General features: G+C 39.1%; 3 protein-coding genes across 6 annotated transcripts in view; 1 reads left to right on the forward strand and 2 right to left on the reverse strand.

Moving 5' to 3' along the window:
* The first annotated feature begins 336 nt into the window (after positions 1-336).
* Positions 337-35582, forward strand: BRCA2 (BRCA2 DNA repair associated). Its single transcript, XM_050978457.1, is given in 29 exon segments — positions 337-461; positions 1334-1437; positions 2056-2304; positions 4209-4314; positions 5092-5144; positions 5250-5290; positions 5389-5500; positions 7066-7121; positions 8057-8171; positions 10897-12066; positions 12928-17394; positions 17397-17708; positions 18440-18532; positions 19170-19239; positions 19593-20008; positions 21000-21190; positions 21755-21942; positions 22287-22457; positions 22768-23119; positions 23811-23966; positions 25965-26109; positions 28836-28957; positions 30004-30205; positions 30433-30599; positions 30688-30823; positions 31449-31705; positions 32149-32292; positions 33566-34088; positions 34091-35582. Coding segments are annotated over 28 exon segments (10194 nt in total). The 5' UTR covers positions 337-461; positions 1334-1358; the 3' UTR covers positions 34192-35582.
* On the reverse strand, positions 34308-46398 carry N4BP2L1 (NEDD4 binding protein 2 like 1). The gene is given in 6 exon segments (XM_030234263.2): positions 34308-35715; positions 37508-37584; positions 38072-38160; positions 38925-39032; positions 39035-39048; positions 46094-46398. Coding segments are annotated over 6 exon segments (705 nt in total). The 3' UTR covers positions 34308-35603.
* A 24820-nt stretch (positions 46399-71218) lies between these two features.
* LOC103827355 (NEDD4 binding protein 2 like 2) overlaps positions 71219-72089 on the reverse strand; it is a 17528-nt gene continuing 16657 nt past the window's right edge. For all 4 annotated transcript variants that reach the window (XM_050978499.1, XM_050978516.1, XM_050978493.1 and 1 more), the window contains exon 7: positions 71219-72089. This exon is cut by the window's right edge and continues 1038 nt beyond it. The gene's annotated coding sequence lies outside the window, so the exon portion shown is untranslated.

A 72089-nucleotide genomic window follows, 5' to 3' on the forward strand; every position in this document is an offset into this window, starting at 1 on the left:
GTTTGCTGCCGTTGCCCAGCAACGCGGGCCGTGTCAGCCCTGGATGTGGTACCTCATCCCCTCGCCTCTACACGCGAAGCTGCTGGCGGCCATCCCGGCTCAGGGAACGCACCCTTTCTGCTCTGTGCGGAGCCAGCCACGGCGGGACAGCCCTTACGGCGGGCACCACGCGTCCCCGGCCGCAATGCCGGGCCCCGTGCAGGGCAGGCCGCCTCGGCCGAGGCGGGGCCGCTTCGCCGCCTCCTTGCCGGGAGGTGGCCGCGGCAGAGGGCGGGAGCGGCGGATGCTCTCGTTGCGCAGGCGCGGGGCTGCGTTGGCGCCAAGCTTCGAACGCGGCGGCCGGGCTGGGGGTCTGCGGTGTCCCCTCATCCCCCGTCGCCTTCCCTGCCCGCCCCGCCCGCTCCGCTCCCCTGCGTGAGGCGATGCTGCGGCCGCCGCTCCGCCCGAGGCGCCGCCGGCAGGTAACGGCCCCTCGTGTGCCTCGGCCCTGCCCCGGAGCTGCGCTGTGCCCTGAGGGTGTCACTGCTGCCCCTCGGGCGTCCCTCCCTCTCCTCACAGCCCGCCGGGGGTCCGCAGTAACCGGGTGTGACTCGGTGATGGGAAGGGGGGGTTGGGGCCCGTCCCCGGGGACCCCGCGGTGACCCGGCGGGGCTGCACAGGCCGCGCTCCCTGCGCGGTCATTGCCCGGGAGGAGCTTCCCCTCACGGAAGGCAGCGCGGACTGGTCAAGTCGCACTTTTAAAAATGTACTTCTGAGGCGATGTTAAGTTCCTCCGTGTTCTGTCTTAATGCAGCCCGTACCCTCTTTTAAAGCGCCCATTTTTCCTATGGTTTTGGTAAGGCAGCGTGTGGGAAACGGGAAATAATGTGGAAGGCATAGATGTGTTAAACGGTGAAGTCTCACTATGGGCTTATTTTACATGGGTTTTTTTCGATAGAACCGTGAAACCGGCAGTGTCTGCTCCACTTAAAAGCAACTTTGATTCAAATTCTTGACATGTAAGTTGTACGAGTATGGTTGTAAGAGTATATATGTGATAGTACATATTCCATCCTAACACGTTGTAGTGAGTGTGGGGTTTTGATTTGTGTTTAAAATACCTCAGAAGTGTTCTGCCCATTCCATCGTGTCATGTGTTTGCTGAGTGTTTTCCTTATCTCTGGTATAATTCCCTTTGCTCTTGTCTGTTGTTTTCCCACCGTGTTCATCATTGTGGTGGTTGAATATCACAGTCAAAGCAAAACAAGCTGGGCTGTGGCACACCACAAAATGCAGGAAAGCCAGCCTAAGATATTCAAATAGCAGTGTATGAAAGTGTTTTATTTCTTCTCAGGCTCTTCAACTGTTCTGTTAATTTAATGGATAAGAAAATGGCTTGCAAACCAGTGGAAACACTAACTTTCTTTGAAATATTTAAGGCACACTGCAGTGAATCAGGTACAGCTTGTCTAAAGTAATTCGTATTAAGATTGCTTTCTGGGCACCAATACTTTATACATATTTGCTGTATGTTTCATAGGAAAGCTTTATGCAAGTTGTTAGCTGCTGTTCTTGCCCCAAACCCATATTTCCTATTACCTAGATTTCTTCAAGTTTTTATTTGTAGTTTTTATCCATCTTATATGCTTAGTTACTTTTTGTACTTCCTTTTTTAGAGTTTTCACCTCTATACATACCCACATGTAGACCAGGCTTAATCTTTTGGTAGAGACACCTGTGGTAGTTGGCAATTTTAAAAGGAACCTGTTTAGCTTGCCATTCTGAGCAAAACAAGAGAAACTAAAAGCCAGAGTAAAGTTGTGATTTTAAACACACTGGATATTTTTCTGGTCCTTCCGTTAGTTTGTTAATGGTCTGAGAATTTGGGCAGACATCCCTGTATATTTTGTGGTTATCAGATTCCAAAGCCATCCAGAAACAAGCAAACCAGGAGTATGGCAGTGGAAAGAGCGATGTTTTTTGCTGTTAGCATTTAAATGCCTGGTGTGTTTTCGCATCCTCCATGGAGGAACCTTTTTCCTTTTCATGTGGTTTTCTGTATGTTTTCCTTTGTAGATCTAGGGCCTATCAGTCTTAATTGGTTTGAAGAACTCAGCGCAGAAGCACCCCCATATGAGCCCAAATCCTTTGGAGAGGTTGATGGGCCCTCTGGCTGGCTTGATCAAACAGCTTTTAAAACTCCAAGGACAAAACCCTCCACATACAGTCAGCTGGCATCAACCCCACTGCTCTTTAAAGAACAAAATGCAATATTGCCACCTTCTTCTCCTGAAAAAGAGCCAGATCAGAAAAAAATAGGAGCAAGTGAGTAACTTTTTTTTTAACCTTCTGTTGCAGCTGATGATCATTACGTAATAGATAATGCTACTGTAGGAACTGTGGGACTAAAAAGCTTATTTTAGTAGTCTTCTGAAGATCATCTATAAAAATTCAGAATTAATCTCAATAGTGGATTCAGGTTGTGATAAACTGGCAACATATAAGCAAAATTCCCTGTATAAATGATACAGTTGTGGTCCAGACATTCTAAGTACTGTTAATAGGAGGGGATATGAACTCAGTATAACCTACTGACTGCAAATCAAAGTGAATATTTTTAGCAGTCTAATTTTTTTATGCAGAAGGTTTGAAGCTTTTAAAGGGAGAGAATCCTTATCATGATAATGTGTGAGGCAATGTAGGGCACTCCTTAACCTTTCTTGGAAAGTTTTAGAAGCACCATCTCTTTGGGTTACTGAGATTGTAAATTACAGAAAAAAAATACATTTTTCCATTTGGAAAAAGAAAAGTAATTTTGTGAGGTACTTCTCATACATTATTTCCAAATCCCAATGTACATGTCACTCTGCTCCTTTCTGATGTAGCCATCCTCCTTGGATAGCCAGAAGAACCTTTATTATGAAAAATGTATGCAACATTGTCTGTAAGAATGTCTCTGTCTCTTCTTTGGAAGAGTGTTTAACCCCATTCCTGAAGTATGTGATTGGTACATCTGCTGTGTCTGTGTCCTTCTGATAAGCTTTTCTAACCAGGTTACAGACAAACACAAGACTGCCTTTTATTACCAGAATTGTTCTTAGGTCCTGTGCAAATTCTGTGAAGGGTTAGAGCTGTGCTGCTGTTCAAGTATACTTTATAACACTACTTCCATGGAATATTGTAACTCTCTTTGTTTCTGCTCAACTTCTGCTGAAAACATGTTTCTTCTCAATGTGTAGCTATTTGTATTTTACCGTGTAAAGTCCCTAGGGAATTCTTGGTTTCAGGAATTTCATTTGGCAGTTTCATAAATGGCAAAGAAAGGAGCCTTATGATGGTTTATTTCAAAATGGTCCATTTTGGTCTGCATATGTGCAAAGTTCACATGTGGCTGCCTGAAATATTCTGTTTTCTTGGTTAGAGACAAATGGCTTTTGTGAAAACAGGTGCCTGGATGGGAGCTGATGGATTTCCTACCTTGGTATGGTACCAGGATGCACCTGTGCTGTACATATGAACTCAGGAACTCAGAAGCAGAGAGAAATGCACAAACTAAAGTGTCATTTCTGATACTAAGGTTGTTTGGAAACTTCAGAGTAGAAATTCCTGTTAGTAGTTGATAGTCCATGTAAGGGTCTCACTGTTCATAGGGTTCTGCTGGCTTTAGTGGGAACATTGTCTTTTGCCTGGAGATGCTTTGCAAATAAAGAGATGTTGCTGACAGTGACAGTGACTCCAACAACAGTTCTGGATATAATTTTTGCTTTTTGCTGCTTATTGAATCAATAAGTGTATGACTTAGTAAATTTGAGGGGAAGCTGTACAAACCTGTGTTTGCACGTATTGTATTTTTGCTAAGAATAACTTGTTGATAACTTCTTGCAATGACAAGAAAGGCACAATGCAGTACATTAAAACTGAAATGGAATGCAATATATGACTTGATTAATACCAAGTCAGTAAAGTGACATGATGAGGGTTCTTCTTGGCTGTGCATTTGAAACTTGTTTAGCATTGGTTGGATATAAAATTTGAACGTATTTAAAATACTAGAATAGAAATTAGGATTGGGTTGTGGTTTTTTTGTTTTGTTTCGGGGTTTTTTTGTTGTTGTTGTTTTGGTTTGGTTTTGTTTGGGTTTTTGTGAAAGCTCAGCTTTAAACTTCAAAACTGAAACTGCTACCTGGAGTTCTGCAAAGTTGTGCTGATTATTATATTCTATGTTGTAGATAGAGAGAATTTGATAAGCCCAAGTAACACTAGAAGAAAAATAGACCAAGAAAATGAAATGCTTGCTTCTCCTCCTAGTACCTTCCACAACTGCCTCACTGCTAGGTATGCTAAATATGTCAACACAAATAGAAAATAAGCCGGACCTTAAGCAAAAAGTAACATTTAACCCACCATATTTGACTGTTGCACGTTAAGAGCAGTAAATAATCTTGTATGTCTGATATATTTATGATACATGTAGGTTGCTAAGTGAGTTGAAAATAAAACAATAGCTAAATTTGAAAATGTCCTTGCTTTCAGGTGATCATTCTTCATATTTTTCTACTCTTTCACAGCTGGAATACAAAATTTTTTAACATTATTTCAGCTTTCCAAGTCCAGACATCCAAAGAAAGAGTAGTAGTGATGTATCATGTGCTTCTCAAGTAGTAAAGCTATTTGTTATATTTTCTGAGATTTTTTTAATAGTAGCCTTGATTTTTACAGACTTAATGTCTGTATTTCAGATAAATTTTATCAAAGTACTTGTGTTGATTATAAGAAGAGTTAAACTAGTTATTTAATTGCAGCCAATTTCCCTAGTTTCATACAGCCTATTATAAAATGCATGGTTACATTGGAATTTATTACCTGTCAGACAATCACCACTGAAAATAATATTTCCTGAAAGAAATATTTTACAGTTTATAGATTTATGGTAATGTTTAAAATATTGACTGATGGTTAGGAGGAATCTACATTTTATCTAGTCAGGGAAGTAACCATGGTGCAGAGAAAAGAGATAATGGAGATGGTAATATATGTAATGTTTGAAATATTCAGTTATTTTAAGAAATTGAGACATGAAATTAATATTATGGCTTTATTTTTCTTTTTCAGTCCAACTATTTTAAGGAATAATTACAGAACACCTCAGAGAAATAATATCCCTGGTTTGTATCTGCCCTTTTTGGTTCTATAAAATATTTTACATCTCTAGATAAAAATCCGTATATTTTAGTTACTGTTTAATGTCCTTTTTACATAATGTTTTTCAGGTCCATATGGAAGCTTGTTTTACACACCAAAACTTTTGGAGGTACAGATTTTATTCATGCATTTTGTTTCCTTTTCCTGAGTTGTACATTTAGAATTTGGTATAGAAATTATATATATGATTGTTAAATGTATTTCTAGGTCAGAACTCCAAAATGTATTTCTGAAAGTCTGGGAGCAGAAGTGGATCCAGACATGTCCTGGTCAAGTTCTTTAGCCACACCTCCTACTCTTGGTGAAACTGTGATAATAGGTATTTCTTAAAATGAGCAATTGCTAAGGGTTTAAAACTTCCAGTCTTGACACTTGAAGTTCACTCAGTATGAACTGTTTGGTTTTTCAACTGAAAAAAGACAAAATTCCTACAGCGATTATTAGTGGGTGCCTTTAGATAATGCAGCCCTACACAGAAAACTTTTCAGAAGTTTTCTTCCTTTGGCTGAGGGGTTAGGGAATATAAATTAAATAGAAATAACATAGCAAAGCATAGAAAGAGGATTAGATATGTTTGCTTTGCCCTATCACGTAACTAGAAGCTGTTGGGCTAAGTTAAATGGGTTTGTTTATGCAGTGTAAGAAGGTGGCCTGCTGAGTTAACCTGCCAGCAGCAGTGTTGTGTTCAGCATTTTAACCACTCTCACTGTGCCTGCCATCAGAATCAATCCAGTGAGATGGACTGGCATACTCATCCAATTTAAGACCTGAGCTCCTGGGTTCATGTTTCCTGGGTTGTTTGGACGGGGCAGTTTCTGGAGCTCATTTACTGCACAGCTGCACAAACAGCTGTGTCAGCAGATCTGTGAATGAGTGGGTGATAATTACTTCAGTGGTAACTAACAGTGATGATAAACATCAAGCCTCAACCTAAGGTGTTGGTGAAAGTGAGATTTCATTAGCATATGATAAGCAAAATGAAGTTTGACTGTATGATTTGTTGATGAAAATTCATGAGAAAATGGGAAGACCTGGATGTGTTTCCTTAGCTTCTAATATTGCTCTTTTTCATGTTGTTAAACTACCACTGTATAGAGTATATAAAGCATATTAAGAATGAATTCTAGGATTGGGAATTTCTTTTGGGATGTAGGGGGTGGTACTATTCACAAGGCTTTTGAGTTGTGCTATTTTGGGTGTTCTTTGGTCCAGAAAGGTGTGAGCTGAAGAAGGGCTGGGGGAAGTGTCCATACCTTAATGATGATATTCTGGGAGATGAGCTGTTGTTTGAGTTCTCATTCTCCAATGTTGTGGATAAGCTTAATATTTTATAATAGTGATATCATACTCTCTGCCTTCTGACACCTGTGAAAAGAAAGAGCTGCTACACAGAACCTAGATGTTGTGTCTATGAAATATTTTAATATACGCTCTTCAGGCATTTTAAAAATAGGGTTCACTCTCTCCTTTTGTTACAAAAGTGAAGATAAGACTGCTGTTTTGGGAGGAAGTGGGAAAAAACCCAAATTCCTGAAAGGCTTGAAAATCTCATCCGCATCTTTGGACAAAAGAAAATGGGGAGTAGTGCTGTGAATAATTGCTTGAAAGGGGAATGACAGTGCTGTTTCAAGGTGGTAACTGGAAACATAGCAGAAACCATAAACTGTGGTTTGTGTTGTTACAAAACTGCCTTTATACACTGTCCTTCCTCCTCATCAGTATGACTTTTTAATTAGAACTTTTAGTTTTTAGTAGTTTATTTACAGATCTGAGTTGAATTTAAAATAATCCAATGAAAATCCTCCCAAAACACAGCTGTATTTGAAAACAACACAGCAGATCACTCAGGAGAAAATAAATTGACTTGTCTGTCTCCTTCTAAAGCTAGAGAGAATGATTCTGTTTCTGAAGCAAAGCGACAGGATGGAAGGTCTGATACAGTAAGTGGTTTTAAGAGCTGTGTTGTTCTTCAATTTCAGTTAAGCTATTTGGTTACATGTTTACATTCCTTGAGCCAAGAATAAAAAATTTTGTCGTTTTCATTTTAAGCTCTCCTATCTGTTTTTTAAAAAGTTACTGCTCACGAGACTAAATTTGCAATACATGGTTGCAGAATGTGTTCTCACAAATAACCCTCTCTGAAGAATATTTTTTGCTGTGCTTATTAAAAAAAAACCAAAGCAACCCCAATCCCCCAAATCACTTGGCTTCTGCAGCACTCAGTATTATTCAGAGAGAAATCAAACCTAGGAATTATGATACTTATCTGAAGATTGATTTGTCTGGTTTTTCCCACTTCCATCAGATTTTTGGAAGTTATTCTTTGGGAATAACATGTTGCTCTCAACCTCTACAATCAAGAGTTGAAATTGAGTATTAATTTCAGTCCTTTGATAGTGGTAGGGAAAGTTCTTGCATAACTGGAATTTAACACTCTGTATATGAAAACTGAATGATTATTGAGACTGAAGACCAAGAATGGCACTAAAAGGATTCAATTACAAATTTAAGTTGGATCCTTAATGACCTGAAATTTCACAGTTAACAAACTGTTACAAGTGAAAATAGGCAAAGTCTCTTTGTCTGTCCTCATATCTCCTTTGTTCCCTTTTTGAGAAGATTACAGTAAACTGCTGAACCCATTTACTGCCCTGAAGGCGACTTTAAAATGGAATCTGATTTGCATCAAAAATGGGGATTATCTGATTATTTGTTTTATCTGATTATTTGTTTTTCACGTGTACCTGTGAAAATGTTACCTTTCATTTTAAGAGATGGAGTCAGGTACTGCAGTAAATGTTTAGAGTTCTGTCGTTGACAGTTAAAGTGACACTTACTGGTGCATAATATAACAGCTTTTGTCTTTGGTTTACAGATTTTACACAACTGTTTTTCCAAGCATGATAAATGTCCTGGGATAAGTGATGCAAGTATGCTGTCTGTGCCAGAGACTGTAAAGCTAAATGCTGAAGATGACATCAAAGATTTGGGTATGCTTCACCTAATAAGTATTCAGTGAAGCAAGTCTGAGGATAAAAGTACATTCTGTGGTTTGGGCTGTTCTTATGGCTGGTTTGTTCTGCCAGCTGTGTACTGCAAGTCCCTGAATTAATTCTCTTTTGTAAAATTAATCTAGCCTTTAAAAAAAGAGAGTATGTTGAGTCAGTGAATTAAATCAGTGTCCTGGTTACGCCGTGAAAGTCAGGTTATGGTGCCACTGGACAACAACCAGATTAGTACTGTGAAGTGTGTTCACTGCAACTGGAGAGGTGAGACTATGGGAAAGCTTAGACAGAAAAATGGTACAGGCTCAAGGGGGAGCAAGACTACTGCTTCTAGTTATTGAACAAGCTTACTTCATCATGAAGTTTCATCCCAGCATTCACTATTCTGTGGGGAGCTTGGTTTTTGTTCTTGCTGTATCCTTTCTTCATTTACTTGACCTGTTCAAAATAAGTAGTTCAAAATTTGACAAATCCTTTTGGGAAAAAAGTGTTTCTAATTTCTTTAAATGAATGCAGAAAATACAGAAGACAAGGGAAAAAATATTTTCATTCCATGTTTTTAGATCACATTAGTGAACAAATGAAAGTGTAAATTTCAGTGGGAGGCTTTTTGATTTTAGTTGAGAAATTATGTCAGAAGAGGAGATTATTACCAGATATTTGTGCAGCATGCATGGGTGTAAAAGGGTGCTGTAGGAGTTCATGCTGGCTAGACAGGACAGCATTTCCTTAGGATATACTGTCTCCTTATCTGAATTGAATGACCTGCTCTAAAAATAAGGTTTGGCGGTACATGTAAGAATTTTAAAAGAATCAGTTTAGAATTTGATAAGGAGAGCTAAGAATGCTAGCATCAGGAAGCATTGTTGCTTACAGATTGATATAGGCCTGCTGTTTTTATACTGTAGGTTCAAATGTGCTGAAAAGAATGTGTTTGGTAGTAAATGTATTCAAATAATCTGTAATTAGCAAAATACTTTTAGAAATTAAGCTCAAATTAATTGGTCTTGGTCTGTGTTCCAGTAGGTCCTATTACATAGCATACTACAGTAGACAAGATCAGTTAATGTCTTAGAAAAATAAGTGGGATAAGAAGACCATTTGTTTTAAGAGTTGAAAATAACTTGCAAGTGTTTCCCTTTTCCTATGTCTTCCCTTTTTGATAATTTGGCATTTGAAGATGCCATGTATCAAAAGGACAGGTCCAAATTTGTAGCTTTTAGATGTTGGTTTTCTCTGGAATAGTTTCATAAAGTACAATAAGTTTTATTAAGTATACATTTTGTATCAGTTAAAGAAAATAAGATCATAATATATCAAATCATCAGATAATATCACCCTCCAGTAAGTTTAGAAGTCAGAATTAATTTCCCTGATTTTTGTTTTTCCCTGGCATGAGATTATTCAGTGTACAGACGGTATCTGTACAGTCTTTCAGTTAGTCCTTGTTTTCTTCAATCCTAAAAAGTAATGTCTCTTGTTTAAGGAAAAACAAATAAGCTGTGTCTATGTAGAAAGCTGTAGTGACAAGTTACCACAGTGTTAAAGGATATGGACACAGAAGTTGCTTCAGAGGAACATACTTTGGTGAAGGAAAATTACCTACCTATCTGCTCAATCTATAGAGTTAGTTTCCTCGTTTTTGAGATCTCATTTACCACTCAGGCAAGAAAAAAAGAAAGCAAAGAGAATGAGGAACTTTCTATGCCTACAACATCAGCAGGAACCTATAGTGGATGTATTGCAAATAATCGGTTGTGTGTGAACAAGTACTGGGAAATCTCTTATGGACTTTGAAATGGAAAATCTTTTGGATATTACGCTATTTAAAAGTTCTACTAGGGAAAGTTATAGAGTCTTAAGTTAAAATTATACCTAAAAAAAGCTAATGGAAAAAGTTAAGCTATTGGTTATGGGCCTAAGGAAATCAGAGGACTGTTTTCTAGGTACTGTATTATGATTTCTGTGATATGAAAAAGCCTAAAAAAGCAGTCTGTAAATGAAACCTGGTTTTGAATGAAGACTGCTCTGATAAGTGGGTCTCATTTCATACATTTGAGAAGGTAATATTTTTATTTGGCATATATATACTCTGCATAGTAGAGTTTGGGTTATTTTTCCCCCACTGCATGTGGTTTCTAAACAGAAACAAAAAAATCTCATCATTTTTCTAATATTTATGTCAATCATGGAACTACTTAAAAGCTTCCTAATCAATTACAAGCCTGAGAATATTTCTAAATCTTTCTAGGTACTGTACTATTTTATATCACAGTAGAAGACAATTTAATAATTAATCTTCATATAACAGTTTCTTTAGCTGCCAGTTACAGTTAAAAATTGGCAGCTTCTTAACCTGTCTGGTACCTCTCATCAGGTATAAATTTTGGAAGAAAAAACCCAATATATTTATCTTGTCAAATTTCCTACACGCTCTCTGTCTGTAGGGGGAAAAAAATACTCATTTGAGACAGCCAGGTTTCATCTTGGCAGCTTTAGCCACTACAGAGGAGTGCCAGGGCATTTACATGTATTTCCTTTGCCTCCTGTTTCCTCTAACAGCTTCTTACATTTTTCTTTACCAACTCACTCCTGAGTACAGGTAATGACTATAAAATTGAAAGCTCTATTTAACAATACTGTTCCCAAGTTATTTCCTAAAGCTTATTTTCTTATTTCTTTTACTCTCTCCATCTTCTCTAAACTCTAGAATCAGAGGTGTTAGATGGCTTACTGGGTGAGATGGATAGCCTTGAGGACACACTCAGGATGCCAGCTGAATCCAGTGGAACTCTTCTGCTGATGCCACATGCTCTGGATGCAGTAGAGAAATATGAGATAAATCCAGATAAAAAACAACAAAAGGGGGATGTTCCCTCTCAGCAGCCTAATGGAAGAAAGAATGGCATTTCACAGGAAGTCAAAACAAATAGCTGGACTGAGAACAGCCACTGTAGTGGAGTGAATGGTTCTTTACTCCAAAACACCAGTGAAGATACAGATGGTAAAGATGACAGTTTAATAGGACAAGAGAAAGAATTGGAGTCTCTTAGGAAGGCAGGAGATGTGCATGATTGTAGAACACACAAGTTCTTTGAGAATGAGCAGCCTGTGAAAGAAGGTGTGCACTCTCCATCAAGCCAGTGGTCTCAACTGAACTTATCTGGTCTTGACGAAACTCACCTGGAGATGTCTGTATGTAGTTCTCCACCCTCCGACTTACGTAGGGAAGAAAAGTCATCACTAATGGCCAAGGATGATGCTGTGGAAACATCTTTACTGAATTCTTCAGGCTTGATAAAAGCACAAAAGCTGTTGAGTGTGGATTTGTCAGAAAAATGCTGTGAAATGAAAAACACTGAAAACAACCCAACATCGGAAATAACTCCAGTAAAATCTGTGTCATTGAGTGTTCAAGATCCAGAGTTAGTAAAAGGATGTGCAGCTGAGGTTTCCAAAATGAGCTTCTTAAACTGTAATTCTTTTTTAATTGAACATGCAAATGTCACAGAGTGTTCTGTAGTCCACAGTAACAAGTCTTCCACGCATTCAAAAGCAACTCCTAAATCTGTCGTAACTGATGTTCTGTCTCACCCACTTGTGTGTAGTGCCAAATCTCCAGATAACTGTGATGACCTACATTTAATAAATAGTGAAAATACTCTTACAAAGTCTGGTTTTAAAAACCTGAAGATGTTATCCAGTCTGAGAAAGAGATCCAAGAAATTTATTTATAGACTAAATAATATTTTACTGTATCAAGAAGAAAAAATACAAAAAGAAGTAACCTCTGAATTACGTATTCATACTGCATTGCCACATTTGGAATCTGATTCATATGAATGTAGAGGTTGTCTGGTGGCCAGTGATGTTGAACAAGGTATATTAGTAAGCTTGTCATCATTTGTGGAGGATTCATTATTAATATGAGCCTTTCATGTAAATGTTTCAGATAAAATAATGTAAAATCTTGTGTTTGTGGAAAAGTAGGTGGGCAGCTGGGAATCAACATATGGGATTGGTCTGTTATACAGTGATAGGGATAGCATAATTTTCAAGTAATTTTGTGATAACTTTTTTCTTGACAGGTTAATTGCTGGAAACTTCCACCCTGAGCCATTATTGTAATTGGAAAAAAAAAAAAAATAAAAAGCTTAGTTATCTTTGTCAATGCTGCTTTTACATCCATAGTGTCAAGGGCCATTTTGTCTGAGTTGGTATCTTCTGAGCGATCATAAAGAATGTTAAAGTTATTTTTCTAGAATTAGATGCTTTAAGACTGTACATCTGCTTCTTCCAAAAGCACAAAATGTTTTCAAAAACAATATAATGAAAGCAAGCACATGCTTCTATTTTAAGAAGCTGTTGTTCTTGCTAGAAGAATTACTTTGTATTTGGAGTTGAAGTGATTTAAATTTGAAACAAATCCTTATGTGAGACACAAGGAGTTAAAGCCCATCTTTTGAAATTTCATTACAGCTAAAAATTTATTTATTGTTTTTTACCTGGTAGCATTAACTGCAGCCAAATCTCTTGTTTCTGGCTGATAGAATATAACTAGGTTAAACAGACCTCCAACCTTGTCAAGGCGTTTGCATTTGAAAACAAAAGTGATACTTTGGCTTCTGCTGTTAAGCTTGTGTAGAAATTATCTAATCAGCCAAAATTTAATGAAAATCTGAATCTATGTTTGTTTGAATAAATTTATTCAAATTTTTCTCTGTAATGTCTTGTCTTGTAGACCACTTTCTTCCTGCTGAGAGAAAGCATTTGCAATCAAATACGAGGACAAAACACTTCAGCACTTCTTTAAAAATGGATATAATGGACAACTCATCCGATAATTCCTTCAGTGATAGGCTGAAACAACAAGACCTGAGACACTTGGAGGAAAATGCAAAAGAGGATCAAGTTGCTGCATCAATAAAATGCTTAGAAGGATCTAATTCACTGGAAGAAGACAGAAAAAATTCTTCAAATAATGAGATTATTTCAAATATAAAACGGAAAGTTCTGACTTCAGCATGCCTAATGGCAAGAAAGCATTCCAGATTTTTCCCTAAAAGCTGTGCTTTAGGGAAAGGTGAAGAAGATAAGGACATGAGTGCTAAGGTGAACGATACAGCTGCTGTACCTCAGAGCCTGAAAGAGCTTGGGTCTTCTCCTAGGGACAAGGAACTCTTGGCTGATATTCACAGTGACTCTACATCTATGACAGATAGCAGTTCCCATAATATCTTGTGTCAGATCAGCTGTGGCATAACTGGACTCAGTAGTGACTGTTGCAATAAGTTATCACCCAGCAAAAAGCATTCTCTAGACCAGAGGTCAGGAATTGACTGTAGAGAAGTACACAGACCCTTGGAAATAAACTGCTCAGAAAATGACAGTACTGTATTAAAACAAGAGGAGAAAACAGATGCAGCTGCCTTTTCAGAGGATGTAGCCAATACTGAAGACCCAAAGCCAGCTGAAAACAGCAAAAGCCCTCTAGCAGCTGCATTCAGTAATGTAGCTGTAGACATTTCTAAAGAATTATTGGATTGTGTAGATAATAATTCTTTAAATGAAGCCATTTCTGCAGAAGATAAAAAAGAAGCACCTATGTATTCCAGCAAAATGCCAGACAAGAACCTAAACTGTAAAGGGGAATCATCAGAGACTCTTAATGCATGCAGTTTGAATCTGGGCTTCAGTGGCTTTCAGACTGCTTCTAATAAGCAGATTAAATTCTCTGAAGCCAGTATAGCAAAAGGCAGAATGCTGTTCAAGGATATTGAAAATGAATGCTTTGAGGCTTCTTCCATGGAAAGAGTCAGAAACATTTCACATCAAGTTAAAAAGGAAACTATGTTATTCTCATATTCAAAAAGCAACCTGGGCAGTAATTTATCTGATTCTTCAGATTCACAGGCAAGTTTTCTTGAGCCAAGGCATACACAGTTTACTCCGCATAAAGTTTGCTTGTATAAAAGCTTTCCTAGAACTCCACAAGCCTTGCAAGACACGAATCAAACCTTGACAGCAAGCCAAGAAGCTGAAATTGCTGAACTTTCCAGTATCTTGGAAGAAACAGGTAGTCAGTTTGAATTTACACAGTTTAGAAAGCAAAGTAACACAATACAAAGTCATGGCTTGCAACAATTAGGAGCTGTAGAAACAAATGGAACAAAGAATGTAGAAAGTATTTCTGAAACAAGGAAAGATGTGGGGGTTTGTAGCACCTTTAAATCAGAAAATCAAGTAAAAAATGACAAGTACTGTACTCAGGAGGAAGACACAAATGAAGACACTGAATTGGTGAAAAATGAAAATGCAGTGTTTTTCCACGAAAATGATAAAAAGGTTACTTTTACTAACTTCGGCATAAATGAAATTAAAAGATCTGATGAGAGCTCTCCCATAGCTAAGCAGGACAGCTTCTCTAATTTCATAGGCTTTACTTCAGCTGGAGGTAAAAAAATAAATATTTCAAAAGCAGCTTTGAGTAGGTCTGCAGAGCTCTTCAGAGACTTGGATGATGATAACTATTTGTTCAAATCTTCTGAAACTGGTACTAGATGTCACAATTCAAAAGGATCTTTGTCTTCTAATGGTGGTTTTTCCAGATACCTGACAAAAGAAAGCAAAGAAAAAACTGTTTGTGTTTCAGATTTCAAAAGTATTAATGCTGTTTCCGACACAGGTTCTGTTTCCTACCAGGCACATAATAAAAATGAGGAAAATACTAGTACAGCATTCAAGGAAAATATGGAAAACAAGGCAAAAATATCGGCAAATAATACTGAAAACGTTAGCTTCAGTAGTATTAACAATATCAACAGCCTATTATCCACTAAAAATCATAAGCAGAATTATGAAACTACCAAACAGATTTTAAATCGAGGAGACGATGAAGGCAATTTGCAAGACCACTCATTAGATGTAACATGTCTGGAAGATGCTGTTACGATTGCAGAAGAACCCAGTTTAAATATGTCATATGAAATGGAAAACCAGTCTCCTGAGCAAAAAGGAGAAGACAGAAAGGAAGATGAATGTTTGCCACCAAAACTTCAGACTCCTGGTGCTGTTATATCCATTCCTGATGCAACTTTGGATCATTCTCTGCCCTTGTTCAGTGTACCATGTGGTGAAGGAGATGTATGTGTTTTGGAGAACTCTGATAAAGAAAAAACAAATTGTAAAAATATGGCAGAAGACACCACTCATGATAAGGACCTGCTAGTGAATGAAAGCAGAATAAAAATAGGTTCTTACCATCATTATCGAATACCTCTTGAACAAGAGGTAAACATGGGGAAAAATGAAGTGGAAGGGAGTTATCTGACTGGTTTTCAAACTGCTAGTGGCAAGAAAATAGCAATTGCTGATGGATTTTTGGCTAAAGCGGAACAGTTTTTTGCAGATGTTGATGTAGGAAAGGAATATAATGACAATTTTGAGAATCACATCAAGAAAAGGAAATGTGGCAAGAACTGTGTTAAAGACTGCGATTTATGTATTGAAAACATTGCTCAGTGTGACTCAGAAAAACTCAATTTTAATGAAAAGCTTGTTGCTGAAGAGCTTGGAGATCAGTTTAATCAGGCAGTAGAGAGCAGTCCTATTCAACGTGCTGCCGTTCTTGATCCTGCTAAAGTAGATACATTTGTTGATCTAGGTGAAGCTTCTGAAGGGAGTTTGGTGACTTCACATGTGCATAAGAAAGCTGATGTCAGACCTGGAAAGTCAGAATTGGAATCCCTTAAAGGACAGGAGAGTGGTGCTGTAAGTAGAACTCATTTGTCTGAAGATGGAAAATTCCTTGCAGAGAAAAAGTTGGACTGCTCACCAAGAAAGAGGGATGATTCAGGAAATGTAGATGATTCTCCTGTGCACTCTGCTGCATCTCTGCATTTAATAAAGGTACCACATGACCTTGAAGACAACTCTGTGCCTAGAGATACAAAAAATACTTTATTTGTTGAGAAGAGCAACAATAAAGCTGATCAATCACTCCTTTTCGATGCAAAAAGTAGCTGCTCTTACATGAATGGTGACAGTAAGGAATTCGACTTAGAACATTTAAACTTATCACCTGCTGCTGATAAAAATTGCTTCACAGACACCATAGCCAGTGCTTGCCATAACCAGTCACTAGTCAGTCTTCTTGAACAGGAAACTAATTTTAACAGGTTAAAAGAAACAACACTTAAGGCTGAAAAGCAAAGGGGTGACCTGAAACAAACTGTGTTTAGCACAGCAAAAGGGAAAGCTGTGTCTGTTTCAGAAAGTGCATTAGCAAGTGTCAGACAAATGTTTCAAGGCTGCAGTGAGGCTGTAAAACATGAAATTGAGCCTAACTCAAGAGGAAATCAAACAGAAATTGCTAGAAATTCATCTGTAGTCCTTCACACTGAATGTCCTAATTCTGCTAAATTTTTTAATGCTTCTACAAGTGAAGTGGCTAATTCAGCCACATCCCAATTTATTGAAGTAAATGCAAGTACTGATGAAGACAGTCACCAAGAAAGAAACACATCTGCAGATGCAAAGTCTGCTTCAAATTCTCAGAAGCAATCCTTTGAGCAAAATATTAAACTTTTAGGGCATTTTGTTCCAGATAAGCAGGTAAAGCCATCAGATGCTTCTACAAGCAATTTTGGATTTTTTAGTACAGCAAGTGGAAAGCCTGTACAGCTTTCAGAAGAGTCACTCAGGAAAGCTAGACAGCTCTTTTCTGAAATGGAAGTTAATCATTCACCACATGTACAAGAAGCATTTTTAGTTGAGGAAGATGTTGAAAAGTCTAAAATACACCCCGAAGTACTTCCTAGGAAAATGCAGGTAGTGTCATCAAAAGGGGAAGAAAATACCAGCCCTGAATTGATTTCAGATTCTGCTTTTGGCTTCAGCACTGCTAGTGGAAAGCAGGTAAAAGTTTCAAAAGATGCCTATCAAAAAGCAAAGGCAATTTTAGAAGAATCTGATTACTTTTTGAGTAGTGGGCTTTCTACTACAGATCAACTTTCTTCAATTAAAGACAGTGGTCAACGTGTAAAATCTTTAACAGATAAGGTGATCTCAGAATTCCAAACTGAAAAAAGCTGCAATCAAGACTCTGACTTTAAAAACATCTGCCCTCAGGAAATAAAGTATTTTCCAAGCACTCACCATGTCAGAATGCCTGAGCACACACCATACAATCAGAAAAACAAGCAGTTAACATCATTAAAAATAACTTTCAGCAAGAGAAAACTGAGTCTTTTGGAAAAGGCCAGCTGAATCTGCGGCCTTCAGAGTCTGAAGCAATTTCATGCAGTGCTACTGCTAAAGCAGAAATTAATACTAATCTTCTCCAAAGTCCAAAAAATTACTTGGAAGTAGAGGCTGTAGAAAGTGCAAGAGCTTTTATGGAAGACAGTTTTTCCAGTTCTGGAATACAAATTAACGCTATGCAGACCTTCAGTGGCAGACCAGATAAAAACTTCCAAAATAAGACCTTTGGGAAGAGGCACTTTGAAGAAAATAACTCACTTGGTAGGTGTTTTATCTTACATATGTTCAACTCCATATTTCTATATAGTGGATTGGTTTAGGTTTTGGGGTGTCTTTTGCATGTCATGTTGATTTTTAGCTCACAGAAACACTCAAGTTCTCTCTCTAGGGGTCAGTGACAAAAACTCTTCTTGCTGCAGGGTGGTTCATCCACTCTTTCCAGACTTAAATATGCACAGTAGAAACTAAATTTGTGATTAGTTATTTTGAAGTTGTACAGGTTTGCTGTTTTACCATAAACTTACAGAAGAAAACTGCTGCTCCTTTTCTCTCTGAGCACTTTCTTCTCTTTTTCCCCTCTGTACAAATCTAGTGGTTTTTCATTGAAAAATGAGTAGCAGTATTTTCATTTCCACTTTTTTGTGCATTGTAGGTGAGGGCAATGTTTTGCTTGTATCAAGATTGCTAGTCTGATGTGAAAAATAATTGCTTGTCTAAGAGCAGTTTCTTGCCTTCTGAAAGTGATCTGTCTAGGGCTGAAGTGTTGGTACTTGATGTTTGCTCAGACACCCAGACCAGTTCAGGGAGCTGGGCTAGCTGAAAACTCCTTGTGAAAGGGGAGATGAAAACCTGAAAACTGACCTGAAAACTTGCTTATTCTGCTTGCTCTGACTTCAGTGTTTTATTTAGAAATTGCAGTTACGTTGTCACGATTGATAAGAAACTGAACTTGAAAGGAACATCACTTTTAAAACTCTATGGTTTTATTCTAGGTGAACCTCCAATTAAGAGGCAGCTTCTGCTTGAATTTAACAGAACAAAGAATTCCCCCAGGTCTTTGAAAGCTTCAAAAAGCACCCCTGATGGTAATTTTAGTCATATTATGTTCTAAGCAGTAATCCAGTGTCAGTTGTTAACCTGAGAATTCTTCAATTTCCAATAACCTGACATATAATAAGTTTGCTTAACTACTGCATTTATCAGTGTAGTCATAGAAATTCAGGAAAGCTGCTGTGATAATGTCTCTGCAAACTTGAAATTATGGGATTCATTATTTGCCTTATTGCATAGACTCTATAAATATATTCCTTCTGCAAGAACTCTGGTTTAATTTCCAGTTCAGGAGGAATTTACCTGCTCTCTCACAATCCTAAATCTCACAAATTCTAGTCTCAATAGGAAGCATGCATTTTATTGATTAATCTTGTGTAGATACTTACTGGTAATATACTTACTATATAATTACTTCATAGGAAACTTCCTTTTTGCAGCCTAAGGGCATAGCACAAGTGGGTTTACAACTTAGATTTCTCTGGGACGATGTTTAAAAAAAACATTTTTGGGGGCAGGAAAGAGTAAAGCTATTTAAATCCATTCTAAAGACTTTTCTATTAATTAATTATTTCTGTTAATTTTCATTAATATAGATAAAGCATGTGGCTGTAAATTTCTATCTATATAATGTGCCATTTCAAACATTTATTTTTTCTACTTATATTACAGGCATTTTCAAAGACAGAAGAAAATTTATGTACCATGTGCCTTTAAAACCTGTAACTTGTCAGCCTTTTGGGTGAGAAATTTTAGAGTTCTGCTTTGTAGCTGTCTAAAATATACAGTAATAATTTACTACCCTACTTTATAAAAGGCTAATAATTTTCTGACAAAATAAATATTAAGTTACCATATAACATATGCTGCTGCAGTAGACCAGTGAGATACTAAACAAACTATACCCTATATTACACTGTGTCTTTTCTCAATAGGTAGAAGTATTCTGTTTTTAAAACATCGAAGACTGATGTTTTGTCTTTTTATTGATACTGAATTGAAATTTGTATTACTAAATTAAGAATACAAAACTTCTGACAAAGATTTTTGTCAAGAAGATGAAATTTGTATGCTTAAATGTTTGTATTTCTGCAGGTCAGCTAAAGAACGACACGAAATCAAGAATCCTACCCTTACCCTGCCAGATCAAGACTTCAGGGGATTCCAGTCTAAACCTGCCATTTTTCAGCACTGTGCTCTCAGGCACTCTTCAGACAGTGCTGTAGGGGTTTCCACTCCCTGTAAGGCCTCGGCAAAAGACAGCGAGGAAACGAGAAGTTTGTACAAATCTGGCAAAGCTGCTAAAACTTTTATTCCACCCTTCAAAACCAAGCTGACATTTTCTACATGCGAACAAGGCAGCAGCAGCAGATGTGACTCACCCATCAGCAAAAGTATGACCAAAGAGATGGAACTAAATCAGATCAGAGCTGAAAATACTGCTGACCCTCAAGATCAACAGCCTTGTATCCAGCATGCAGCAGACACTGACCTAGAAAATGGCAATTTAGGTATTTTCAGATTTTACTCACTTAACTATTGTGAATACTAACTGTCGGAGTTGATTCTTTAAGGGGTTTTTGCATAATTTGCAGACCTTTTTTTAATAATAAAAAGATGCTTCTTTTTAAGACTTTTTTTATTTTGCCAGGAAAATTAGGAATTTGCTACTTTCCTAATATTTTATATTGCACTCCTAAAAGAGCACATCCTGTTTATCTCCAAAGTTAATTGAGAAGAAGGAAAATATTTCGCTCAGTGCTTAGAAACAAGATAGCTCATGTTTCATTTGATATTAGCTTTTTTTTATATACCTCATAGATAAAATAATCTAGGAACGTTAGATTAGCCTTGCTATACTTCACTCACTTTAACAGAAGCTTTTTTTCCTTCTGTCCTCTAATTAAAATGTAGACTTAGCCATATAAATGATTGATTGTGTCATTTTCAAAGAGGCAGACTTTGAATTCTCAACTGTTCTACTTAAGAATGTGGGCTTATGCCTTCTAAGCTCTCTTGAATGCTCTAGTTCTTCTGGTTACTTCTATAATTTGCAGTCAAATAATCTGGATTTTTTTCAGAAGGATTTGGGTGTATTTGAACAGGTGTATGAACATGCAGAATCAGATCCTGCAGTGACAAGCCAAATTTCAGGATTATGGATTCTGTAGTCATCAGCTAATTTCTTTCCAGTTGGAGTTTTCTATGAAGATTAAGTTCAGTCTTCATACGAGAAAAGTATGTGGGTGGAAGTTTAGTTCAGGGACTTATATAAAATTAATATGGGTATGTAATTTGTTTTATATAAATATTCAAATGCCTTCTGTAATCACTGCCTTCTAAATGCATTAAACTTTTAATATTTAGACTTGCAGTTTCTAAAAATTTGCAGAGTGGCATAGAAAAAATGCTGCTCTGAATCTGCTAGAGTGTGACTGTATATCTTTATTTGATAATGCTTTTAAAAGGTTTTGATGTTTTGGGTTTTTTTTTAATTTGCAGCTATGGCCAGGATGGTGACAAATCTCCGCTGTGCCAGAGATCTGCAGGAAATGAGAATTAAAAAGAAATGTAGGCAAAATATTCATTCACAGCCAGGCACTCTTTATATCATTAAAACATCTGCAAGCAGTAGAATCCCTCTGAAAACTGCAGTGGAAGAGAAATCTCCTAGCTTTTATTCTACAGAAGAGGTATATTGATATCTTTTTATGTTCTGTCTCACATCTGTTTTTCAAGACTAGCAAATAAAAACTCAGTAGTTTTTGAATAGATACATTCTTCAGTTTTTAGGTAAGTATTTACAGTAGCTGTTACACCAGTTGCTACAGTACTTAAGTATCAAAGATCCAGTTTTTAAGACTATTCCAAATAATAAAGGTCATAAATCTCCGGTGTTATAATCAAACAGGAAAAAATCCACCAATTAAAATGCATCTGAAGAGATGGTTTAAAAGAACAGTTAAAATTTAAGCTTAGGTAAATCTATATGAAAATGCTCTTGCTTTTGGTACTGTGAAAGTACAAAACCTATTGAATTTTTTAAACACTTTCAAAGTCATTGTGATGCTGTTCTGCTAAAACAGTTGTTGGGAATCCTCCATTCTCCATGGTTTACATATGGCAAGGTCAGACAAAATCTGTGTCAACCTTAAAGAAATATTTAATCTGAAAGTATGAGACTGGTTATTTAAACTCTCTGTTGAATTCTTACTGTATTGTCATTATTTTGTCTTTTCCATCTGATTTTTTTTCAGCTGTACACATATGGTGTTTCAAAGCAGTGCGTACAAGTTAACAGCACAAATGCAGAATCTTTCCAGTTTCTCATCGAAGACTTTTTCAGTAAGGAGTATTTGTTAGCTGGAAATGGAATGCAGCTTGCTGATGGAGGATGGCTAATACCTACAGATGAGGGAAAAGCTGGGAAAAAGGAGTTTTACAGGTATTGTTGCTTATGAACTTGGGATAGCTATGCTATTTATTAGATAGCAGTTCTCTTGTCTCCTAGAATAAATCCAACACAGTGGTATTTTAAAGCCTCTGATTACTGGTTTTTTACTATGCATTTTTAGTACACCTCTGTTGCTATAAATAAAGGTATTATAGGATTGTAAATTTGCTATGTAGATTAATCTTGCTAGTGATTGATCCTCATTGACCATTAAAGAAAGCAAATTCAATTTGGAATATTTCTAGAAATTCTTCAAAGGTGTAAATAGTCCAAGTAATAGGGAAGTCAAAATTTGCAGTGGATTTCAGGTTAATTTATTAACAATTTATCTGCAGAGCACTCTGTGACACTCCTGGTGTGGATCCCAACCTAATCACAGAGGCCTGGGTTTACAATCACTACAGATGGATTGTATGGAAATTGGCAGCCATGGAAGTGTCTTTCCCACATGAATTTGCTAACAGATGTTTGACACCAGAAATGGTCCTGTTGCAGTTGAAATATAGGTATGTGTATAGCGATATGAATATTGTTGTAATTTGTGTTACTGTGTGCTTTCTGGTTCGTCAGTATTACAAAATAAGCACATCTACCTTGCATTCACTACTTAGCAGAATGCTTGTATTGTTAAACTTACACAAAGCAGTATTAAAAACACAGTGTGTGTTACCTGCAAAAATGTAGAAAACATTTGCTTTGCTACAGTGGTGCTTAATCATGTAGATGAATAAGCAACAGTTTCCTACAATTGTGTTTAAAGAAAAACAATGTGATGGATTTTGTTTGCTGTAACTAAGCACAAATTCTTTTTTGTAGGTATGATTTGGAAGTTGATAAAAGTAAACGATCAGCAATCAAAAAAATAATGGAAAGAGATGATGCAGCAGGTAAAACACTTGTACTGTGCATTTCCAAAATCATATCACTGAACACAGTTGTATCTCCTAGCAGTAGCAATAAGAACATGGAAAATAAAAAAGCAGCAGCTTTAATTGAAGTTACTGATGGCTGGTATGGGATCAGAGCTCTTCTGGATCCACCTCTCAAAGCTTTCTTAGATAGAAGAAGGCTGACTGTTGGTCAGAAGATCATAGTGCATGGAGCAGAACTTGTTGGTCCTCAAAATGGATGTACACCACTGGAAGCCCCAGATTCCCTTATGTTAAAGGTAAATAAAATATTAGTTCAGCTTGATTGGATGTGGCTGAGAGATGTGATAAATACTACTTAGTTGAGCCATATTTTGTAAACAGAAAAAGTTATTGGGGCTTTACAAATAGATGGAGCTTTGCTGGAATTTAGTAACCAGATTTGTAAGACATGATTCAAGGGTGTTATTCAATACAGTTAGAAGAGAAGTTTGTAGTATAAAATTCTGCCAGGTTTTGCTATGTTTTAGCAGTTCCAGCTCCTTACTTTGGTTAAACACCAAGTTACAAAAAAGTATTTATCCATCTCACAAAATATGGAAGTTGGAGGAAGACTGGGGGGAGGGGAAAAACCAATGACGGGGTGAACTGGTGGGGGAAGGCCTTGGCTCATTTGAGGTTAGCTAAAGAGCTTTAACTTTAAAGAGGGTGAAGTTTCAGCATAATACTGAAATTGCTTCTCTGGTACAAAGCAATGGTTTGTCTCATAGATTCTCATTTCCCAGGGAATTTTAATTTTTCAGATTTTTAGATTCTGTTGAAAATACATTCTTCAATGTGAAAGGAATTAAAATGTGATCTGCTCAGGTGCAAAAGTGATATATTCCCAGTGAGGTCAGTGTGAGAATAGATATTTGTGTAGATAAAATAAGTTGGATATAACTTGGACTCAGCGGTGCCAGTTTCTCATTCACTATTTCCCTTGCTCAGATCTCAGCGAACAGCACTCGTCGTGTGCGATGGCACACTAGACTAGGATTTCATCGGGATCCCAGACCTTTCCCTGTGCCTTTGTCATCGCTTTACAGTGAGGGCGGTGCAGTGGGGTGTATTGATGTGGTTATTCAAAGAACTTACCCTATTCAGGTATGGTCTAAGTATTTTGTTAATCTAACAGGGTTCTGTGAGATCTCAGTTATATTAATGAATTGCTATATCATTCCTCAAATCAGACACAATACAGAAAATTTCATTTTTTTAAAGATACCATTATGTGTAATATAATGAGGAGTGGTTCTTGCATTTTGCATGTATTTACTATTTCAGGACTGGAGTATCCTGGTATAAGAAGAATTTGATTTTGTGTTCAGTATCTTTTGGTTGGCTTTGCTTTGAGCTTCAAAAAGCCAGAAATAATTGCGTTTCAGTTCTGTACTCTAAAAAGTACTGCACTTGTTTTATTATAAACATATTAACAAAAAGTTACATATTTCTAAGCATTTGTAGGATTACTTTTTCTTACATGTAGCTGACTATATTGTGTAAGTTCTATATTAGTGAAAATACAGTGTGTAATATGGTGTAAAATAGATTTAAAATCTTTTAAATACCACTTGATATCCAGACATCTTAAATACTGCAGACTTCACTGCAACTACTTGGTTTTATAACAATACCAGACACAAAAAGAAACAATATTTCTGTTAGTAATCAATCTTTTTAATGTAAGCAGTTTAACCAGGAGACACAGCTTTCCATATTTTATTGCCTTTCCTCAGAGCAGATTATACTTGGCATGTATATCTAAGATTGTTTTTCATTGCCTCTTTCTAAGGTATTATTTTATTGTTGGTGGATGTAGAATGAATTCTGCAAAGGCATTTGGTTTGGATCATTACTTTGCTATTTAGATCATTACTTTAATGGAGGAAATTGCAGCACTTATTATGTGAGCTGCCTGGTAGAACAAACCTTTATTTAGGTCTCAGAAAGGGGACTGTAATCTGTAACTGCATTGCAGTAAATGGTTTCCAGGCTGGAGAGGAAAGTGCTTCTTCATATCTGGCTATGTCAAGAGATTGATTACTTTTTTTCTTTTTTAAACACTGAGAGTCTTGCTCCAACATACCAAAATTATAGGCAGATTTGGGCTGTCTGTCTTCTTTTACCTCAAGAGTCAAGGAGCGTAGGAATCACAGTAGCCTTAATTAAAGGTGTCAGACTGAGTAATACAGGAGATACATGGTGTGCAATTAATGAGGTAGGCAGAGCCTATTTCAACAATTCACTGCCTCATAAGTATTGGTCCTGCAACCTTTCCTTTTCTTGCTTTCACTATACACTCCTGCTGCTTCTCTGTTCTAAACCTGGAGCTCACCTGGTCCTGTTACTTAGCTTAATTCATTAAACAAGAAAAAAGTAACTAATAATATTAACAACACACAATGAACTGCTGTCTATTGAATTACCAAACTGGTACAGTGTGCTGAGGTCAGATATGTGCTAGAGCCAGTGCAAGGAAGAAGACAGAACTATGCAGAAAATGCAAATGGAAGGAAAGGGACCACTTTCAGCAGCTGTGGATTTCCTCGTTTAGCTCACTGGCCTCTTCAAATCAGGCAAGCCAGTTCTGGTAGAGTTGTGGACAAGCCTCTTGTCCTATGGAACCATCTCAGCAGTAAAGGTTTAGGAGCATCTGAAGAACTACATCATAGTTCTTTTACAGCATCTAACCCAGAGAGTTAAAACAGACAGTACAGCTGATGTGGAAAGACAAATTGGGTAGAACGCAATCTGGTGTATTTTTTAGCATTGAGTTTGATGGTTTGTATCTTAATGTATCTACCAGTGGGATCCATTCATTATCTAAATTGCGACATTGATACCCACTACTTGAAGCTATTTTTTCTTCAGCTGTTAAATCATCTGGTTTTTGGTGCTGTTCCATTCTGCTTGTTTTTGACAAGCTACCAACCAGTGCTGTGGGGTTTTGCCTTTTATCTGTTACAGTGGAAGAACTTAAGGTCTGCTGCTTGTTCATTTTTAAAGTATTTTTTGTTTAACAGTGAGTATGAAAGAGAAGCTAGATAATGTTAAAAAGAATTTTTTGAAATTCTGGGTTTACTTTTAATCTTTTTATTTCAGTGGATGGAAAAGACGTCAGCTGGTTCCTACGTTTTTCGTAACAGCCGAGCTGAAGAAAGGGAAGCTGCCAAGCACGCAGAGGATCAGCAAAAGAAACTGGAAGCTCTGTTTGCAAAAATCCAAGCAGAATATGAAAAGCATGAAGGTAAAGCTTTCATTATTTCAGAACATCTGTAAAGAACAGGAAAACATTTTGATGTTTTCAGACAAGTCAAAAGAAATTGTCAAAACTCTTCTCTGGTGATAGAGAAGCAGAGATGGGATTTTGGGTTGTTTTCTTTGTTGTTTTGTTTGTGGTGGTTTTGGTTTTTGTTATTTCAGGTTTTTGCTTCCTGTGTGTCAAGACCTTTTGGTACAAAATGGTTATGTGCTTTTTTGCATGGCTTTGCAGCTATCTAGGAAACACATTTTGAACATATTCATAGGCAGGCCACTAAAAAATTATCCTTGAGGTGATTCTCAGGGAAATGCTACAAAATTGTAGAATTCATAATTCCCTTCAGGAATGTGAGACTGTAAGATTTCACCCAGAGGTGGGCACTGCTAGGATGTATCTCAGTAGACCTGGACACCAAGACTGAGCATCTTTCCTCATGAATAATTGCATGACTGTGTATATACTGAGGTCAGTGGAGCTGCTCAATGGGACAGGGACTCTGGTGATGCAGGCCGTGGAGAATGCTGAGTTGCTGAATGCCCTTGGTTGGCAATCCCAGGCCACAGAGACCAGGGGAAATTCTGAAGCAAGGAAGACATAGCCTTGGTGGAAGAGGATCAAGTTAGAGAGCACTCAGGCAAACTGGACATATGTAAGTCCATAGCTGATGATTCATTAACTCAGAAGTGCTGAGGAGCTGACTGGTGTCTGTGGGGCTGCTTTTGATCCTCTTTGAATGATCATTAGTTCATTGGTAGAGGTGCCTGGAGACTGGAAGAAAGCAAATGTGTCTGCTGAATTCAGAAAAGATAGGAAGGAGTGCCCAGAAAACTACAGGCCAGTCAGCCTTACCCTTATCCCTGAGAAGGTGATGGGACAAATTATCCTGGAAGCTGTTAACAGGCACAAAAGGGACAAAAATGTGATTTGGAGTATTCAGCAAAGATTCACTCAGGGGAAGTCATGTTTGACCAGCCTGATTTCTGAGATGAAATCACTGGCTTGGGCAGTTGAGGCGAGAGCAATGCATTGTCTACCTGGACTTCAGAAAGGCTTTTTGACACTGTGTCCCTTAGGATCCACAGAGAGAAGCTGATGGGCTGGATGAGCAGGCAGGCAAGGTGGATTGAAAGCTGTCTGAACAGTAGGGCCCAGAGGGTGGTGATCAGTGGCACAGAGTCTGTTTGGAGGCCAGTGACTGGCCTGGTGTAATCCTGGTGTATGCCAGCGATGAGTACTGGGTCTAGTCCTGTTTCAGCAAATTCATTTATGATGTGGAGAATGGCGTGACGTACTTACAGCAGGTTTGATGCTGAACATTAGGACAGGTGATGGATACACTAGAGGATTATGCTGCCATCCAGAGGGATTTTGGCAGCTGGAGAAATGGGCTGACAAGCACCTCATGAAGTTCAACAAAGTAAGTTGCAAATCTTGCACCTGGGGAGGAGCAGTGCCATGCACCAATACATGCTGGAAATCACCCATCTGGAAAGCAGCTTGGCAGAAAGAGCCTTGGGGGTCCTGGTGGACAAGTTGAGGATTGTTGCCAGAAGGTCTAAGAAGGTGATCCTTCCCTTCTGTTTAGCACTGGTAAGGCCACATGTGAAATGCCATGTCCAATTCTGAGCTTCTCACTGCAAGAGACATGGACACACTGGAGATACTACAACAAAGGGCCATGAATGTGTTTAAGGAATTGGAGCATCTGACCTAGGAAAAACTGAGAGAGCTGGGACCATTGAGCTTGGAGAAGGCTCAGGGATATCTGTTCAATGTACTTAAATATCTGAAAGGACAGTGCAGAGAAGATGAAGCCAGGCTTCTGTCAGTGGTGTCCAGTGACAGGTCCAGAGCCAAATGACTGCAAACTGGAACACAGGAAGTTCCCTCTGGACATCAGGAAACTTTTTCACTATGATGGTTGACTGACAGTGTTGCCTGGAGAGGCTGTGAAATCTCCCTCCTTGGAGATAATAAAAAACTCACTGGTCATGGTCTTGGTCAGCCTTCTGTAGGGAGCCCCTGCTTAAGCAGGGGTGTTGGACCAGATGACCTCCAGAGGTCCTTTCCACTTCAATATATTCTAATTCTGTTATGGCTGACACTGTCCACCTCTGCCAGTGATTTCTAACAGTAGTTCTAGCATGGAATTCTTGAAATCAGAGATGGCCTTGTAATTCTTAACATCGCTGCTCTGACACCTCGTGCGTTTTATGTTTGGTAAACTTGTGTACACAGGATAGTTTAGTACTAGTGAACTTGGCATTTAGCTGATGTCCTGAGGAGGCTTTGTGTGCAGGGCTGTGCTGTCCCACATCTTGGTGTCTTTAAGACTTTTCTGCTGCATGAGAGAAAGAGCAAGTGATGGACATAAAGAAAATGTAGTCAAGTATCTATGAAGGTTTTTGGCAGCCCATCAAATCTCCCACCAGTGATACTAGTAACTAGCCTCCTAGCCACTGCTACTGGCTACCCCAAAGTTTGTATAATGTTCTATCTATGTTGTATTTAAATGAATAAGATTTTTTTTCTTTATTTTCTGGATATGTATATATATGCACACACACACAAATACACATCAATTCCTATACATGTGGTTGGTGTTTTTATTCTGGCAAGGCCTAAACACTACTGTGCTTCTTGCATAATTATTTCTTCCTTCATTTTAAAATGTATTGGTTGTACTCCACATAAAAGCTTTTTCTCAACAGAGAGAACCAGTAGAAGAACACTAAGATCACGGATCATCACAAGACAGCAAATCCATAATTTGCAAGATGGTGCAGAACTTTATGAAGCAATTCAGAATGCATCTGATCCTGGTTATATGGAGGTAACTGTAGATACTACTGGGTTAATTTTGAAAAGCTTTTGGAGTAAATTAAAATTTAATAACTCCTGCTGAAATTAACCATTACATTAGTCTTTTGTTTTGCTGCCTTTTGATATTTTCTACAGCATGCTTATTGCTAAATAAATTAATATTAAAAAATTTGAAAAAAACTAAATGAAGGCTTGTTGTAATTGATTAATATTATCTTGGATGGCAATTTTCTCTTGGTATAAAAATCCAGGATATAGCACAATTAAAAGTTAATGCTGCTTGTAATTTTATTACTTTGCTTTGTCTTGCATATATGAAAACTTAATGCATCTCATCAATCTAGAGTTTCATACACATACTCTTGCATGCTGTTCACTGAATTGTTTGGATTATTATATTGTCTTTGTTGTCTTCATTCCCTGTTCCAGTTAATTCACAACTTTTAAGTGTTTATGTCTTTGCTAATAAAGATACAGGTGATTAGTCCCTGCCAGTTATTAAAAAATTAAATACATGCCTTGCCTTTTGCAAATGAGGATCCTTGTCTGTCATATTTGATTAAACGGTGTCTATGTCTCTGGAGCTGCATGTACAGAAATCTGGGTCTTGGAGGCTTGGTCAGTAAAGTGATGAGTTTGATGCATTTTAGTGTAAATCACTGTGTCAGCTCAGAGACAGCAGCCTGAGGAGAAGTGCAACTCTTCCTTTATTCTCCCAGAAATTTTTCCTAATATGTTTTCATATGAAACAGGCAAGCCTGCCTGTTATATTAAATATTCACCTTACTTATACACTCTCAAGGAGGCTTCTCACTAGTTGTCAGGTAGGAACACTGTAGTGTAATCTCTGCACATACCAGAGAGCACCAGCTGAGTACCAGCAGTACCACTGCTGCCTCCTGTTGTTTTAATAAACCTCATTTCAAGTCCTAGTAGTGCATCAGCTGGAAATAAATTGCTTCTAACAGATGAACACTCAAGAAAGAGGCTATCTAAAAATCTTGTGGTTTTTTGATTAATAAAAAAGATACTGAGTTCATCTTCTCTTGGTTGCAGGGATATCTCAGTGATGACCAGTTAAAAGCCTTGAAGGCTTACAGGCAGCTGATGAATGACAAAAAACAGACTCAGATGCAGGAACAATTCAAGAAGGCTTTAGAGTCAGCAGAACAGGAAGAAAATGGTTGTTACAAAAGGGACGTGTCTGCAGTATGGAGATTATATGTGGTAGACTACAGAAAGCAAGAAAAACATAAAGGTTAGTGCTTGAAAAACTTATAAATAACATTTAACTAAATGTGGCAACTGGCCAGCATAGATAGCTATTAAGAGTTTCCCAACAGTATTTTAGCTTACATGTTAATATTTCCAGTTTGATTCTTGATGTAAGGCTTTTGGATAGGAGGGAGTGTTGTAGGTTTATTTTGTTTAAAAGCCTTCAAGGTATGACTGAGCAGGAAACTGAGCTTACTGTGCTGTTGTCAGGAGCAGTACTGAGTATCTGGCGCCCGCTGCCCGACGTGTGTTCCTTGCTGAAGGAAGGCGCTCGCTACAGGATCTTCCAGCTGTCAGCATCCCAGTCCAGGGGCAGGGCAGACTCCATCAATGTCCAGTTAACAGCCACCAAGAAAACTCAGTACCTACAGCTAGCAGTAAGTGCTTTAAGTGCATAAAGGTGCATCATTAAAATGTGTCACACTCTCTAAGTGTGGTAAATACTGAAGTTTAGTGTTTCATCAGGTATCACAGGAGATGCTGGTACAGATTTTCTTTCCAAGAAAGGCTCTAGAATTCACCAGGTTGTTGGATCCTTCTTTTCAGCCCCCATGTGCTGAAGTGGATTTAGTTGGAGTTGTCATTTCTGTTAGCAGAACAGGTATGTTGCAGACCACATTCATGTCCTCCCATTGAATAAACACTGAATTGTTTGTTTCAAAGTCAGAATTATCTTGGTGTTGTACCTGCATCTCAGGCCTGTGAAAACCTGCTAATACAGCCCATCATGGTGACAAGCTGGCAGATATATCTATATTTCTGAAGAAAAACTCTCTGCTTCTTAGTTCAGGAAGTTAGTAAAGCAGGATCTAAGCTCAAAAGCAGCTTATATTTAAATGTTGGGGGTTTTTTCCATAAATGGTGGGCCTTAGTTCTCATATCTGCAGAGACACCATCGTGCATGTACACGAGCTCCCTCTTTGGTGTACAGTGTCACGAAATGAGTGGAATTCATGCACTGGAGCTCATGGATAGAGAGAGGTGGATAATTTTCTGCGTAAAAAGGAAAAGTTCCACAGGAGTATTGTTTTTAAAGACACAGACTTTGAGTTGTTTTCTGTAATCAGTTGGGAGGTGGTGTAGAATATGAAAGAAGTATTAGATACCTGTCACCATGCAGATGGGCTGCCATGTAGCTCTTTCAAGATGTGTGGGACTTTTTTTAGTAGATCCAAATCACTTAAAGAGATGTAAAGGTTTAATTCAGACTTTTTTCTTGCTTTTAGGTTTTACAACTGTGGTATACTTGTCTGATGAAAGCTATAATTTAGTGGCAGTAAAGATCTGGACAGATCTCAGACACTTGGCTATTGAAGACGTAGTTGTCCGCTGCTCACTCATTTCTGCAAGCAACCTTCAGTGGCAGTCTGAATTCAGATCGGAAATTCCCGTGCTGTTGGCTGGAGATCTTTCTTTATTCTCAGCCAGTCCAAAGGAATGCTATCTTCAAGAGAAGGTTAATGAACTGAGAAGTGTGATAGAGGTAAACCTGCAGAAGTGTCATTTCATGGTTATTTTTAGTTACTGCTATGTTACATCCTTCAGCAAAAAGTCTGTTAGTATTGATAAACCTTAAAAACAAGTAATGCACATAATGCTGAATTTTAGGGGAATTTTCTGGGAGATAGAGTAAGATGTCAATGCAGTTTTCCTGGGGGATCGAATGTCTTGATTGGGTTTTTTTTTATTTTCTAACTCATCCAGCATTGTCTTTAGGATGTGCCACAGAACCTCTGAGTTGCAAAAGATCTTGTACCTGTCAATAGGGAATCTGCCATGGACAGAAAGTGCAGGAATCTTCTATATTGTTTGATATAAAATAAAATAAAATTCCAGTGGGATAATGATGAAAAAAGAAAGTCTTAAACTCCTTACATAGTTTGAAAGCCAACTATTCTGCATTGCAAACTCTGTTCTCCCTTACAGAATGTGCCCTCCTTTTGCTGCGATGCAGAAAGTAAACTGAAGAATTTGCTAGGAAGAAATCTCTTGCTGACACCCAGTTTAACTAAAAGATGTGGTTTGGAAAGCCCCTCTCCTTCCTGCAGCTATGCAGAGGATAGAAGTTTGGTAAGCTTCTGGTAATTAATGCTGTGTTTATACTGGCAGTACATACAGTAAGGATTTAACTTCTCTGTCCATTTCATCCAGTCTTTTCAGGGCAATGCAAGCTGATTAGAAGCTTTCTCTGTGTGTGTGTGGGTTTAGGATTATTCCCCAGAGGAGCCATGAGATAGATTATCCTTCCTCCAAACACTATATGGAAACTTCCCCTTGTGGCCTGTGTTTCCACAATGTATTTTAAGTATTTTGAATTTGATGTGAGTAAAATGAATCATCTTTCTTTATAGATGATTTATTGCTTCTTTGGTCCCACTGTGAAGATGATACAATGTGAATGTCACAGAAGGGGAAAATCTTGATCTGTACATTTTTATTTCAAGGCATTCTGCAGTTCCCATCTTTGTTGAGAAAATTTACTTCCTGGTCTTTTTATAGATAGTATTTACTATTTCTAGGATTTAATAGGGATGTCACCTGGAAAATGTATTTTAGCAGTCTTGACAAAAATTGATTTAAATAGTACTCAAGTTTCCCATGAAAGCTGCTGGTGGTGAGTTGCTTCTAACATGGAATACTGAGCACAGTCAGAACAAAAATTTTTTCTGCCATGAGTTGGAAGGGAGGTGGAAACACCCTGGTGTGATATCAGTTCCTGGGGACTAAGTTTAAGCTTGTAAGGCATCCTTTTCTATTTCAAAGGGAGGACTAATGTTTAATTCTGAAGGTCTAGTTTATATACTTTATAGACTGACTAATTTATATTTGTATAGTTTATTGAATACATTAATCATCTTTTAAAAATGAGACATTAAGTGTATTCTCAGGCCTGTGCTTGAAAGAATTGCTATGCAGCATCTGTCTTGTGTGCATTGTTATCTTCAAATTTTTTGGTCTATGCTTTATCCTAGTTTTTTTTTCAATTTTTTTCCTCCTTTTTACTTATTTAACCAACCATGTGTGGAGAACATAGCCAAGGCAGTAGAAGACTTATGAGTGCTTTGATTTCTTAGCATATGGCATAGAAAAATTCCCATACATTTTACTTAGCTCTTAGAAACAAAATGTAAATGTACAGGTAAACAGTGACTTATCAGTCATCAGCACTTGAAGGAATAATATTAATCACCATCAGGAGATACCAAACTAAACTTAAATGAGATATGAATGATGATGTAGTGTTTTTATAGTGGGGGGGGGGAGGGTCCCCCCATTTTTTGGAAGTTTTTGAGGAAGTTTATGAGAACATTCTATTCAACATAAAACTTCTCTTTTTACCCAGATCTCTTCTAGACTTGAAATGAAGCATCCAAGCCCTTTGTCAACTAGCACACCAAATATGGAACTTGTCACACCAGGGTCAGCTAAAACACCTTCACCTGCTACAGTTAATGAAAACTATCTCAAAACCAGCAAAAAGAGAAAAGCTATGGACTTCCTCAGTTGCATACCTGCCCCTCCACCACTGACACCAATATGTTCAGTAATTTCTCCATCTGTTAAAAGAGCATTTCAGCCTCCACGAAGTTTGGGTTTACAGCACAGCAAGTCACCTAGAGGGGCAGATCAGAATACTGGCCTTGTCACCCCTTGCAGAAAAGTGAGAGAAACTGTCCATCTTCCTGAGAATGACCTGGTTGCTGATGAAGAACTGGCAATGATTAATACACAAGCACTCATGAATAATTTACCAGAAGAAAAGAAGATGGATTACGTAAATGAAAACAGAAATGCAACAGCTACTACTTTATCTGATGATCTTTCATGCAGAAATAGTTCCAGGTCTACTGGGGAAGCAAATAACTCATCAAAAGCAGTTCTGAAGTAGCTGAGGCCCCAAAGGAACATGAAGACTCATTACCAGCCCACAGAATGCTACAAAGACCAAAATCCCAAAAATGCTGCTAATACACATGTACAGTATTGTATATATTTCAAATTCAAATTATTTTTACACTTTGTACTTTAAAACTTGATTGTATTTAATAAAGTTCTATTACAAAAACAGACTCATTAAATAACACTTCATTTGCAAAATAGTTTGAAGTTTAGTATGTAAACACTTCTCACAAAGATGTATTGTACAATAACATCAGTGTGGCTGAGGGTTTGATGACATTTTGTAAGCCATTGATTCTGTGTTCTTTTATTACAGCAGGATCTTTGTTTCAGTCTAAAGCCATCAGTTTTGTTACCCTCTGCAACATTAGAATAGTTGTTTGGCTGTCCAAAGTGGCACAGGGCATAATAAAGAGTTCTCTTATTTTCAGTAAACAGAACACTTTAATTCTGAAATGTTGCTCTGCTATTCTGGCACAGTTCTTGTACTTTTCTCCTCAGACTGTCCATATAGCGCTAAAGAGGTTTAAAGAACAGCTATTGATTATTTGATTCACAGCAAAATGCCACGCAGAGTTATTATTAAAGAGCTCCTTGGTCTGTGTTTCTGCTTCAGCTGCTCAGAGCTGCTCCTGTAGCCCTTTTCCCACCTGGGAGTTAACACGCACAAGCCTAACACTAATGTTTCATTTTAGGAGCCTCTCCATCTTGGCAACTCCTATGTCTTGGCAAGATGAAGAGCTAAGTTTGCTTTGTTGAAGTGTTTTGCTTGCAGGCTGGAGAAGCTGTTTGTCTGTGAGGTAAGAGCAGCATGAATCCAGTCAGGGGAGAGAGGGAGCAACATCAGATATTGCTAAAATCTGTTGAGCTACTTTTGCCATCATTCACTTTGCCTCTGAAAGTTATAATAATGCTGTAGGCAAGAAGTAGATACAAAAAGTTTATACAGTCAGATATAAAGCATCAAAATGGCAAGAAATGCCATTGTGTGGGGAATGAATTGGCCACAATGGCCTTAAGACAGAAATATGTTAGGAATGTTTACTGCTAGTGTCAGACTCTGATGCAGAAAAAACCAACCAAAATGTGGCATGGGGTAGAGCCCAGTGCATTTCACATATGCCTGGATGGATTTTCATGGAGGAAGAGGGATGAGACGGAGTACATTTTGTACTGAGTACAGTGCTCTTACAGTGGTCACATATTGCTGTGAGATCATGGTCCAATGCCATTTAAAGATTTGTAAGAAATAAAAGTAATTTAGAAATGTAGTAGAAAAACACAAGAATAAAAAACAGTTTAGAAAACAATGTAAAACTAGAGACTCTTGTACCCTGATAATTAAAACACCAAGGAATGCACATCTTCAGTTAAATGTCACATTCGTACGTGCCATGCCAGGTCTCCTCCTTGGGAAGGCAGAAAGGTGGGTGGGATGGGGACCTGTCCCATAAGCTGCACATGTCCCAGTGTAGCTTCCCTCATTCCCTGCTTGGTTTTTCAGACCGGAGAACACTGTGGAAGGTAACATTGTGCTCGTATTGGTCTTTCATCCGTTGTATCTTTTCCCGAGGGACATGATGAATATTTCTTCTGTAGAGTCAACAGTAACAGAAAACACAAGGATTTAACTGCCTGTGCTATAGGGACTGTGAAGTCCCTGAAAGGTTCAGCATAACGGTTCAGGTCTCCACTGATCTCTTTCTGGGCTTTTGTAACAAATTATTGTTCACTTCCACCTACTTCTTAGGAATAATATTGTGACTGCTGAAATACATAACACAAATATTTTCAGGGAGGCAGACGGGACATAGGGAGTTGACAAATGTCCAAAATAAGTGCAGAAGACCTGTGTGGTATTTTATACAAGTGTTGCTGTCTTTAAGCACTAGCAGCTTGTTGGCCTCAGTGAGCTTCTGCTCAGCTGGAGATAGACGACCAAGGGCTGCAGCCAGCCCAGACATGCAGCAGCAAGGACAGAGGTCACAAACTGCTGTGCTTTGAGAGCAAGTAGGGAAACATCACACGTGATGTGGCTCAGGCTCCAAGGTAGACTCATAAATAATAAGGTTGAGAGGGAGAGGAACACAATGCTCAAACATGCAGGGCTTTCTGAATAGAGTAGCCAGAGTAGCACCAGCCATGAGCGCTCCATAACTTAGCAGGAATTATCTTCCCAAAGACCACCAGGAATTTCTGTTTGTGAGTTTGCAAACCCTGAGTATCTTTGGGGTTGCCATTTAGTGCTGTTAAGGTGCAGCTTGTGCTTGTGAATTATCTTTACAATGCTGCTGTGAAAAGTCAATGTGTGTCAAATATGCAATAAAACATATTTTATTATTATTATTCATTCCTTGTAGGCAGAGTAGCTCTGCCTACAAGGAATGATCAGATTGTGCCCCTGCAGTGCTCCCCTACCAATGGCTGGTGCTGCTGAGGCCAGAGCTGGTTGTCAGCTCAGGCTGGTGGTGCCCCCACCTGTCCCCAGGCCTGAACCATCATCTGCCATGTCCTGCCTCCCCCTGCAGCCACGAGCACTCTGGGCCTTGGCCCTCTGCCATTTGTGTCCATCATACACCAACAGGAGCAGCATTAATTTTTGACTAGAGCTCCTGGCTGGTAGAAGACAAATCCACCCATTGCAATGAGTGCCCATGCCTTGTTATCTTGCACTAAGCATATCTTATCTTCTGGATTTGGTAGCTGGGAGAGCACTGCTCCCTGTATCTCACTTCACATCAGGCTGGCTAAAGGCTAGGAAGTCAGCCTGCACTAAATTTTACAGTGACTACAGCCATTAACCCTGCAGTCACTGGTCAAAATAACATTCTTAGAGCCACATTCAGCTGCCTCTATATCCTACTGCAATTTGCAGAGTATTATATCATTTGTGTGTGTGTGTGTGTGTGTGTGTGTGTGTGTGTGTGTGTGTTAAGATCTTGACAAAGATTCTCTAGAACCCTGTTTCTTACCCACACTTACCATCCCTCCATGCTGCAGCAGGACAGCATCTGTTATGGTTAGATTCTTAAGGGCAGAAGTCTCAATATTGGCTATAGTGCTTAGATTTGAGTTTGTGCCCAAACAAAAGAGACTGCTGCTCAAAATACAAAATGAAAATCAGGGCTCCTGCCCCATCAGACTTGCAGCACAAAGACATGCTTCAGGGCTTGCTGCCTTTTCTACTGCCTGACTCACTTCATGCTCTTTCAGGGCTGAATTCACTACAGACCAGGTAGTCAGGAATGGAAATTTTCCACAACAATCCCTCTGTTGTCATTTACCAGGCTACATATTCCTTATATGAATAGGAAGAAGGCTGACCTGAGAGCATGTCAACAAAATGAGAGAAGCTGTCAGTTCCAGCGAAGAGAAAACTATGTACCTTGCCAGTTCTTGAACATTGAACTTCCAGGGTGTATCCGGTTCTTGGAATGTAACTTCATATCTGTTTTCATGTGCCTAAAGGACACAAAGATGGCATTATGAAACTGCACTTAAAGAATTGCCACCTCTGCCAGAACTCCTGACAAGAGACGCCAATGCGTCTTCAAAGACTCTGTATGGTGTGTTTTTCATGAACTACAATTACAAATCATGAACTACAATTACAAATCACATCTTGATATATTTGTCAACAAATAGTTTGGGAACTGTTCAATCCATGTCACTACTGGGGAAGAGTATGATGCCCTCATCACCAAGAAGTAGAAGGGCAGGTTCAAAGGCCATTAATCTTTTCAGTCTTTTGAGTTACAAAGCTGACCAGCTAAATAACTACATTGGCACCTCTGCCCCTACTTCATCACAATATTCATCCTTAACTACAATTAGGGAACGAGAAAAATGAAGTAAATATTTTTAGCCATGTAAAGTACTTTTTCAGTCAGATCAACCTGTAAATGTCACAGCTAGGCATATAAAAGCAATAAATCAGAGCTTCCCCTACCATCATCACATACGGCTTCATTTCCCAAGCATGGATGTTGGTGTTATCAATAATAACCGGGCTTTTCCCATTCTTCATTGCTTTGCGTGCTGCAATGTAACACATTAAGTAAAGCTAAAATATATTAAATAACAGAGCCAGGCCTTACTAGCCTACAGTGTTCTTTCTTTGCCCACTGCTCACACACTTGGCTCCCCACCAGACCTGGGTTTGTACCAACCACCCAAGTGAGAGCCGAGGCCAGTGCACAGCAGCTCTCCTGGAAGAGGTGGTGCAGCCTCTGGCTGATCTGAAGCTCTTCTAGAACATACTTACAACAGCCAAAAATTACTGTCGTTTGCAGGAGATCCCTGTTACATCATCCCAAAGTATGAGATCTCATCGTCATCCCTACAAACTCCTTCAGAGCACAGTCACAAAAGCACGGTACATTGAGTAAAGACGTGGGTTGTTTAATTCTCAAACTTAAACCCAGCCTGCAAGTTTCCTTTCTGTCTATCATTATATTCTCTTCACCTTCCAGGTCAGGACAGACACCTAAGAAGTTAGAGGTGAAGGCTGCAGTGCCTGTACTGCAGGGAGCAGCTGCTGGGCTGGTGTCTGAAGGGCATCAAGATTCAGCAGTGCCTCCTCTAAAATAACATTAACCAACCTCCAATATGTTTTCATTTACAAATTTCCCTTTCATAAGTCAGAAGAAATCAATTCAGAAGTAGTAAATGTATTTGTAGCCAACGCTCCATTAACTACAGTGTATGACACCACCTTGAGGTATTTTAATCTGGGGGCTAAGTTTAAAGACAGCCTGAAATCCAAAACTATTTTGCACGGCCCCTGGATAGAGTTCAGTCACCTCTTTTCTGGTTCCACTTGTGTGCATCCTCTAGGAAGTCAGGCTCAAAGATGTAGACACCATTTTCAATAAAGAAGTCATCAGTACTAAGGACTACAGCACCGGGTTGTCACGTTTCAGCTGTCTGCAAGGAAAAGAAAAAGATGAAAAAAGGGTTAGTACCAGGTGACACCTTTTAACAGAGACCATTAAGCCATGAGCTATTTGAGTGCTCTGCAAATACACACAGTGCTTTATTTGAAAAATCCCAATTTAAAGGATCTGGAAGTACTACAATCAGTAGATGGACACGTAGGAAGAAAGGAATGGAGCCTGAAGGTGTGGCCTTGATATCTTTAATTCAGCAGAGAAATCTACACTGGACTACCAACATCTGAGTCTTTAATCTTATTAATATATTTAGCTCTCTTTCTGAGTTATCTGAGAAAGCAGGACCTTAAAGAGAGGAAATAAAACAAAAAACAATAGCCCAAACGTGCTTATCCAGGCATGGAAGTTGGTGTCCAAAGACAATTTGACTATAGGAGTTTTGCTACAGAGATTTCTGAAGATAACGAGGAGGAAGGATTTGTTATTTAGTAAAGATGGTCCAGAGAACCATGAGTTTGGTTTGAGGGGGTTTTCTTGGCTGTAAACCAGGTAGCACTTATTTAGAATTTTAATTTGCAAACAAGTATTTGAATGATAAGCCTATATTTTGTGTTAATTTATATAATTTTATGGTTCTTGTCACTTGTCTCTATTCCACTTAAACCTCCTCTTGTAGAGTTGAGTAATTTTCATAGCTTCAGCTTTTAAACAAATTTTCCAAACAAATCTGAGTATAAAAAATATTTTATAAACAAATTTGCAGATCCATAAAGCAGACTGCAGTGGGGAGTGGCACTGGGCAATCCCACTTCCCTTCACACGGGTGTGTGTCCCCCAGCAGTGCTCCTGCAGGCCAGGGATGCCATGGGGAGCAACTGTGTGTCCTGCTGGACACTGACCAGCAGCCTCACAGGCAGCACTGGCTCTTGGAGGTAGAAGGTAGTGCTGTCTTGTGTGGAGGTTTAAATATGAAGCATCCCTCTGCCAGTCCTTAGAGACCACCAAAAAAAAAAAACCAAAAAAAAAACAAAAAAAAAAAAACCAAAAAAAAGCCAACCAACTCTTAACGTATGATTGTGCTCCCATTTGTGTCTAATCCAGAATTTTTTGTGTCCATAGATATAGAATTGTCTTTCTATTAATCAATCAGAGAAGAGTTAGGGGAGGCGAGAGTCTCTGCAAGAAGTCAGGGAGAGCCCATGGCATCATCCCACTATTTCCTGTCCCCCCAAGGCCTGGAATGTCTTGGGAAAAGACAGAAAGGTCAATCAAGAAAGCCTGTGTCTCTCAGACATGACTGCTGCTGCCCTTCTGTATCATACCACACATGGTCTCCAGCCCCTGTGAGTCATTTCAGCCTTCCTCATAAACACTTCTCCCTCCATCCCCACAAGTTGCGAAATAACCATTTCTCAGTGTCTTATCTACATGGGCAAGAGCAAGGGAAAAGGTGTCTCCAGGTTATCAGCAGCAGAACAGGCACACAGGCAGAAAAAAACCCTTAATTCTGTCACCCAGCTCTGCTCCAACCATTTACTTACCAGTTGTACCCTCATCTCCCTGCAAACAGCAGCTCTTCACTAGGACTGCAGGGTGCATTTAGCTGAATAAAGGTCAGCTTCTGACTTTGCTCTGTCTCCACTGAAACTTCTACCCTCTGCTGATTAATTAAGATTATTTTGTGGGGGGGTCCACCCCAGCCAGCAGTGACTCAGTGCTGATGGAGCCAGGACTGGGCTGTGCCCCCTGTAATGCATCATTCCAGCACCTACCTGTCCTAGTCTTCTAGCCCCAAAGGGATGTTTTATTCACAAAATTACTGCTGGGCAAAGTGATTTAAGAAAAATCATGTTTTAAACTGTTAGCAAATGGTAAAATTTTGTTGCTTTAATTTTGGCCTCGGGCAAAAATTCTTATTATGAAAAGCAAAGCAACATCTAATGCTTATCTGGTTACTGCCGTGGATAACTTGATATATTCAGGTCTCCCTATGATTCAGAACCTCACCTTTCCCACTGCTTTACTCATTGCAATTTCTTCTCTAAAAAACTGACTGCTAAAATATGTGTTTTCCCTTTAGCTACTAATAGGCACATAAAATGTGCACATTAATAAAAGATCTCAAGACTATTTTTTTTTCTTGCTCAGTATTTCTTTTTAAAATGTTCTTAACCAGTGCAAATTTTAAAATCCATTTTCTTAGCACATACTTTACTGAATTTTCAGCCCTAAGAGCTTTGATATTAAGATTTAAGCAATCTAAACTATAGTGAATATTTGTGAGCTCAGTCTATGGTCCTCACATCAATAACTAAAGCAGATTAAACTTGTATTTCAAAGGAGGAAAAATGTGGGACAAAATGAGCTGAGAGCTATGAATTACTGTAACATTTGCTATATTCATACCAAATGAGCTCCTGCTAACAACAACATAAGAAAACATGAAGTGGGAAAAAGATGGCTGGCTCACCTTCTGTTTATTTTGCTGGTTTTAACTTTTAGCTTTCCAAAACAACCAAAATGTGGCTGAAGTTGACAGCTGTTTTCTGTAATCCCTTCCATATTGCCCACAAAGCTGACAAAACTCCTATTTCTTCTCTCCCTTATCATTCCAGAGGGCACCAAGAACCCTTTCATGTGTTCCTTACTAAATCAGCCTTCCACAATCTTCACAGGACCTCAGGTTAGTTTAGAAGAAAGGTCCTGCATAATCACATCATGCTCTTAATCACTGGAAGCAATTAAAATGCCTGTATTTTAGAAAAATACAAACCAGCTCTGCAAAATGGGAGGGCTTGTGACCACGGTTATTTATGAATAAATCTTGAACTGCCCTGTAAAAAGAAAATTGCCCACTGCTGATAGATAAGCACACTTACAAAGTAAGCATAAAGCTTACTAAGGAGGAAAAGAAAAATGCAATCTCTTTTCAAGATCAAAGGACACATAGGAGTCATGTTTGCATTTTTTAAAGAAGCCACTGAATTGGAAGCACTGCATTGGGACAGGCAGCATGTCTGAAAAGTTCAGTATTAATTTGCTTTGGACACATAATTGCACAGTACTACATGTCTTCATCTTGCAGTGGATATGGTACCTCCTTCATCTTGTAGAGGGGTGAGAAGAAAAGGGTTTAAGGAGACTTATATTAAGCAGAGGAAACATCCCTCATTCTTTTTTTACTTTCTTATCTTCTGTAGGTTCTGAAACAGCAGCAAACCTTTCTTTAGCAAAGGGTAGAGCATAATGCATGTTGTATCCATAGGTTTTCATACTTTTCCATCAGACAACTTGAAAATAAATTAATTTTTGATAGCAGATTGGAATAAACATTTTCAGTGCTCAGAAGGCCACAGAATGGAATATCAGAGACCAGAACATATATGTACCGGCACCATATGCAACCACTTCCTCTGGCCACTCTTCCAAATGTTAAGGGTCCTGCGGCATTTCAGAGGTGTCTAAAAGCCTTTCGTTCCAGCAGGAAAGCAGGACTGTGAGATCTGGAGTGGCAATGCCCAGCGCTTGCCACTCTCTATTGCGTTGGAACAACTCCTGGTGCCCCGAGGGCTTTGCCTGGCCGAGCTGCCAGGTGCTGCTGGCAGAGCGCAGCCGTGCCTTTGTGTCTCACCCCCGGGGGGTCCAACCACAGCTCTGACTCCTAAAGCAGCAGGCTCGTGTCCTATTTGATCAAGGCACTGAGGAGACTCACCTGAAGTGGTTTCAGGCAAAGGTAAATGTTTACAGGGCAATGCTGTGCAGAGGCAGGAGCTGCAAGAGCTGAAGTCCATGAACCCGTCAGAGCTGCAGTGCTGCAGTGGGGTCAGGTGCTGGGAACGCTGGGAACAGCTGGCCCAGGACTGGAGGTGCTGGGGTAAACTGGATAACAGCAGCAGAGAGAACTGGAGAAGACACAGATTGTGCCAAGCAGTGATGCCTCAGTGCCAGTGCATTTTTTCCCCTCCTGTTCTGAAAGAATACTCGTTCTGTGCTTTTTAAGATAGTACAAGAACAAGCTCATTTTGAGAAATAAATCAACAGCTGTGGCTGCAAAGTTACAAGTTTGATCATGCCCAGCCTATAGAGCTTGAATTAAACTGCTGGATAAAGGGTCAGGCGTTAGTTGAGCTGTGCAGCACAGCAATGTGCTACCAAAGAGCTGGAACTGCAGCTACTGTGCAATGCAGTTTGCTGGGGAAGCAGGTATGAGCTTGTATGTGGCTCACTTAAATTCTGGAGGCAAATTCTGAAGGCATCTGGAAGTATAGCTGCCACTGCACTTCAGATAACCTTTTTCTTAGCAGCTGCCTCAGTGTGATCACAAACCTGCACTGTGAAGCCAAGGACAATGTGTTGAGGAGCAGCACGTCCAGCTCGCCTGAAGGAGGCTGATGGAGATGTGACTCCCAGCTGCCCCTTCTCCTTCACACTTCTGTGACATTCAGTGAAAGGTTAAAGGCAGGTAGCTGGGGCCACCTGAAATAGGTGGTTCAGGGAAGCTCATCCTGAACAGTGAAGCTGCTGGAAAGGTGTGAAGCTTGGTGGTGAGCAGAGCAACTCCTCGTCCTGGCTTGACGACTCAGTGTGTCACACGTGGGTCCTCCACTGTCTTTACCAGAAACCAAAAACCAAACCTCAACTGATCCATGCCAATGTAGGGATGCTGTGAGCTGGGAGCAACCAGGATGAGGAAATAATTTTAACAGAAGTGCCATAACTGAAGCTTACAAAGCTGTATCCAAACTCTGCTAAGTGACATTGAAAGGTCGGGGAAACAAGCCATGGATCCAAGATTGTGTGACGAATAGAAAAGGGGCCTTTTGACTGGAGTTATCACTGGGTTGCTGTCCCACCAGTGATAAGATTCATGGTTTGTGACTCATGGGCACTCTAAAGATGTAGAATTTGTGATAGAAACAGAGAAATACTGGCTGATCTGAAGAAAGAATTAATGCAGATATGTGTGAAAGCATCAGAAGAAAGAACAGAACAAAGGCTAAAACAATGGTATCCACCGACAGCCAAGATCATTAACAGCAATAAAACTGGGAGAGGTGCTGTCTACAGCCCCCCAAGGCCAGCACTCAGCTGAGGCCCAGCAGTGGTGATCTGCCACAGGAAAATTCGTGCTCTGAGAGCAGGAGGATGGCCAGTAGGTCGCACCAGCCTCTCCACACCTGTTTCCTTCCCTTTGTTCCAAGAGGGGCAGATGATGAAGACATGGGGAAATGAATATAATGGGGAAAAAAATCCACCTAAGATTCATAAAATACCAAGTAAGCAGAATTCACACGCAAAAAGAATGGCAATATAGGAGCTGTTGGCTGGAGATAGCACAGCAGACCTGCCCAAAACCTACCCTGTCACCACCAACTGAGAGCAACCCAGCAGAGAAAGCGAGGATGAGACAGCTTATGGTCCTTGTCTGCTCTGATTTTGGGCAGACCACATGAGCACATTCATCTTGATGCTTGCAAGCATTAAGTTGTGATATTGTGAGTGAATAAAATCTGAGAAAATAAACTTGAACTTAGAAAATGAGTTTACGGAGTACTTTTGACAATAAACAACCACCTTCCTCCTCCAGTGGGATCTCGCACTGAGATCTGTTGCAGTCACTTTTTGCAAACTTTCCCTTGTGCAGCACATAGCATTTGCCAATACCCAAAAGCTATGCAGTGTGAGAACAGCAAAATTCTCTCAGTACAGTCCTTCACAAGCTGGACAGGGTTAAGGAGAGGTACTAAATGCTGCTTTTTGATCTGTGTGTTGCTGAACAGCTAAACATAATTATGCGATTAAGAGAGGCTAGAAACAGTAAGATACTCACTCTCCATCTCACAGAGGACTACTACAACAATACCTACAACTGATTTTGTAAATGTGCCATTAACAACCAACCTTGTGTTTTGACCTAAAAAGTACAGGTAAGTACAGTTACTTGCACTGCCTGAGAATATGCCCCCAAACATTTATGTTCTTACTGTGCTGTGAGAAGACCCAAATCCCCCTGAAGGAGCAGGCCCACACTTACACGGCCTCTTAAGGGAGAGGTCTGGTTTTTGGGTGTGAGCAAAACATGGCATTTGGCAATTTATAAAAGAGCTTTGTTTGCCAAAGTGCAGTGAGACAGAAGGCCCAGTGGGATAGGGAAGTGCTGTACTGGGAATAGGAAACTGCAGATGAACCCAGTGTATCACACAGCTTCATGCTGCCGCCTCTCACAGCAGAGCCCTTCCTGTGACAGCCCATGATCCCAGCACAGGTTCCTCAGCACAGCAGAGTAAGAAGACGGAATGTTCTTCTTTTGATAGAGTGGGTGGCACTGGCAGCTGTGTGACACCATTCTGTGAGATTTTGTGATATCAAACTACAGTTGCCACAGTCACACCGACTGTGGTGCTGCTTCCCAGAACTCCCCGCTGTGTTTTTCTACCTATTTACAATCAGCCTTTGAGATGTTGGAGCACAGAGTGGTCTCCTCTACTCACTGTACACACTGCTAAAGCTCTGACCAGGAGTGTGGGACATTACAAAAACAGAAGTCAGAGTTGCCAATTTTCAGCCAGAGAGAGGAAGTTTTCTACCATGTTCATGATTAAACAAAAAAAAAAAACCCCAAATCACAAAAAAAACCCAACCCAACAAAACCAAACCAAACAACCAAAAAATAAAATTAAAAAAAGGAAAAAGAAAACCACCACCACCATCAATCTGACACTTTTGAGAAAAGGAACATGTACTGCCCTAGTCGGGGTGATCAGTCCATCTCACCAGAAGCATCCCTGTAGGTACCGCTCGCTCGGAACAGGAGCTCGCAGAGTCCCACGGGCAGGACACCCAGACACGGCCACAGGTGCCGGGGACAGCGCAGCCTGGAGAGGGCCTGGAGCCGGGGGGTTCCGGGCGGCTGCCCTCAGCCAAGGCTCCCTCGGGGGTCCCGCTCATCCCGTCCCCAGCCCAGCCCAGCCCTGCCCCGGCGGGTCAGCAGCGAGTGCCGGGCGGGCACACGGGCTCCCGAAGCATCGCCCCGTTTGTCCCCGGCCGCTCCTCCTGCCCCGGGGCCGGGAGCCGCTTACCTGGCCAGGGTGCTCTTGCCGGAGCCCGGCAGCCCCCGCAGCAGCACCAGCCTCCCGCCGCCGCCGCCCCGCGGGGGCCCCAGGCTCAGCCCCCCAAGGGCCTGCAGCAGCCTCTCCTCCACGGCCCCCGCGGGGCCGGGCCCGCCGGGGCGGGGGGCCGGGGCCGGGGCCGGGGCCGGCCCGGGATGGGGAGCCCGGGGCAGCCGCTGCGCAGCCCGGCCCCGGCCCCGGGCCCCGCCGCGACCCCGGCCCCGCGGCCCTCGGCCCCCGCGGGCGGGGCCGGGCGGGATCCCGCGTCCCTCCATGGCCCGGGCGGCCGAGACTTTGCCCCGCGAAACCGAAAGCTGCCGGGAGCGGAGACTCGGGCAAGGACGGGCGTCTGCGGCTGCACAGCCAAAGCGCTCAGCTACGGCACTCGCTGTAGACTCAGAACTTTGGCCCGAGATACCATCTCCAGTTATTTAAAGTCAGGATTATTCCCCAAATTCCAGTCCCAGGTGCTGCCTGTGTATAGCGAGGGCAGGGCCGAAAGGGAATGAATCATCCAAGCCCCAAAGAGAAGTGGGGCTGGTTACAGGACACCAGGTGTGCACAGAGACCTCTTCGCCGCCCGTCCCTTTCGTAGCAACGAGGTACCGGAGTCCTCTTCAACCACAGAAGCAACAAGAATGCCAAGGGGATGAAGCTAAAGAACTGCCCAGCGCTGAACAAATGCTCACTCCACCATCCTAATTATTTTCTTTTTCGAACATATTATCATAAGAGAAAGTAAAGGGAATTTTAAAGATTTCTCTCCTCTAAAGAAAACCTGATTTCCATTAACTTGCTCGCCGAAGAAGCCAACGAAATTGCAGTTTGCAATAAAACCAAAAATATTTGGAGTGGTATCACACCCTCCCTTCTCAGAGCTACACACAGCATCATGCCCAGCTTGGTTAGGAGCCACATCCAGGTATGCCCCAAGCCCACACCACCACCAAATCTCAATGCTGGAGCTTTAGGTTCTGAGGCTCCAAATAGTGCTAAAGAGAGTGTTCACACACAGGGAGAAAGCTTAGCTCCCCAGGGACATGGCACACCAACGCTAACTGAAGCAAGTGGGGAAAATGCGGCAGGAAAGAAGAGACAGAAAATGTGAAATTCAGACACTGGGGAGGGGGGTTAAAGTAAAGTTAAACTGGCAACACTCTACTAAGAGATGAAACATTACTTGCCCATACAAGAGAACAGTGAGATTTTGAAAACTATTTTTATTTCAAGCATTCTGAGAGGCTGGGATTCAGTAACAGAAAAGAGAGGCATTCAGATTTCTCACTCAATAAATAGAAGTAGGAAGACAGTATTAATCCTTGAGTGACATTTTCCTGAAATCAAACTAACTTGTCTGCTGGCACTTGTACAACACAGAAGTCTGAAGCTGTGGTTGGGGGAGTATGAACTCCATTTCCCCTCCCCTTTACATTTCATATAATGTTCTGCTGGTAGGAGAGCAGGACACTTCCAGCCAAGGAGGACACACACATGTCCATGGGAGATGCATTCAAACAGTGCAGCCAGAAAATTTCGCCAGTGGTACAACATTTAGAAATACATACATTGTTAACTGCTTTCATGTAGATGCAGTATTTAAATAGAAAGTGGAGACACATTGACAAATTTGACCATGGTGGAGTTTCAACAGGAGTTCAGTCAAGTCCTGGCTCTTCAGCTCATGTATAAATGCAGGGAAATGTGAGGAAGAGGAGATCAAAGAATAAATTGAGAAATATTCTGGATCTGCAAGCTGCTCAAGTGGGAAATATTATTTCTGACAAGTAGACACAACCAAGTTTCCTTCTTCTCCTTAATCTTTTCTCACACTTTTATTGTTAAATGAGGTAACAGCTGTCACTCCCTCTCTCTACAAGGAAGTGTCCAGCCTCATAATTGACAGAGGTTGCTCTTTATAATTAATTATGATTTATCTCTACATACATAAACATTTCCAACACCACTAACAGAAACATCAAATCACTGGTTACCAGTGCTAGTTATACATCTTCTCAGTCTATTACAAACCCTACACACCCTTCCTTCAGCATGTTTGAATCAGTTCCCTAGTGAAATATTCTTGTTTCTGTAGTCCCAAATTCCCAAATGAGTCTAGCTGAGGGGAAGCCTAAAGGCTGGTTTGAGGAGAAAAGAATGGAAGTTGTGCACCCCTGTTTGAGTGAATAGGAAGGACAGATGAAGATGTTTACCATCGGAGGTTGGAAAGGGACTGGGTGCAATTAGGACTGAGGGTGAAGGCAGAAGGAGGCAGCTAAGACACGTAACAAGCACCATTCCCTGCAGGTGAGCATCATTGCCTGCTTCTGTGCCAATATCCTGGGTCCTGATACAAGTGAATGAAATACCACAGCCAGAAGCTCACACCCCATAGTGACAGATGCCTCTGGTCTCCCCTCTGAATCTCTTTATACCATACTTGAAGATGTACTGATAAAGAGTAAATCCCAAATGGCTTCAGAAAGTGATCTTTTGCCATGCACAAAGTTATCTCAATTTTGATCATTATTAAGTGGTCAGAGAGGTTGATCCTGGGGAGCAGTATTGGGGGGGAGGTGGCCAAAGGTGTATACCAAAAAACCTACAGTGGTTTCTCTCTTCCAGGTTATCCCTCACATTTAAAATCCTTGGTGGCCAACTGAAGTCCTTCCATGGTGGGATTAAAGCGAGAAGTTTCTGAAATAAAAAAAAAAAAAAAAGAAGAGGGTCTGCTGAAGTTCCTCAACAGCACAGTCAGCAAAAAGACTTAACAGATAACCCAGCCCTCAGACTGAGAAGAGTCGGTCCAATGCTTTTTAAAGTTTCTAATACTCAGCCGTTGGTTATTTCCTTAAAACGTTAGAAAGGAGAAGAAGTAGACAGCAGAAAGCAAAGGAAAAATAAAAGAATGCAAAGAGAGCAAAAGAGGAAAATAAGAACTTGGATGTCATAACTAGAGGCAGTGAGGACCTTACCACTTCAAAGCTGAAAAATAAGGAGAAGAGTGGATTTTTTTCTCTACACATCACAAATGTTATATAATGAACAGCTGTTCAACCAATACCACCATAGTACAGATACATCTCAATTTTTTTGTTACAATGTGCATTGTTTCCCCTGTTACATGCACTCAGGACCTCACAGGCTTTCATGTGACAGAGTTAGTATGAGGCACCTGCGCAACACAATTGCTCTTTCTTGAGAGCTCCAAAACCAGAGCTGCAGGCAGCACTTATTCCCCCAGGTAATTAGACACTGCTTGAATGATTTTTTTGAGCCAGGTTTTCCTGGTAAGCACTCTAAAATGCAGGTGAGTTTTTCTGGTCATAATTCTGTGCACTTTTTCATGCCTCCTTTTTTTAATATTAGTGGCTAAATGTCAAAGGACAGGTAAGATTTTTCACTATTATCTGTGTATCAAAGTAGCAACTGGGAGAGGTTTGACCATGGGATGATATTTTCTGTGGCAATACTGGAAGACTGCTTTAGTCTGCTTTGTATCCTTCAGATTAATTTTTTTTCATTTTAGCCAAAAACCAGTCCTGCTTCTCCCAGCTATACACTCCTGCTTTTTTGCCCATGTCCTGCTGATCTCACAGGCTCTAGGACAATTTGTTTCAGTTCCATAGCACAGATCAAAAACATTTTGGATGTCTTCATGCATTAGATGTTAGAGCTGAACTGCCTCACTCAGAAGCATCACAGCTGGCAAAGGGAAGTGCTTGGAATAGCACAGCCAGGGAAAGGAGGATAACACGGGGGTATTAGGAGATTTGTCCCACCAAAACCACACCCTTCAGGGTTGTTGTGGAAGAAGTATTCCTGCAGGGAGTTACTGGCTGCTGTACTTCAAAAAGAAACATGTCAGCTTCTGCCTTGCAGAAGTCCTGCAGATAAATGCTTGAACAGACACATTGGTATTGCACTGGCATCTGTGAGTCCTGGTCTAAGGAGAACTTCTAGGCACCAAAATAATGCTGTTTTCACTGATCTCAACATTTCTTAAACTGGGAACTCTTGCCTAATCTCCAGAACAAATACTGATGTGCTGCCAATGCTGCAATAAGGAGCTCTCACAAAAGCTTGAGATTAACCCTGTGTTTTCCCAGAGGAACAGGGTTCACCCTCCCATTGGAATAAAAACACCCTTACACAACATGAATACAGAAACATGTTCATCTGGCTAACAGATTAAGTTGCACTTGGCCAGTAATGCTCAGTTTGCTTTCCAATCTAAAGGGACCAAAATGATCATATTAGCTCTCCCTTGATTTCCTATGATTTTAAAATCTTTTTGGTAGGAGTGTCTCAATTTTCCTAGTTTTTTATTCCCCCCCCCGACATTTGAAGGAATGAAATCCATTTCAACATTTACAGTTGTTCACTTGAGCAGTTTCACAACCACTCTAGGACATCACTCTTGGCAAGTCTGCTTTAATCAGGAACCAGAGGGGAATTATTTTGTGGTGAGGAAAGACAATGTTATCCCTCAAAGCCAGGGGCACCATTGATCAGGAAAACTCACCTATCTTTTACAGTGCCTGCATACAGACATTGTGGAAGCACTGGAATACTCATGTGGGGTCTGCATTACCCTGTATCCTGTGCCTGACAGTGAGCATGAGCTGACTGAAAACCCTAAGACATGCTTCTTCCTTTCCACATACTTTTCTTGGTTTAATTCTTCTAACATCCTACATTTGTAAAAGCTTAAAAGAGTGCTCCACACCTGAAGGTTTGGTTGCAGAATACATGGCCCCTGATATCAGAGCTGACTGCTGCCCAGACAGGACACCCTGCACGTCCCCCTCCTCATATCTGCAGCAGCACGACCTCATCTGCTCCCTTGCCCCAGCCTTGGCACTGAGCTGGACCTTACAGTAGCTTATCTAAATGCCTCAGTCCAGCAGGAAAGTATTGATTTGTTTGCTGTGGGGTTAGTGAATTAAATGATAGCCTTCGTGTCAGCCAGCAAGTGCTGGAGCTGCTATCTGGAGCAGGGCTGGGAGGAAGGGCACTTCACACTTTGGGCAGCAGTTACCCATTGCATCAGCCTGGTCTGAGATGGCAGATCCCAGCTCCAGAGCAGCCTAAACCCATCTGACCTCTGGTGTCTCATCCTCTCCCTCCAACAGCCGTCAGGACTTTCCCTAACTCATTTCAGATGCTGAACTAAAACAAAGCAAAACAAAAACCCCCCAACATAAAACTCCAGCTGTATCTCCCCACTCCAGCAGAGCTCTCAATGGCCAAGCCCTGCAGAGACAGTGCAAGGCCTTTTTACAAGCCAAACACTGATGGGGAATCTTCTTTTGTGGCAAAGTCTGCATTGCTCTCATTCTATATTCCATAGAACTAACACAAGCTGACACAGTGGAGTGTTAGACTGCAAGACAGCATAACAAACTGGGGTTTCCTGGCAGCAGACAGTGGCTGGGTGACAAACATGCAGGGCTCTGGGTCATTTCTGCTGCACTCATGACAAGCAGGAGAGGAAGACTGAAACAATTTGGGGAGTAGCAGAGCAGACATACAAAGGGAGTAAATCTGATGGGAAAAAACTAGTTTGTTTGACTCAGCAACCAGATAAAGGTACAGACAATAAGGAAGGATAACTTGCTAGCATGTGTCTTTCCTTTCTTGAAGCCCAAAAAGAAGAAGTTTCATATTTCACCATTTTCTCCCAGGAAGTGAACATAGCTCTTCACATCTGTTTCTTTAGTATGTAAATATTTAATCAATAATCTGGACATTTCTGGATAATAGCTTAGGACACAAACCCACACAAACAGCCAGTCAGGACCATAAGCAAAAATCCTGCCTCTAGAGTGTTTGTATTGCAATATTATAAATAAATAGCTTCTAAAAATTGGTAGCAGGTGTAGGCCTAAGTATTTTGTGAAAATATTTTTTATTTGCTTACCCAATATTGTAATATCTGATTATTTAAGAGGAAAATACTGCTATCAGATGTTCTTGATGTTATTAATGATCTGTGCTGAGAGCACCTTGTGGGACTGCTGCTGTCTGGGCCACGTGTTTCACAGAAATCTCCCTCCTCTTCCTACACTGGTGGCTGGTACCAGCTAATCAGCAATGTCACTTTTGTCATCAATGACATATAATCAAAGCAAACCCCATTCAAGAGGTTTCAATTCCAACCCAAACTATTCAACTACTTCCCCTGTGACATGAAGATCACTGTGAAAACTCCAACACAGTGCACACCCACCTCCTTGACTCCTGTTCCAGCCATCAACTGGAGGCATGGTCAGGTTAGACACAGGACACCAGGTGACAAAGACCCCCTGACCACACCCCATGTGGATGATATTCCAGCAGTCCTGAGATGTCTGGATGGGAACAATTTAAGCCTCAAGATATGGAATCTTTTTCTGGCTCAGTTTGCTCATGGTGCAGGTTATTCTATTTCCATGTACCTCAGTTTATTTGTTTAAAAACTACAGATTAATCCATTTTCCATTTTGGAAAGAACAACTAATGGCAAATTATAGAGAAGTTAAGCTAGCATTTTCCTGCTGGAACCCATAATCCTCTCTTTTTATCTCAATCTTCCCATAATATCTTTCATAAACAAACCAAAGAAACTTTGCCAAGTTACCAAAGGGTTCAAAAATTCATGAGACAAGCAAGAACATGATAGCACTTTGTCACACCAAATGAAAACATTAAGGAAAATTTAACACTTCAATATTTAGTCTTACTGTGACCTTTTGCTACTGTTTCTCCACTGAGAAGCAGAACTGCCACTTCTTCATAATTTGATGAAACACTGTTTTATTGTTCATAGAGTTCTTTTCATAATTAGACCATTAATAGAGCCAGCATTACTCTCCATACTGAAAAGACAAGGAAAGTAGGACTGTGATGACTCACAACAGATTGCCACAGCAACCAAAATGGGAATAAATTCCACCTCTTAGGCATCCTACCCTGCTGCTTTCACTTCACCACACATGTTTTAGATTTCAGAGGAAAAAATAAAATCATATGGCTTTAATAACAAAATACTGCCTTCTCTTTTCCCCATTTGGGCTTGAAAAAAAAAATCCGAACAACTCTCAACCCTAACTCAGTTAAAACCCTAGGAAATTAAAAGATACTAAATGCACCTTAAAAATTATAACAAACAATATTCTTTAGATATTTGGTCAAATATAATAAAAATATATTTGGTTAAATATAATAAAAGAGTAATATATTCCCAAGGTGACTGATTACCTGTTTGTTCATGCAGAATTTAAGACAGTCACTCATGACTGATGAAATGCAGCATCCAGACAGCCAGTGCAGGTTATGCTGTTCTCCTCTGTCACATCTTGACACAGCTCCATGTCTGATAGTGTTTCAGAAAAGTCTTGATTCTCTTGGGGATTTTTATTTAGATCTTCAAGATTAATAATATCATCTAAAAAATAAAGAATTTATAAACTGCAGCCAAAACCACCTGAAATTACCTTACATGGTCTGTCATTGCTGTTGTCAGGATAGAATATTTCTAGAACAAGCTTTCATTTTACCAGAATCCTCTTGATTTTTGCCTCCTAAATGGCCTATAAAATAAATGAAATCTTTCTCTTTTGTCTCTCATAGGGGTGGGGAGTGAGAAACAACACCCCTGCATGTGTGTGTCTGTTTCCACTCTTACACTGCCTCTCCAAAAGCAGCCTTTCTTCTAAAATAGAGAAACTTCTCTCCTATTTTAGACAACAAATTCTACCAGCTTTAGGGAACTACTGGGGTGTATTTTCAAACTTGTTAGAGAACCTGTGAAATTGTAGTGCATTAATATGGAAATCACAGAAAAAGACAATGAAAAACCTTATCCCATTACTTCCACACTGCAGGAATTAATGCATGCAGAGGTCCAGAGCTTCACACGAACCCTGATATCTCTTACTGCCCAGGTGTGTGACCTCAAGTGCTGTTTGACAGCTACTGAACATGAGCCAGCTGTGCCAGGTGACCAAGAAGGCCAGTGGCATCCTGGCCTGTATCAGCAATAGTGTGGCCAGCAGGACCAGGGCAGTGATTGTCCCCCTATGGTTGGCACTGGTGAGACCACACCTCAAGTTCTGGATTCAGTTTTGGGTCCCTCACTATAAAAAGTCTCTGGGGTGCTGGAGCATGTCCAGAGAAAGGCAATGGAGCTGGGGAAGGGTCTAGAGCACAAGTCTGATGAGGAGCAGTTGAGGGAGCTGGGGGTGTTGTTTAGCCTGGAGAAAAGAAGACTTAGGGGGGACCTTATTGCTCTCTACAACTGCCTGAAAGGAGGGTGTAGCCAGGTGGGGGTCAGGTTCTTTTCCCAGATAACAAATGCCAGGACAAGAGGAAATGGCCTCAGGTTGCACTGGGGAGGTTTGGATTGGATATTAGGAAAAAATTCTTCACTGAAAGGGTGGCTGGGCATTGGAACAGGGTGCCCAGGAAGTAGTGAAATCATCATCTCCCAAAGTGTTCAAAAAGTGGGTAGATGTGGCACTGAGGGACAGACTTGGGTAGTGCTGGGTTAATGGTTGGGTCAATGATCTTATAGGTCTTCTCCAGCCTATATAATAATTATATTAATAATAATTCCATGGTTCTATTATTATGCTGCCAACTTTTAGTGATAATGAAGTTCAATTAACTTGAAGATATTCAACCTTTCAGGGAAGTAAAGTCTCAAGAAAGACTATTTCATGCTAAACATAATTTTGATCTAGAATGGATAAACTGAGCTAATTTCTAGAATATTGCAATGTAGGAAACTTTATAAGGCAATGCACTTAGCACTTAGATGAGGAAAAATGAAGTGATGACAGCAACCATAGCTCTGTGGACCATGGACACAATCAATGGCAGCATAAATTCATTTATCACGTCATCGTGTTTTTGCACAAAGAGGAGTGTTATCACTCATTGGTAATGAAAAACCCTTTGATAAGAAGAATTTTATACTGTTTTTGTATCACAGAATAGACTTACCAGTCAAGCCATCTTCATTCTGCAATCCATTTGGTTTCTGTTTTTCCTAAAATAGATAACAATAGTCCAGCAAAAAGAAAGTGTGTGACAAGAGATGTTATTTTGGGCAAGAACAAAGTCCATGCTCTATTTTATAATTATTAGTTCATTGTAATCAGGATTTTCCTGATTTCCACTACTGGACAAGGAAAAAAAGTAATTTGTAAGTTAACACTTTCCAGACAAAGAGAATTAATCTGCCCACAGTCACACAGAATAACTTCTCTGCTGCAGCTCTAGCAGAGGTGATGGAGGATGAGATCTGCTCAGATGATGAGAGAAAACTTTAAAACAGAAAACATCTGAATGATGGTAGCTTGTACTTAATGAACATAGGTCAGGTCAAGACATGGGTATCAAAGTTTTTTCACCCTTTTTTAACTAGTAGTTGCACACACTTCTGAAGTTTATCTTTTAAAAACCTGAATCCTACCATGCCAATGAGCTGGTTTTAGAAATACTCAGAGGAGGACAAAAAACATCTGTCTCCTCATTGTGGACATTAAAGCAAATTTACTAACAAAGAACTGAAGAATTCCCCGTTGCACCTGAAATATTGGAAAGCCTTCCAAAATCCCCTAAAATTCATACCTCCACAGAGGTCTTCCACAGTAAATAGATCATCTTTGAAACTTTCCAGTCAAGGGGAACTATATAATCATCTGGCAACAAGGATTCTGCAGAAGAAAATATTTTTTGCAGTTGAGTGTTCAGATCTCTCCACAGCCAAAATATATAATTGAATTACGAATTTTGCACACATTATTTATATATATATATTCTTTTTTTTTTTTTTAAGCAGATATTTAAATGAGCCAGCAGCAAAATCAGAATTTAGAATTTCTGGGATCTAAGGCCAGTGCACAAGAGGGGAAAGACTGGGAAGGAGATTTGGGTTTCGTTTCTTTATTTAGACAAAGACTTTCCTACCATACTTTCATTTCCCCCACATACTCCCCTAAAAATAGGCACACACAAGAAAAACAAAAAGTTTTCAGCCATTAAATTAAAAGAAATTGATCTTAATTAAAAATCTTTAAAATTTAAAAAGCTTGATTATAAGAATTTGTGCACTATTAGTAGAGAAGGTGTTTCCTAAAGTGTTTTAACCCTAACACCGTTTAAGCTGAAAAGAGGTTCTTTATAGGAAAACTGTTTGAAATATGTTCTAGTCTTATAAGAACCATACAAGCACGACATGCAATTAAATCTTCCATTTATAAATAACTAAAGATATTTATTTACCAAAAATTTCCCCTCCAAAATAATTTCAATAAAGATTGACTGCAATTCCAAGTGTTGTAAAATAATACCACTCAAATATGTGCATCAGTAAACAGTTGCCTGTCAATGTACTGTATGCCACCAAAAAAAAGCAGGATAATTTTTAGAATTGTAGGATAATAATAACCAGGGAGAACGTGGCCAGCCAGGCACAATTCTGATGGGAAAACCCCAGCAGTCAGCAATCACAAGCTGGCAGAGCTTCAGAGAGATATCGGGGTGGATTTGTATTTCTTGAAGGCTGTTTCCAAAGGAAACTCACCTAAATTCCAGAGAATAGCACCTGTTACTGACTCAGAGAAGAAGGACATTTGGTTCACTAAGCTACTGAGTGTTTCTCAATGCCTGGTTATTCTTTTTCTTTCTTGGAAGATGCCTGTTTTCAAGTCATTTCCAACTCCCTCTAATATAAAATTTAAGATCACAAATATGAAGATTCAGCAAGTTTGGAGAAGAAAAATGTTTTAAATGCAACTGTTGAGCACATGAACACTACTTCTTTGCTTAATTTCAGCTCTGTATGGCAAGTTCTTTGGTGTGTGATGCCAGATTTAGGCAAAGCAGTCCTTTAGGTCCCTCTTTAGGGATCTAAAGCCAAGTGATGCTACCTATGATTTGCATCACTGTTCTGGCAGATAGCATTGCCATCAACTTTTACAAAACAACAAAATCCCGAGGTCAGTTTGAGCAGATAAAATGACATAAACCGCTCCTCAGCTGTCTGATGAAAATTTGTATATGAAAATTCATGCTTAACTTTAAATTCTACGGAAACAAATGTAAAGGTACACTGAAAAGCTGGCCTGTGTTTTTTAATCCTGTTTGTTGGCTAAATGAAAGTTACAGTTTCTCCACTAAATTTGGGCCCAAGAAGCTGAAAAACACTATGCACAGGAAATATGTCTCTTTCAGCAGGTGTTCTAGGGTGACTTCCAAACAAAACTCTGTTTATTTCACTGGTTACAGCTCTGTGGGATTACATTAGCCTGCAGCATACTGGGAAATAGTGGCTGGCACACTCAATTCCTTTGAGGATTGCTCGTCCTTTACCTGCTAACTTATAAGTATTAAACTGAAAATACAAAACCAAGACATCTGGAGCTCTAGAAGGCAAGTATACAACACTGGGACACTTATTAATAAGTCACACTTAAAAAGAAGACATTCACTTTCAGAAGACATCTTGTAAGCCTGATATTGAATTTCAAACCAAATTAGATTTTGGGAAAGTTTTTCAACAGCATCTAAGCCACTTAAGAGTGTATGAAAACTCTACTAAAATAAAAAAGAATGTTACTATCTGGAATATAAAACCAAACCTGCAGCCTTTATATAAGTGCACACATTTTGTACCACATTTTCATTTAGTTCCATAATCATCACAGTGAAGTCTTACTCAGTAGGATGTATTAAAACATCATTTAGTTCTGTAATCAACACAGAAAAGTCTTACTAGGATATATTAAATATTCAGCAAGTATTTCATGTTTGAAGTTAGTCAATTTTTGCTACTAAAAGACTGCAAATACAAGGCCAAACCAAAAGCCCCTTTGACAGAGACTAATGATTTCAGGTACAAACTAAAAACTGTCACCAAAATAGCAGTGTTTTGTTTCAACAGCATTAATATTTAACTAAAAACTGCAATAAAAATGAATTTCTAACCATAGTCTTTTCACTTGTTTTTTGGTTTGGAGGGAGTGCTTTGGTTTTTGTTTGTGGTTTTGAGGGGATTGTGGGTTTTTTTTGTTTTACATAGGAGTAGTAAGAAAAGCATTATACCCAGTGGAAGACCTGGAGAACCAAAGAGCTGCACAAGTTGAAAAGCAAATCCTAATGATAAGGGAAGTCCCAGAAAACTGCATTTCTCATCTGCATCTTGATAATCTTCAAGGTGTGATGCCTTTGTTGGCTCAGAGTCATCTGCTCCATCTGCATTTTCACTGCAGCTTGCCATTGTAGTAGAATCTTCTAGATATTCAGAAACAACTTTAACAGAAGACAAATTATCTGGTTGGTCATTTGCAACCTCTGAGGAAACACGTTCACCCTCGTCCTCTTTTTTATTAACAACCTGTTGTGGCTGAAGGGTTGTAGCTTGCTCCTCCTTTGCTTTGGAATCTACACAAACCCTGCAGGCGTATTTGGATATAGGAGAACATTGTCCTGAATGAATGTAAGAAATATTATATAACAGAGCATCTGCATCCGGAGTGGGTGAGGAATATTCCTGCAATGCATGGTCCTGTCCATGTGCTTCTCCACAGTTCTTGCTTAGAAAGTATTTTTGCCTCACTTCTAAAACACTATTTTGGGGAATATCTTCTTTCACCAAGATGTCCTTCCCTTTCTCTGTATGAGCAAAGATCTGTCTTGGTAGGTTAAACTTTGGTGCTAAGTTGACAATTCTCCTGTATCTCTTCCTCTTCAGTGTAATCGGCGTAGCATCATTTATTGGCACATTTACTTCACTTGAACTCTGCATGAAGGCAGCCCTGGCTTCCACTAGGGAATCAAAGTGCACTTTACCAGTTGGAGATGCAGAGAGACCATTGCTTATTACATTGCCAACTTCCTCAGTTTCTGTTTCATGATGGTTTTCCTTTACCAATTCCTCATTTGACTGATAGCAGTTTAGTTCTGTTGAACTGTTTGTGTGAGTCTGTTCAGGTTTCCTCACTTTTTGAGATCTTTGTTCACTTACACATTTATCCTCAGAGCAAGGAGAGAGAGAAACTTGAGTATTGAAGCCCATCTGCAACTCCTCAGTAGATAAATTAATTGAAAAAAAAGCCCAGGCATTGGAGCTAGTTTCTTCTGCTTTTAATGGACATTTGCCCTCTGTGTTGTCAGGCATATTATCAAGTACATTTGAACTGCAATGCTGAGAGTTTTCTTTTTCTTCACTCTTTAAACTTACCCCCTTGGCTTCCAAGTCAGGTTCACATGTAAGTTGGCATGATCCCAGTTTGTTTTCTGTGCTTAACAATGACATATCATAGTCTTCAGAAAAGCCTTCTGTTTCCTGGATGGAATTTTTATCATTGCTTATCGTTAGGAAACTGTCTTTGTGCTTTTGCTTTGCTTCCTTGTCATCTAATGCATTTTTGGTTAGGTTTTCAGTACAAAAAAGTTTTACATCTCTTAAAAGCAAACTGTCACCTTCTATAGGCAATTCATTTTTCCATGCACTATTTGACATCACTGAAACATCAGGCACAGTTACCAGAAAACTCTCTCTTGAAACCCCTGCAGCTTCTTTTAGGCTTTCATCACTACACTTAGGCTGCTCTTCACAAACTGTTACTGGATCCTCCAGGCCTTTGCTGAATGTACACATTGATTTTTTGTTTTCTTCTTCCAAGTCATCCTCTTCACTTTCTGATCCATCATGGTCACCTGGAATTGGATGATGAACTACTCCACATAACATTTTCTTTGTAGTTTCTGTACGATTACTTTTCATTGTTTTGTTTCGTTTTCTCTTTTTCTTCTGCTTTGCTTTTATTAACAGGTATCCAGGGTTCTTGCTTAAAATTGTCTCCCTATGTGAAAACAAAGAAGATCAAATGTAAAACCCCAAACAAATTAAAAAACCAAGCCCCCACTAAGTTAGAGCAATAATGTATTCAGGGAGATCAATCTGAAGAATAGGTACTTTTCGTTACTGTGATGATCAAACACAGACTATCTGCATTTTTCAGTTGATAATATCTCAGATAACACCTTCTAGTGGTTAAACAAATGCTTAAATCAATACCATTCAGAACAATCCTGAACATTTAAATCCATTTAAGTAAACCCAGCTGCCATCTCCATAACTTTGCTTTACAGAAATTATCACAAATCATAGTTAGACCAAACATTGTGTTTCTAGATGCCTTTCTAGCATGATGTTTGAATAATAGATCCTGAAAAGCTGGTGCTATTCTGAAATGCCAGTAAATGCCATGTGGAGCTGAAAGGTACAAAGTAGAGGACAATGTCATCCATTAAGATCAAATACTCCAATACAAAACATACTAACCAAAATCCAAATAATGTAATGTAAAGTTACAGTGACTGCAGCAACTCTGATATTTACTGTTCAGTATATTAAGGGCTGAATCATACATATTTGGAAGAAATATTTCATACTTTATTACCAACAAAATCATACACTGTGGAAAAATTAGGATGCTGTAGGAAAAACGACATGTTTACAGTTAATTTTGTAGCTCTTTTCAGAACATTTTATTTATTTTGTCTGAATTTCTCATCAAATCTAACAGAAAGCAACCCTGACTTCTCTGAAATCTTGATGTAGGCCCGTCAGCCAGCTAACCCTGAAATGAAAACTTGTATGAAAAACCCAGTTTAGGATTCCATCCAGGAACCTAACATCTCTCTTTTATGTTCCTCAGAGAGATGAGGTTTTCAGAGCTAAGTTTGATTGATAAATCTTTGTACCAAACACCTGTTCCTTTTCTGTAATTCTTCACTTTTCTGAAAGCGTTTGTTTGGGATGGTACTTCACACAACACACTGAGGAAAAGCAGCAGCTAGAATTATTGGGTAAAATGGTTGATTTTTGGGAATGTGTATGTAAAATTACCTGCTTTATTAAGTGCTGTATTCTGAAATTCTTGAGAGATACAATACAAAACAAAACATTTTAAAGGGTGACTGTCAATGTAGAGGGAAGGTTGATCACTAGGAGGCAGCCTGGGAACTAATGGGAATCTTATGGGAATCTATCCTTACCCTTTATTCATTCTTAAATTTTTTCACTGTTAGTCTCTTGTAAGTTTTTCCTCAGTTTGAACTCTACAAAGCAAACCCTCCTACTTCTCTGAGCGCAAAGGACAGCAGCAGCCTTCTCAGCATAGCAATGAAGTCTTGACTGCAACAGGATTCAAAACTCTTGATATCACTGCAAGGGGCACTGCAGATCTCCATAGTGATCTTGCTGGAAAGCACGTGAATTTTATTTCCTTACAATAGCATCCACATAAGAAATCCTACTAAGAAATGGGATTTTCTTCAACTGTTGGCATTTAAGTCCAAATGGTGCTTTTCTCCAAGTAATGAAAACTGACTTCTCCTTTTCCAGATCTGTGTATTTTCAATACAGTGCCCTATGGTTTACATGTCCACACCATGCTGAATTCTGTTCACAATACACTCCATAGTCAGCAACATGCCTCCTGTCTCTCCAGAAAGAGAGACATAGGATGCCAAAGTTTTAGGATTCAATAGATCCTATTTGTCTATTGAAATAAATGATATTAAAGTGAAGTACCTGCAATAGTAGCTGGAGAGACTATTTTAATATAGCCCACATATGTAGAAATCATACTAATCCAAGATTATGTCTTAAATCTTGACATTAACTTTCTTCTTTGGTGAAGAAAATTCATAACTTGAAAGTGGTTTTAAGCAAGGAAATTCTCTGGAGTTTTCAGATTCGCAAACCCCCTTACCAGTGAAATAGAAAATAATGTTCCAATTTTAACTGTTTTTAATGTAGTGGGGAATAAAACATCAGACCTGTGCACCAATTCCAAGAAGAATTCATTGTTGTACCTAAAAGTCCTCGTGCTGCCAGAACAACTTCAGAAATGACAACTAAATTATCCATGTCAACACTGGCACAGGAAAGGAATTAACTTCTCCAGTCTTGATATTATTGTAGCTAATCTTTGTTTATCACTTATTTCTCCCAGATGTGAATTTGCACTGCTGCTGCTGAAAATGAACTTCCCTAATACTGGTGCAAGCATGTTTCTGATGTCTATCCCCTGACACTGACAACACTTTCAGGACAATGCTCACTTGAAACTTGCTTAGGCTGGGATGTTGCATCAGAATTGCAGAAATGCAAGAAAAAGTCTTAAAGTTCTGCTCACTTTCTTAGTCTCCTTACTATTAATTCTGAATCAGGAAAGGAAATCACACTGGATGGGATTCACTTTAGAATGCAAGAACAGAAAAAAACCCACATCCACCAAATAATGGGAAAAGAATCCCCCAGATGATCCAGTAAAACTAACAGCTAATACTGCAGTGAAATTGTTGCATGTAAAAATAATAACAAATACAAATGTTTATCCAGGATGATGATTTAGCACTCCTGGATATGACCATGAATAGTGACATTCAAGAGTTTATTATAAATACAACTATGTAATTTCTGTGCTTTGGAAATATGGAGGTTTTAAACAGTTCAAGGAAATTATTTTTATAAAGATTGAATTTCCTAAAGAAAGGACTAAAGCAAAAAGGAAAGTGATGAATTATTAAGTGTAGAATAATAACATGTATTATTCTTCATCATTCCAAGTAACATTTGTTTTTCAATTGATTCTATGAAAATACTACTCCAAGGAAATATTCTAATGCACTGTGATGGCAAAGCTAAAATTACCTGCTTGGGGTATATCCCCATATCACGTTAAGGTGTTTGCATTCAATCAAGCAAATTGTCTACTAGTTTTCACAAATTTAACTTTGTTCCTCCTGTTTTAGTCCACCTACATGCCTTTTGAGAGTTTCTCTTACTGTAAAACCATATGGCACACAACCACTGAGAAAATGCAAGAACCAGCATGGAGACAGACTTCTCTTTAAAGAGACATTTGCTAGTGAGCTGTTATTAAAGGCATACAACACATGCAAAAGGGAAAAGAAAAAAGGTGCTATTTCAGCTGGTATTTAAATTTTGCTACAGATTATGCATTTAGGAACCTGTTTAGTAATAAAAAGACCTGAAAAAATATAATGGTATCTTTGTGGAAATAGGAATTCCCCTTCTGAAACACTTACAAATTTCTCAGCCTACTGTTTAGACAATACTAAAAGCTTTTGCCATAACTCTGTTAGATGTGACTTTAAGGTTGTATTCTGCTGCTCAAAGTAGCACTGACCAGCTTGATTGCGAGTCAGTGCTCAGACAACACTTTCAACTGGAGAAACAAATGCACTTTCACTGAAGTAGAACACACTAATTAATCTAAAGCAATTAGTCACATTTTGCTAAAAAATGGCAAAACTAAGAGTGACTTATTTGCAGTTGTACAGACTCCACCTCCAGCATGCATCTAAGCTGATGTCTGCTTGACATAGAAAAATGCCTGCAGTCACTACTGTAATGAATCATAGAGTCATTTAGGTTGGAAAAAGTCTCTGAGATCATTGAGTCCAACCATTAACTCAGCACTGCCAAGTCCATCACTAAACCATGTCCCCAGGTGCCACATTTACATATCTATTAAATACCCCTAGGGATGGTGACTCCACCTCTTCCCTGGGCAACCTGTTCAGTGCTTGATAGCCAGTAAAGAAATGTTTCCTTATTATCAGGCAAGACGGACATAAATTTAAAGTCCAATTTTGAATGACATTTAGCAATGAGGTACATGGTCTTTCAGAAATTATGCCATCATTAATCTCCCAAGTCTCTGGACTGTGTTTTCAACATAAAAATTACAGCAGAGCAGCTTGCCTAGGATGGCATTTACTGAGATACACTTCGCTTTCCCCATCTGGTAAGTCCAAGTACATTTTTGAATTCCTTGTGATTTAGTTTTGCTTCAGAAACAACTAAAAATTGAAGTTATAATTTTGGAAAAAAAAAAAAAAAAAAACCTGCCAAGGTACCAGCCTTTTTGTTATATATCTTGCCTTTAGCACTGAAATGAGTGATAAAGATCTAGTTCTGCAAAACCAAATGGAAAATTGGGATCAAGCACCTGGAAAAAACAGAAAACTTGCCAGCATTACTGGGTTTCCTGAAAGCTGAAATTCCATTAGACATCTGAATATTCAGCTTAGGACTTTGCTGCTGAAGAAACAGTCATTGTCACCTTTTCCTACTTTGCTCCAGATGATGCCCTTGCACTTCCACTATGGTCTTTTGCTGTCTCTACCACTCTCTTTGTGGGTGGATTCACCTGCCTTGACCCTGCATCAAAAGAAAAGAAGTATACACTTTGTTGTTATGCTCATTTAACTCTCCAAAGCAAGAAGGAAAAAAGTGTCTAGCTAAGACAAAGAAGTGGTTGGTGGGATCATGCGAGTACCTTCAGCAGCAACATGTCGGATTGCCTCACAGCAAGGAAATTCACCACAAATGATTTGTAAGAAATGTTTGCACATTAGGGTTGCAAATTCATTCTCTCTGCCCCAAATCAGTAAAGATCCTACTAACTGAATTAAATCTGAAGTAACTCAGTATTTATTATTCTTTTTTCTCTCAACCGCATTGCCACTGGTGGTGAGATTTAAGTACCTTTATAAAATAAACGAATCTATCACAATGCTCAAAGAGCTGGTCCAATCTTTATACAGGAATGATGTATATACAGTTCTGTGCAATGTATAATCAGTCAGATTGCTGCCATGTTATAGTCCAGACACAAAAGACCTTGATCTAGAGAGTACACAGAGAATAGCATACAACTGGTCTGATTAAATCATGTCTTTAGAAGCTGTTCATTTAATCAAATACCTAGCAAAGTGCAAGCACTTTGCTTTCCAAGGTTGAAAACCCAAACAACCCACCCACCAAAACCCCCACAATCCTGAGTTAAGAGCAATTCAGTTTCAAATTACAGTCTTTTCACTCCACAGAAATTTCAGGCGGCATGACTTTACTGATCCTTGTCCTGCCTGGTTCATCAAAGTCATGAATATCATATAATTTAAATGTCCTGATTTGGCTCCTTAGTCATAGACTACGTTGATCAAAATTAAAGAAATCAATCCTGAATATACTGGTAAAAACATGTTTATGTACTGAATATACTTGTGCCTACTATGAAACACCTACTTTCTGAGCAAGTAAAAAACCAAGCTGTTTCAACCTCTTCTAGATGCCATAAATATCTCACCTGACACAATTCGAAACTGAGAAGAGAAACAAAACAACTCCCCCAGAAACAGATGGACTGATGGATGCCAAAAGATGGAGAAGAGGTACCATTTTTCTCTTTGACTGAATTTTTCTGAACTATTAAGTATGACTTGGTGTTAAAAAGCAGGTTAAGGTGAAAAAAAAAAAAGACAAGAAGTGACTCAAAGTGATCTAATTACATCTTAAGGGGATGTACTTACAATACAGAGAAAGAACCCTGCAGTTTCACCATCAGCCTTTCCCCCATGAAGGCTCAGAGGATCAGTTTCAAGTTCTGGCCACATTTAGTCCTTTGAAGGGAACATGATGGGCACCAATGCCAATGTTATGCACTGAAAATACAGTACCAATTATCTTGTCATGCACTCTAGAGTTACTGTTCAAATAAATAAATAAATAAATAAATAAATAAATAAATAAATAAATAAATAAATATTTTAACCAGAAAATAAAAATACCCACACACTATGATACATCATCCTAGCACCTGAACACAGATGACAGACATTGTAACAGGATGTAAAGATAAGCAAGTACAACAAAAGAGTTTTATTCTGGAACAAAAGCATGAGTTTTACAAACACAAGACAATCCTGCAAATTTAAGGAGGAAAAAAATAATTAAGACAAACATACTGTATGACACAAAATACTATGTTTAACAGAAGAAGAAAAAAATTCAAATCCTTTAGGGGGTGGGGTACTATATGATCAGCTTTTAAATCAGCAAGGGACTGGAGGCATTTCAAAAGTTGGAGAACAAGGTGTAGCTCTCCACACAAATTTATAATGAAGGGAAGAAAAGGGAAGGAGGAGATGGATCCAGAGTTATGAAGACAACTGCACTAATAAACACACTGGACTCAGATGAGAAAAAAAGCAGTAAAAGAAACAAAAGTGGGAAGGGGGGAAGCTACAAAAGGAAAACAGTATCAGCAAATATTAAGTAACCAGACTCTAACCTAGATTATAGCAACAATAAACTTCAAATACTGGTAACTGCAGACAATGTTGCCATTCAGATCATCTGTTCCACTTGTTGCACTCATTCTGTGCATCTCAAATGCTCTGTGAAAGATTAAGAAACCACAGAGCAGTCAGTTAAAATGCACATTCCGTGGACATTATTACACCTTTCCCAACAAATCTCCATACTTCATCATGCAAGCATGCAAATTTTACTATTTCCGCATACTACACTCCGGTATTCACTCATTTTCCTTTTCAAATATCTTTTACCAAAGGGCTAGAGAGATACAAAAGACATGATGAATTAGTCCCTTAAAGATGCTTACTTTTTAAAAAACAGCCCTCTATTATTCCTATTCCCCTGTTGGGGATGAATAGGTGCAGAAAACTGTCTTTCAATTCTGTAATTTTGTGAGCATCAACAGAAATTTGTCTTTGGACAGAAAATAAAAAATTACTTTAGAGAAGCACTAATATATACTATTATTTTCTAGTTCTGGAAAGACAATACAGCTAACAAATAGACACTGAGGGAGAGAAAAGGGGAGCAGCTAAAGGCGTTGTCAGGAACCTGTGAGCACCTCTGCCAACACGGCTATGAAACAACATAACCAGAATAAAGGGTACAGAGAGTTTTGCTGCAAGCTAAAGCCAGAAACTAAAGTGTCCACCTGAGAATGAGAACAGCATCACAGCCAGCATCCAACACCTTGAGACCAGGCAGCACTTCCATTAGTGATTTACAACTCTGCTCTGATGGGTAAGGGCTAACTCTTCTGATATTCTGGACACTGTTCTCACTCCATCACTTACAACCAAATAACTTCTGTCAGAAAGGGCCTCTGGAGATCATATGGTCCAACCTCTACTTAAAGCAATATCATGACCTCACTGCTCAGTGCCTTGCCCGTATAAGTTTTGAATATTCTAAGGATGAGATTACACAAACACTATCCAATACAAATTTCCCACATTGCAACCTCCACCTGTTGCTTCTCATCTAAGAGGACCTAGACCTAGGACCTAGAAAGGGACCTAAGTATTAATTATTAGAATAAAGAACTCAGTTTAGACTGCAGGAACAAAGCAGTAACAGAATGAAACACAATGCTCTGCCATCTACATATTACATACAAAGAATTCAATTTCTAATCCTATATAATGAATTTTTGCTGCACTGCCAAAAGCACAGTCTCCATAAAGTGAAGGATAATGCTAAATATTCATTGAGTATTTAGCACATGTAGCAAATGCCTGCAAAGAGCCACAAATGCAGCTCAGACATACAGACCTGACCTGCTTTGGGCAGACCATTCCATGTCTATACTTTTGTTGTCAAAGTCCCTGTAAAACACTGTATCCATCTTAAAGGCTATCAGGAAAAAAGCCAGATGGGGGAAAAGTAATACAGTCCATCCACTCCTAAGCCCCGTTCAGGAGCCTTCAGAAACTATTAATGGTTAAGAGCAAGATGTGGGATAAGCTGTTCAGTAACTTCTCATAGACTATTATAACCTATAATACAGGCTACCCAGACCTAAAGCTAATGAATAAAGGAAAAAAAAAAATTAAAAGTATCATGAATAATACAACAGCCACATAGGATTCTGGGACTATGACTAAGACTGATTTGTACATGATACAATACAGCCCTTAGAAATAAGCAAATGTTTACTCAGTAAGCTAAAGCTAGCGCTTCTGCTAGCAATTTAGAAAGAGGTTAAACAATATGACCAACAGAATTCAGCCTTTTTAAAATCAGTAGTTTAGACTGGATTAACAAAACAAAAAAATTAACATCATTAAAAAGACTGCAAGTACAACTAGTACAACTAATTTTTTTTTTCCTTTTCTGTTTTCAGTTTTCATGGCTATATTCTGGCTTGGCACAACATGATATTGTTACAAGAACACTATAAATCAGTAAGGTACACATGACACGGTCAAGGACTGCCTGCCTACCAGAGAAATGAAGCAGCAGCACTATCAGCTAAAAGGAAACTGCAAAGACCAATTCCAGACAAAATACTTCAATGTTTTATTATTCTTGATTTAGAATTACACTGACAGTATACTTCAACCAAAACCCACCATTTATAGCTTCTCCATTCCTACAGTAATAAATTAAGACAAATCTGAGATGATCAGACTTTGACAAACTGTTACTTATTTTTTCAAAATAAGTCCAATTATATTTTCACACATTTTTTCTGTGATCTCAAAATAAGCAGATTTGAAGCTAATTTAAATCAATTAGCCTATAAAAATAAAAAAGCCCACAACAAATTTATTGATGTACAAGATTTTCACCTAGGATATTAATTAAGAGCTTTATTCTCTGCTCTTGCTTTTATTTCAAAAGGACAAGAACACAAACATTAAAATGAGACAAGTTCAGTCTAGAAACCCCAAAGAGAAATATTTCTACATCTGATCCACATGAAACATCTGATCACTTAAAACGAGGGCTTACTTTCAATTTCATTCCAAACTGTCTTTTTAATGCTTTTTACAGGGAATTGTAATACATGTATCTGCTCTTTTGAAGTCTCAACGTATTCCTAGTCACCTCATCTCCATGTTATACCAGCACTGAGCAAAAACATTTCCTCCAGAGAATATGATTGCTAGGAGAAAGCAGCAGTTAAAACTACATGCCACACATGAATGTGAGAATTCTTCTAATTCACTGAGAATGAAACTTATAGTTCAGCTAAAAGAAAAAAATACTAACAGTCTAAATTACAACAGGAAAGCCACACCAACCAATTAAATGTTATGGGTCCTATCTCAGCTAGAGAAGGCCTTGTTTTCAGTGATCTATTAGCAGAGAAACAATTATCCCTGCAAAAGGTTTCAAGAGAGAGATGAAATCTTGGCTGCCTTCTTAAACACAAAAAGCTTAAAAATTATGCATCGTGGCAAACTAGATTAAAATGAACCTCAAGAGGGTATGACTACAAGAACAGAAGACAGGATTCCTCACAGGAGATCATTTAACATCGCGTCCTAAAAAATTAGCAGTTACACCAGGTTGTCACCGTTCATCCCCAGCAGTCACCTCAGCCCCACACAGACCCTCACTCAACTCTCTCCTGATGGAATGAAGAAGAGGATCAGAAAGGTTAAAGTGAGAGAACTCATGGTTTGAGATACAGACAGTTTAACAGGTAAAGTAAGAGCTACACATGCAAGCAAAACAAAACAAGGAATTCATTCACCACTTCCCACAGGCAGGCAGGTGTTTAGCCATCTCCCAGGAAAGCCAGGTCCCATCACATGGAACTGTTACTTCAGAAGACAACCCCCACCATTCCGAACCCCCTCACTCCTTCTTCCTCCAGCTTTATATACCAGGTGTGATGCCATAAGGTCTGGGATCTCCCTTTGGTCAGCTGGGGTCAGCTGTCCCAGCTTTGTCCCCTCCCAACTCTCTGTGAGGAGCAGAAAGGCCTTGATGCTGCGTAAGCACTGCTCAGCAGTAACAAAAACATCCCTGTGTTATCAATACTGTTTCCAGGGCAAATCTAAAACACAGTCCCAGACCAGCTACTCTGAACACAACTAACTTTATCCCACTCAAATACAGCACACAGGTTTTTTTAGGGTTTGGTCTTGGGGTGGTAATTTTTTTCTTATCTATATGAAATTAAAATAAGGAAAACAAAATCACCCTAAGAATGCTGATGAAAACTTCTGGTAATTCAGGACACAAACCAATAAACAACAGCTTAGATGAAGAAGTAAACTAAAACCACTTTTTCCTATACAGCTGATGCTAAGTGGTCAGCTATACTGATGCATTGATAATATCACCTTTATTATCAATACAGCTGATATTATCAATGCATCAATATAGCTATTGATAATAGCTATATTGATGCATTTATCAATATCAGCTATATTGATAAACTGATGAGCCAATTTATGTATGTTCTACAAAATAATTTTCATTTAAATTTCATGCTTAGAAAAGTCTTAAATTTACTTACCAAACATCCCACTAGTTTCAAGTATGCAGGAGAAACTTAGGATTTTTATTTATATGATGGCTCTATGCATTAGTTAAATTAAAAAAAAAAAAAAACCAACCTGACATTATTATTCCATGAAATATGATGAACTAGAAATTTATTTTAAAAGTGAACAATGGGAAACCTTCATTCTAGTTACACGACCATCATCAACAGAAGTACTGTACAGAAGGTACTGACAGTAAGATTTTTCAGATCTCCTATCTAGCTAAGGAGCAAGTTTACATTTCTTGCACATTTTGACCAAATAACTAATTTTCCTTGGTTTTGAGGGCATGAGAAATTCAGTACCTGTAACATGTATTTCACATTTTTTTACCTATAAATAGTACAGTGTAAAATCAACTTCTGAGATACATGTCTGTCCAGGATCCGTGACTGTTATATCCTCATAAAATATGATTATACCATGAAACAGAGAAGTGTTCCACTGACAGTAATTCCAGTGGGTTTTCATCTACCATATCACTGTACTTACCTTAGAATACAGCTGTACAGATGAAACAATTTACAAATGTTTGATACACAAATTGCAAAGCTTCCCTTTCCTAAGTTTCCTTTTCAAACTGCAGGCCAATTGATCAGCATGCTTTGCACAGCAAAAACACTCCCATGCACCAATAATTAAAAAGGTATCACAAGAAAAGCTGCACCATCTTAGAACAGTACAAATTAGTACCTTTTCAAATAAATACTGCTAAACAACCCCATTTCAGTCTTCAATAATCAGCTCTTTTTTGCCATGCCTTAGCACTGTGTGAATATTACATAAGCCTCAATAAATCTTATCATGTTATAGCTTACAGTAAAATAAACGAGCCTAAAACCTTTTTATCTTCCCCACACCTGAAATGTGCTTTCATGTTTAAATACAAAAACTCTGGCATAACTGAAGTATTAATGAGCATTTACAATGATATCCATGATACTTCTGAGACATGGAAAAATATAACAATGAAGACTAAAATAAATTAAATACTTGGTATGAATAACAGACAATAAAGGAAGATAAATAATATAGTTGGGGAATCCCTTTTCTACACATACACATAATTCAATATATTAACAATGCATGTGCTAGTGAGACATTTTTAATTCTGTTTCAAATATTTAAAACATAAATTTGCACAACAGGTGTAGAAAACCACAGAAAGATACTTCATTATATAGCTGGATTTTCAGCTCTCATGGTATTCAGACTTTATTGACAAAGTAATTTTTAGGGGCTATTCAAAAATTGTCTACAATTAAAAAAAATATGCTGGCTTTGCAATTTTAAAAATTCTGATACTGTGAACCAAAATGAGTAGTAAATAACCATCTAAATTCTTTTTGTTACATACTCATGTTCTTGACAAAATTATCTAGCCAATGTTTGGTCATTCAGTGTATAAGGAAGTCAAGAATAGTTAGGTTATTTCAGCTAGCAGGTTAGCAGTAATGCTCATCTATATAAAATCCTACAAGCCTGAAAATATAAACTGTTGCATTGAACTACTTCAACAATACTGAACACAAATATATTTTATTAATACAGCAAGCTGTTAGAAAAAAGGTAAAGTGAACACTTACAAATTCATAATTTTTTTAAGAGAAAAAGAGCAGTAAGTCAGTCTCCATGCTGGCTCATTCTTTGTTTTGTGCTAAACAGATTACATTGCCTATGCCAAAATTAGGAATGCAAGATGGTTTTACAGAATTATATCCACTATTTATATTGAATTGATTCATCCTAACCGTGGACTAGGAATTGACAGCCTAAT

Source organism: Serinus canaria, chromosome 1 (assembly GCF_022539315.1).
Source record: "Serinus canaria isolate serCan28SL12 chromosome 1, serCan2020, whole genome shotgun sequence".
Lineage (NCBI taxonomy): Eukaryota > Metazoa > Chordata > Aves > Passeriformes > Fringillidae > Serinus > Serinus canaria.